Raw genomic sequence first — 71,029 nt, forward strand, 5'->3', positions numbered from 1 at the left:
ATGAGGAGGAGAAGGAGAGGGCTTAGAATCAACAGGAAGACAGTGAGACATGAGGAGGAGAGGGGGAGGGCTTAGAATCAGCAGGAAGATGGTGAGACATGAAGAGGAGAGGTTAGAATCACCAGGAAGGCCCCGAGACACGAGGACCAGATGGAGAGGGCTTAGAATCACCAGGAAGGCCCCAAGACACGAGGAGGAGAGGGAGAGGGCTTAGAATCACCTGGAAGGCCCCGAGACATGAGGAGGAGAGCGAGAGGGTTTAGAATCACCAGGAAGGCCCTGAGACATGAGGAGGAGAGGGAGAGGGCTTAGAATCACCAGGAAGGCCCTGAGACATGACGAGGAGACGGAGAGGGCCTAGAATCAGCAGGAAGACAGTGAGACATGAGGAGGAGAGGGTGAGGGGTTAGAATCACCAGTAAGGCAAGAGACACGAGGAGGAGAGGGGGAGGGGTTAGAATCACCAGTAAGGCACCGCAACAGGAGGAGGAGAGGAAGAGGGTTTAGAATCACAAGGAAGGCCCCGAGACATTAGGAGGTGAGGGAGAGTGCTTAGAATCACCAGTAAGGCCCTGAGACATGAGGAGAGGGAGAGGGGTTAGAATCACCAGCAAGGCCCTGAGACATGAGGAGGAGAGGGGGAGGGGTTAGAATCACCAGGAATACAGTGAGACATGAGGAGGAGAGTGAGTGTGGTTAAAATCACCAGGAAGACAGCGAGACAAGAGGAGGAGAGGGAGAGTGCTGGGAATCACCAGGAAGGCCCTGAGACATGAGGAGTAGAGAGGGAGGGGAAGGTCCTGAGACATGAGGAGGAGAGGGAGAGGGCTTAGAATCACGAGCAAGGCACCGAGACACGAGGAGGAGAGGGAGAGGGCTTAGAATCAGCTGGAAGAGAGTGAGACATGAGGAGGAGAGGGAGAGGGGTAAGAATCACCAGGAAGGCAACAAGACATGAGAAGGAGAGGGGGAGGGCTTAGGATCACCAGGAAGGCCCTGAGACATGAGAAGGAGAGGGGGAGGGGTTAGAATCACCAGCAAGGCCCAGAGACATGAGGAGGAGAGGGAGAGGGGTTAGAATCACCAGGATTACAGTGAGACATGAGGAGGAGAGGGAAAGGGCTTAGAATAAGCAGGAAGACAGTGAGGGAGGAGAGGGAGTGGGGTTAAAATCACCAGGAAGACAGCGAGACATGAGGAGGAGATGGAGAGGGATTAGAATCAACAGGAAGGCACCGAGACATGAGGAGGAGAGGGAGAGGGGTTCGAATCACCAGGAAGACAGTGAGAAATGAGGAGGAGAGGGAGAGGGTTTAGAATCACCAGGAAGACAGTGAGACATGAGAAGGAGAGGGGGAGGGGTTAGAATCACCAGGAAGACAGCGAGACATGAGGAGGAGAGGAAGAGGGCTGGGAATCACCAGGAAGGCCCTGAGACATGAGGAGGAGAGGGGGAGGGGAAGGTCCTGAGACATGAGGAGGAGAGGGAGAGGGCTTAGAATCACCAGCAAGGCACCGAGACACGAGGAGAAGAGGGAGAGGGCTTAGAATCACCGGGAACACAGTGAGACATGAGCAGGAGAGGGAGAGGGCTTAGAATCACCAGCAAGGCACCGCGACACGAGGAGGAGAGGGAAAGGGGTTAGAATCACCAGGAAGGCCCTGAGACATGAGCAGGAGAGGGAGAGGGCTTAGAATCAGCAGGAAGACAGTGAGACATGAGGAGGAGAAGGAGAGGGCTTAGAATCAGCAGGAAGACAGTGAGACATGAGGAGGAGAGGGAGAGGGCTTAGAGTCAGCAGGAAGAAAGTGAGACATGAGGAGGAGAAGGAGAGGGGTTCGAATCACCAGGAAGACAGTGAGAAATGAGGAGGAGAGGGAGAGGGTTTAGAATCACCAGGAAGACAGTGAGACATGAGAAGGAGAGGGGGAGGGGTTAGAATCACCAGGAAGACAGCGAGACATGAGGAGGAGAGGAAGAGGGCTGGGAATCACCAGGAAGGCCCTGAGACATGAGGAGGAGAGGGGGAGGGGAAGGTCCTGAGACATGAGGAGGAGAGGGAGAGGGCTTAGAATCACCAGCAAGGCACCGAGACACGAGGAGAAGAGGGAGAGGGCTTAGAATCACCGGGAACACAGTGAGACATGAGCAGGAGAGGGAGAGGGCTTAGAATCACCAGCAAGGCACCGCGACACGAGGAGGAGAGGGAAAGGGGTTAGAATCACCAGGAAGGCCCTGAGACATGAGCAGGAGAGGGAGAGGGCTTAGAATCAGCAGGAAGACAGTGAGACATGAGGAGGAGAAGGAGAGGGCTTAGAATCAGCAGGAAGACAGTGAGACATGAGGAGGAGAGGGAGAGGGCTTAGAGTCAGCAGGAAGAAAGTGAGACATGAGGAGGAGAAGGAGAGGGCTTAGAATCAGCAGGAAGACAGTGAGACATGAGGAGGAGAGGGGGAGGGCTTAGAATCAGCAGGAAGATGGTGACACATGAAGAGGAGAGGTTAGAATCACCAGGAAGGACCCGAGACACGAGGAGGAGATGGAGAGGGCTTAGAATCACCAGGAAGGCCCCAAGACCCGAGGAGGAGAGGGAGAGGGCTTAGAATCACCAGGAAGGCCCCGAGACACGAGGAGGAGAGGGACAGGGCTTAGAATCACCAGGAAGGCCTCAAGACATGAGGAGCAGAGGGAGAGGGCTTAGAATCACCAGGAAGGCCGTGATACATGAGGAGGAGAGGGAGAGGGCTTAGAATCAGCTGGAAGACAGTGACACATGAGGAGGAGAGGTGGAGGGGTTGGAATCACCAGGAAGGCACGAGACACGAGGAGGAGAGGTAGAGGGGTTAGAATCACCAGGAAGACAGTGAGACATGAGAAGGAGAGGGGGAGGGGTTAGAATCACCAGCAAGGCCCAGAGACATGAGGAGGAGAGGGGGAGGGGTTAGAATCACCAGGAATACAGTGAGACATGAGGAGGAGAGGGAAAGGGCTTAGAATAAGCAGGAAGACAGTGAGGGAGGAGAGGGAGTGGGGTTAAAATCACCAGGAAGACAGCGAGACATGAGGAGGAGATGGAGAGGGATTAGAATCACCAGGAAGGCACCAAGACATGAGGAGGAGCGGGAGAGGGGTTCGAATCACCAGGAAGACAGTGAGAAATGAGGAGGAGAGGGAGAGGGTTTAGAATCACCAGGAAGACAGTGAGACATGAGAAGGAGAGGGGGAGGGGTTAGAATCACCAGGAAGACAGCGAGACATGAGGAGGAGAGGGAGAGGGCTGGGAATCACCAGGAAGGCCCTGAGACATGAGGAGGAGAGGGGGAGGGGAAGGTCCCGAGACATGAGGAGGAGATGGAGAGGGCTTAGAATCACCAGCAAGGCACCGCGACATGAGGAGGAGAGGGAGAGGGCTTAGAATCAGCTGGAAGACAGTGACACATGAGGAGGAGAGGTGGAGGGGTTGGAATCACCAGGAAGGCACGAGACACGAGGAGGAGAGGTAGAGGGGTTAGAATCACCAGGAAGACAGTGAGACATGAGAAGGAGAGGGGGAGGGGTTAGAATCACCAGCAAGGCCCAGAGACATGAGGAGGAGAGGGGGAGGGGTTAGAATCACCAGGAATACAGTGAGACATAAGGAGGAGAGGGAAAGGGCTTAGAATAAGCAGGAAGACAGTGAGGGAGGAGAGGGAGTGGGGTTAAAATCACCAGGAAGACAGCGAGACATGAGGAGGAGATGGAGAGGGATTAGAATCAACAGGAAGGCACCAAGACATGAGGAGGAGAGGGAGAGGGGTTCGAATCACCAGGAAGACAGTGAGAAATGAGGAGGAGAGGGAGAGGGTTTAGAATCACCAGGAAGACAGTGAGACATGAGAAGGAGAGGGGGAGGGGTTAGAATCACCAGGAAGACAGCGAGACATGAGGAGGAGAGGGAGAGGGCTGGGAATCACCAGGAAGGCCCTGAGACATGAGGAGGAGAGGGGGAGGGGAAGGTCCTGAGACATGAGGAGGAGAGGGAGAGGGCTTAGAATCACCAGCAAGGCACCGAGACACGAGGAGGAGAGGGAGAGGGCTTAGAATCACCAGGAAGACAGTGAGACATGAGGAGGAGAGGGAGAGGGCTTAGAATCACCAGCAAGGCACCGCGACACGAGGAGGAGAGGGAGAGGGGTTAGAATCACCAGGAAGGCCCTGAGACATGAGCAGGAGAGGGAGAGGGCTTAGAATCAGCAGGAAGACAGTGAGACATGAGGAGGAGAAGGAGAGGGCTTAGAATCAGCAGGAAGAAAGTGAGACATGAGGAGGAGAGGGAGAGGGCTTAGAGTCAGCAGGAAGAAAGTGAGACATGAGGAGGAGAAGGAGAGGGCTTAGAATCAACAGGAAGACAGTGAGACATGAGGAGGAGAGGGGGAGGGCTTAGAATCAGCAGGAAGATGGTGAGACATGAAGAGGAGAGGTTAGAATCACCAGGAAGGCCCCGAGACACGAGGAGGAGATGGAGAGGGCTTAGAATCACCAGGAAGGCCCCAAGACACGAGGAGGAGAGGGAGAGGGCTTAGAATCACCTGGAAGGCCCCGAGACATGAGGAGGAGAGGGAGAGGGTTTAGAATCACCAGGAAGGCCCTGAGACATGAGGAGGAGAGGGAGAGGGCTTAGAATCACCAGGAAGGCCCTGAGACATGACGAGGAGACGGAGAGGGCCTAGAATCAGCGGGAAGACAGTGAGACATTAGGAGGAGAGGTCGAGGGGTTAGAATCACCAGTAAGGCAAGAGACACGAGGAGCAGAGGGGGAGGGGTTAGAATCACCAGTAAGGCACCGCAACAGGAGGAGGAGAGGGAGAGGGTTTAGAATCACAAGGAAGGCCCCGAGACATTAGGAGGTGAGGGAGAGTGCTTAGAATCACCAGTAAGGCCCTGAGACATGAGGAGAGTGAGAGGAGTTAGAATCACCAGGAAGGCCCTGATACATGAGGAGGAGAGGGAGAGGGCTTAGAATCAGCTGGAAGACAGTGACACATGAGGAGGAGAGGTGGAGGGGTTGGAATCACCAGGGAGGCACGAGACACGAGGAGGAGAGGGAGAGGGCTTAGAATCACCAGGAAGACAGTGAGACATGAGAAGGAGAGGGGGAGGGGTTAGAATCACCAGCAAGGCCCAGAGACATGAGGAGGAGAGGGAGAGGGGTTAGAATCACCAGGATTACAGTGAGACATGAGGAGGAGAGGGAAAGGGCTTAGAATCACCAGGAAGGCCCCGAGACACGAGGAGGAGAGGGACAGGGCTTAGAATCACCAGGAAGGCCTCAAGACATGAGGAGCAGAGGGAGAGGGCTTAGAATCACCAGGAAGGCCGTGATACATGAGGAGGAGAGGGAGAGGGCTTAGAATCAGCTGGAAGACAGTGACACATGAGGAGGAGAGGTGGAGGGGTTGGAATCACCAGGAAGGCACGAGACACGAGGAGGAGAGGTAGAGGGGTTAGAATCACCAGGAAGACAGTGAGACATGAGAAGGAGAGGGGGAGGGGTTAGAATCACCAGCAAGGCCCAGAGACATGAGGAGGAGAGGGGGAGGGGTTAGAATCACCAGGAATACAGTGAGACATGAGGAGGAGAGGGAAAGGGCTTAGAATAAGCAGGAAGACAGTGAGGGAGGAGAGGGAGTGGGGTTAAAATCACCAGGAAGACAGCGAGACATGAGGAGGAGATGGAGAGGGATTAGAATCAACAGGAAGGCACCAAGACATGAGGAGGAGAGGGAGAGGGGTTCGAATCACCAGGAAGACAGTGAGAAATGAGGAGGAGAGGGAGAGGGTTTAGAATCACCAGGAAGACAGTGAGACATGAGAAGGAGAGGGGGAGGGGTTAGAATCACCAGGAAGACAGCGAGACATGAGGAGGAGAGGGAGAGGGCTGGGAATCACCAGGAAGGCCCTGAGACATGAGGAGGAGAGGGGGAGGGGAAGGTCCCGAGACATGAGGAGGAGAGGGAGAGGGCTTAGAATCACCAGCAAGGCACCGAGACACGAGGAGGAGAGGGAGAGGGCTTAGAATCACCAGGAAGACAGTGAGACATGAGGAGGAGAGGGAGAGGGCTTAGAATCACCAGCAAGGCACCGCGACATGAGGAGGAGAGGGAGAGGGCTTAGAATCAGCTGGAAGACAGTGACACATGAGGAGGAGAGGTGGAGGGGTTGGAATCACCAGGAAGGCACGAGACACGAGGAGGAGAGGTAGAGGGGTTAGAATCACCAGGAAGACAGTGAGACATGAGAAGGAGAGGGGGAGGGGTTAGAATCACCAGCAAGGCCCAGAGACATGAGGAGGAGAGGGGGAGGGGTTAGAATCACCAGGAATACAGTGAGACATAAGGAGGAGAGGGAAAGGGCTTAGAATAAGCAGGAAGACAGTGAGGGAGGAGAGGGAGTGGGGTTAAAATCACCAGGAAGACAGCGAGACATGAGGAGGAGATGGAGAGGGATTAGAATCAACAGGAAGGCACCAAGACATGAGGAGGAGAGGGAGAGGGGTTCGAATCACCAGGAAGACAGTGAAAAATGAGGAGGAGAGGGAGAGGGTTTAGAATCACCAGGAAGACAGTGACACATGAGAAGGAGAGGGGGAGGGGTTAGAATCACCAGGAAGACAGCGAGACATGAGGAGGAGAGGGAGAGGGCTGGGAATCACCAGGAAGGCCCTGAGACATGAGGAGGAGAGGGGGAGGGGAAGGTCCTGAGACATGAGGAGGAGAGGGAGAGGGCTTAGAATCACCAGCAAGGCACCGAGACACGAGGAGGAGAGGGAGAGGGCTTAGAATCACCAGGAAGACAGTGAGACATGAGGAGGAGAGGGAGAGGGCTTAGAATCACCAGCAAGGCACTGCGACACGAGGAGGAGAGGGAGAGGGTTTAGAATCACCAGGAAGGCCCTGAGACATGAGCAGGAGAGGGAGAGGGCTTAGAATCAGCAGGAAGACAGTGAGACATGAGGAGGAGAAGGAGAGGGCTTAGAATCAGCAGGAAGAAAGTGAGACATGAGGAGGAGAGGGAGAGGGCTTAGAGTCAGCAGGAAGAAAGTGAGACATGAGGAGGAGAAGGAGAGGGCTTAGAATCAACAGGAAGACAGTGAGACATGAGGAGGAGAGGGGGAGGGCTTAGAATCAGCAGGAAGATGGTGAGACATGAAGAGGAGAGGTTAGAATCACCAGGAAGGCCCCGAGACACGAGGAGGAGATGGAGAGGGCTTAGAATCACCAGGAAGGCCCCAAGACACGAGGAGGAGAGGGAGAGGGCTTAGAATCACCTGGAAGGCCCCGAGACATGAGGAGGAGAGGGAGAGGGTTTAGAATCACCAGGAAGGCCCTGAGACATGAGGAGGAGAGGGAGAGGGCTTAGAATCACCAGGAAGGCCCTGAGACATGACGAGGAGACGGAGAGGGCCTAGAATCAGCGGGAAGACAGTGAGACATTAGGAGGAGAGGGCGAGGGGTTAGAATCACCAGTAAGGCAAGAGACACGAGGAGGAGAGGGGGAGGGGTTAGAATCACCAGTAAGGCACCGCAACAGGAGGAGGAGAGGGAGAGGGTTTAGAATAACAAGGAAGGCCCCGAGACATTAGGAGGTGAGGGAGAGTGCTTAGAATCACCAGTAAGGCCCTGAGACATGAGGAGAGTGAGAGGGGTTAGAATCACCAGGAAGGCCCTGATACATGAGGAGGAGAGGGAGAGGGCTTAGAATCAGCTGGAAGACAGTGACACATGAGGAGGAGAGGTGGAGGGGTTGGAATCACCAGGAAGGCACGAGACACGAGGAGGAGAGGTAGAGGGGTTAGAATCACCAGGAAGACAGTGAGACATGAGAAGGAGAGGGGGAGGGGTTAGAATCACCAGCAAGGCCCAGAGACATGAGGAGGAGAGGGAGAGGGGTTAGAATCACCAGGATTACAGTGAGACATGAGGAGGAGAGGGAAAGGGCTTAGAATAAGCAGGAAGACAGTGAGGGAGGAGAGGGAGTGGGGTTAAAATCACCAGGAAGACAGCGAGACATGAGGAGGAGATGGAGAGGGATTAGAATCAACAGGAAGGCACCGAGACATGAGGAGGAGAGGGAGAGGGGTTCGAATCACCAGGAAGACAGTGAGAAATGAGGAGGAGAGGGAGAGGGTTTAGAATCACCAGGAAGACAGTGAGACATGAGAAGGAGAGGGGGAGGGGTTAGAATCACCAGGAAGACAGCGAGACATGAGGAGGACAGGGAGAGGGCTGGGAATCACCAGGAAGGCCCTGAGACATGAGGAGGAGAGGGGGAGGGGAAGGTCCTGAGACATGAGGAGGAGAGGGAGAGGGCTTAGAATCACCAGCAAGGCACCGAGACACGAGGAGGAGAGGGAGAGGGCTTAGAATCACCAGGAACACAGTGAGACATGAGCAGGAGAGGGAGAGGGCTTAGAATCACCAGCAAGGCACCGCGACACAAGGAGGAGAGGGAGAGGGGTTAGAATCACCAGGAAGGCCCTGAGACATGAGCAGGAGAGGGAGAGGGCTTAGAATCAGCAGGAAGACAGTGAGACATGAGGAGGAGAAGGAGAGGGCTTAGAATCAGCAGGAAGACAGTGAGACATGAGGAGGAGAGGGAGAGGGCTTAGAGTCAGCAGGAAGAAAGTGAGACATGAGGAGGAGAAGGAGAGGGCTTAGAATCAGCAGGAAGGCCCCAAGACACGAGGAGGAGAGGGAGAGGGCTTAGAATCACCTGGAAGGCCCCGAGACATGAGGAGGAGAGCGAGAGGGTTTAGAATCACCAGGAAGGCCCTGAGACATGAGGAGGAGAGGGAGAGGGCTTAGAATCACCAGGAAGGCCCTGAGACATGACGAGGAGACGGAGAAGGCCTAGAATCAGCAGGAAGACAGTGAGACATGAGGAGGAGAGGGTGAGGGGTTAGAATCACCAGTAAGGCAAGAGACACGAGGAGGAGAGGGGGAGGGGTTAGAATCACCAGTAAGGCACCGCAACAGGAGGAGGAGAGGGAGAGGGTTTAGAATCACAAGGAAGGCCCCGAGACATTAGGAGGTGAGGGAGAGTGCTTAGAATCACCAGTAAGGCCCTGAGACATGAGGAGAGGGAGAGGGGTTAGAATCACCAGCAAGGCCCTGAGACATGAGGAGGAGAGGGGGAGGGGTTAGAATCACCAGGAATACAGTGAGACATGAGGAGGAGAGTGAGTGTGGTTAAAATCACCAGGAAGACAGCGAGACAAGAGGAGGAGAGGGAGAGTGCTGGGAATCACCAGGAAGGCCCTGAGACATGAGGAGTAGAGAGGGAGGGGAAGGTCCTGAGACATGAGGAGGAGAGGGAGAGGGCTTAGAATCACGAGCAAGGCACCGAGACACGAGGAGGAGAGGGAGAGGGCTTAGAATCAGCTGGAAGAGAGTGAGACATGAGGAGGAGAGGGAGAGGGGTAAGAATCACCAGGAAGGCAACAAGACATGAGAAGGAGAGGGGGAGGGCTTAGGATCACCAGGAAGGCCCTGAGACATGAGAAGGAGAGGGGGAGGGGTTAGAATCACCAGCAAGGCCCAGAGACATGAGGAGGAGAGGGAGAGGGGTTAGAATCACCAGGATTACAGTGAGACATGAGGAGGAGAGGGAAAGGGCTTAGAATAAGCAGGAAGACAGTGAGGGAGGAGAGGGAGTGGGGTTAAAATCACCAGGAAGACAGCGAGACATGAGGAGGAGATGGAGAGGGATTAGAATCAACAGGAAGGCACCGAGACATGAGGAGGAGAGGGAGAGGGGTTCGAATCACCAGGAAGACAGTGAGAAATGAGGAGGAGAGGGAGAGGGTTTAGAATCACCAGGAAGACAGTGAGACATGAGAAGGAGAGGGGGAGGGGTTAGAATCACCAGGAAGACAGCGAGACATGAGGAGGAGAGGAAGAGGGCTGGGAATCACCAGGAAGGCCCTGAGACATGAGGAGGAGAGGGGGAGGGGAAGGTCCTGAGACATGAGGAGGAGAGGGAGAGGGCTTAGAATCACCAGCAAGGCACCGAGACACGAGGAGGAGATGGAGAGGGCTTAGAATCACCAGGAACACAGTGAGACATGAGCAGGAGAGGGAGAGGGCTTAGAATCACCAGCAAGGCACCGCGACACGAGGAGGAGAGGGAGAGGGGTTAGAATCACCAGGAAGGCCCTGAGACATGAGCAGGAGAGGGAGAGGGCTTAGAATCAGCAGGAAGACAGTGAGACATGAGGAGGAGAAGGAGAGGGCTTAGAATCAGCAGGAAGACAGTGAGACATGAGGAGGAGAGGGTGAGGGCTTAGAGTCAGCAGGAAGAAAGTGAGACATGAGGAGGAGAAGGAGAGGGCTTAGAATCAGCAGGAAGACAGTGAGACATGAGGAGGAGAGGGGGAGGGCTTAGAATCAGCAGGAAGATGGTGACACATGAAGAGGAGAGGTTAGAATCACCAGGAAGGACCCGAGACACGAGGAGGAGATGGAGAGGGCTTAGAATCACCAGGAAGGCCCCAAGACACGAGGAGGAGAGGGAGAGGGCTTAGAATCACCAGGAAGGCCCCGAGACACGAGGAGGAGAGGGACAGGGCTTAGAATCACCAGGAAGGCCTCAAGACATGAGGAGCAGAGGGAGAGGGCTTAGAATCACCAGGAAGGCCGTGATACATGAGGAGGAGAGGGAGAGGGCTTAGAATCAGCTGGAAGACAGTGACACATGAGGAGGAGAGGTGGAGGGGTTGGAATCACCAGGAAGGCAAGAGACACGAGGAGGAGAGGGGGAGGGGTTAGAATCACCAGTAAGGCACCGCAACAGGAGGAGGAGAGGGAGAGGGTTTAGAATCACAAGGAAGGCCCCGAGACATTAGGAGGTGAGGGAGAGTGCTTAGAATCACCAGTAAGGCCCTGAGACATGAGGAGAGGGAGAGGGGTTAGAATCACCAGGAAGGCCCTGATACATGAGGAGGAGAGGGAGAGGGCTTAGAATCAGCTGGAAGACAGTGACACATGAGGAGGAGAGGTGGAGGGGTTGGAATCACCAGGAAGGCACGAGACACGAGGAGGAGAGGTAGAGGGGTTAGAATTACCAGGAAGACAGTGAGACATGAGAAGGAGAGGGGGAGGGGTTAGAATCACCAGCAAGGCCCAGAGACATGAGGAGGAGAGGGAGAGGGGTTAGAATCACCAGGATTACAGTGAGACATGAGGAGGAGAGGGAAAGGGCTTAGAATAAGCAGGAAGACAGTGAGGGAGGAGAGGGAGTGGGGTTAAAATCACCAGGAAGACAGCGAGACATGAGGAGGAGATGGAGAGGGATTAGAATCAACAGGAAGGCACCAAGACATGAGGAGGAGAGGGAGAGGGGTTCGAATCACCAGGAAGACAGTGAGACATGAGAAGGAGAGGGAAAGGGCTTAGAATAAGCAGGAAGACAGTGAGGGAGGAGAGGGAGTGGGGTTAAAATCACCAGGAAGACAGCGAGACATGAGGAGGAGAGGGAGAGGGCTGGGAATCACCAGGAAGGCCCTGAGACATTAGGAGGTGAGGGAGAGGGCTTAGAATCACCAGTAAGGCCCTGAGACCTGAGGAAGAGAGGAAGAGGGCTTAGAATCACCAGGAAGGCCCTGATACATGAGGAGGAGAGGGAGAGGGCTTAGAATTAGCTGGAAGACAGCGAGACAGGAGGAGGAGAGGTGGAGGGGTTGGAATCACCAGGAAGGCACGAGACACGAGGAGGAGAGGTAGAGGGGTTAGAATCACCAGGAAGACAGTGAGACATGAGAAGGAGAGGGGGAGGGGTTAGAATCACCAGCAAGGCCCAGAGACATGAGGAGGAGAGGGGGAGGGGCTAGAATCACCAGCAATACAGTGAGACATGAGGAGGAGAGGGAGTGTGGTTAAAATCACTAGCAAGACAGCGAGACATGAGGAGGAGAGGGAGAGGTCTGGGAATCACCAGGAAGGCCCTCAGACATGAGGAGGAGAGGGAGAGGGCTTAGAATCACCAGAAAGGCACCGAGACACGAGGAGGAGAGGGAGAGGGCTTAGAATCAGCTGCAAGACAGCGAGACATGAGGAGGAGAGGCGGAGGGGTTGGAATCACCAGGAAGGCACGAGACACGAGGAGGAGAGGTAGAGGGGTTAGAATCACCAGGAAGACAGTGAGACATGAGAAGGAGAGGGGGAGGGGTTAGAATCACCAGCAAGGCCAAGAGACATGAGGAGGAGAGGGGGAGGGGCTAGAATCACCAGGAATACAGTGAGACATGAGGAGGAGAGGGAGTGTGGTTAAAATCACCAGGAAGACAGCGAGACATGAGGAGGAGAGGGAGAGGCCTGGGAATCACCAGGAAGGCCCTGAGACATGAGGAGTAGAGGGGGAGGGGAAGGTCCTGAGACATGAGGAGGAGAGGGAGAGGGCTTAGAATCACCAGCAAGGCACCGAGACACGAGGAGGAGAGGGAGAGGGCTTAGAATCAGCTGGAAGAGAGTGAGACATGAGGAGGAGAGGGAGAGGGGTAAGAATCACCAGGAAGGCACCAAGACATGAGAAGGAGAGGGGGAGGGCTTAGGATCACCAGGAAGGCCCTGAGACATGAGGAGGAGAGGGGGAGGGGTTAGAATCACCAGCAAGGCACCAAGACATGAGAAGGAGAGGGGGAGGGCTTAGAATCATCAGGAAGGCCCCGACACATGAAGCAGGAAGACAGTGAGGTAGGAGAGGGAGTGGGGTTAAAATCACCAGGAAGACAGCGAGACATGAGGAGGAGAGGGAGAGGGCTGGGAATCACCAGGAAGGCCCTGAGACATGAGGAGGAGAGGGGGAGGGGAAGGTCCTGAGACATGAGGAGGAGAGGGAGGGGGCTTAGAATCACAAGCAAGGCACCGACACACGAGGAGGAGAGGGAGAGGGCTTAGAATCAGCTGGAAGAGAGTGAGACATGAGGAGGAGAGGGAGAGGGGTTAGAATCACCAGGAAGGCCCTGAGACATGAGCAGGAGAGGGGGAGGGCTTAGGATCACCAGGAAGGTCCTGAGACATGAGGAGGAGAGGGGGAGGGGTTAGAATCACCAGGAAGGCACCAAGGCATGAGAAGGAGTGGGAGAGGGCTTAGAATCAGCAGGAAGACAGTGAGACATGAGGAGGAGAGGGAGAGGGCTTCGAATCACCAGGAAGACAGTGAGACATGAGGAGGAGAGGGGGTGGGGTTACAATCGCCAGGAAGACAGTGAGACATGAGCAGGAGAGGGAGAGGGCTTCGAATCACCAGGAAGACAGTGAGACATGAGCAGGAGAGGGAGAGGGCTTAGAATCAGCTGGAAGACAGTGAGACATGAGGAGGAGAGGTGGAGGGGTTGGAATCACCAGGAAGGCACGAGACACGAGGAGGGGAGGTAGAGGGGTTAGAACCACCAGGAAGACAGTGAGACGTGCGAAGGACAGGGGGAGGGGTTAGAATCACCAGCAAGGCCCAGAGACATGAGGAGGAGAGGCGGAGGGGTTAGAATCACCAGGAATACAGTGAGACATGAGGAGGACAGGGAGAAGGCTTAGAATCAGCTGGAAGACAGTGAGACATGAGGAGGAGAGGTGGAGGGGTTGGAATCACCAGGAAGGCACGAGACACAAGGAGGAGAGGTAGAGGGGTTAGAATCACCAGGAAGACAGTGAGACATGCGAAGGAGAGGGGGAGGGGTTAGAATCACCAGGAATACAGTGAGACATGAGGAGGAGAGGGAGAGGGCTTAGAATAAGCAGGAAGACAGTGAGGGAGGAGAGGGAGTGGGGTTAAAATCACCAGGAAGACAGCTAGACATGAGGAGGAGAGTGAGAGGGCTGGGAATCACCAGGAAGGCCCTGAGACATGAGGAGGAGAGGGGGAGGGGAAGGCCCTGAGACATGAGGAGGAGAGGGAGAGGGCTTAGAATCACCAGCAACGCACCGAGACATGAGGAGGAGAGGGAGAGGGCTGGGAATCACCAGGAAGGCCCTGAGACATGAGGAGGGGAGGGGGAGGGGAAGGTCCTGAGACATGAGGAGGAGAGGGAGAGGGCTTAGAATCACGAGGAAGGCACCGAGACACGAGGAGGAAAGGGAGAGGGCTTAGATTCAGCTGGAAGAGAGTGAGACATGAGGAGGAGAGGGGGGGGGCTTAGAATCAGCAGGAAGATGGTGAGACATGAAGAGGAGCGGTTAGAATCACCAGGAAGGCCCCGAGACACGAGGAGGAGAGGGAGAGGGCTTAGAATCACCAGGAAGGCCCCAAGACATGAGGAGGAGAGGGAGAGGGCTTAGAATCACCAGGAAGGCCCTGAGACATGACGAGGAGACGGAGAGGGCTTAGAATCAGCAGGAAGACAGTGAGACATGAGGAGGAGTGGGCGAGGGGTTAGAATCACCAGTAAGGCACGAGACATGAGGAGGAGAGGGGGAGGGGTTACAATCACCGGTAAGCACCGCAACAGGAGGAGGAGAGGGAGAGGACTTAGAATCACCAGGAAGGCCCCTTGACATTAGGTGGTGAAAAAGAGGGCTTAGAATCACCAGTAAGGCCCTGAGACATGAGGGAGAGGGGTTAGAATAAGCAGGAAGGCCCTGAGACATGAGGAGGAGAGGGAGAGGATTTAGAATCAGCAGGAAGGCCCCGAGTCATGAGGAGGAGAGGGAGAGGGCTTAGAATCACCAGTAAGGCCCTGAGACATGAGGAGAGAAAGAGGGGTTAGAATCACCAGTAAGGCCCTGAGACATGAGGAGAGGGAGAGGGGTTAGAATCAAAAGTAAGGCACGGGGACATGAGGATATGAGGGAGAGGGCTTAGAATCACCAGTAAGGCCCTGAGACATTAGGAGTTGAGGGAGAGGGCTTAGAATCACCAGTAAGGCCCTGAGATATGAGGAGAGGGAGTGGGGTTAGAATAAGCAGGAAGGCCCTGAGACATGACGAGGAGAGGGAGAGGGGTTAGAATCACCAGGAAGACAGCGAGACATGAGGAGGAGAGGGAGAGGGCTGGGAATCACCAGGAAGGCCCTGAGACATTAGGAGGTGAGGGAGAGGGCTTAGAATCACCAGTAAGGCCCTGAGACCTGAGGAAGAGAGGAAGAGGGCTTAGACTGATACATGAGACAGTGAGACATGAGGAGGAGAGGGGGAGGGGTTAGAATCACCAGTAAGGCACGAGACATGAGGAGGAGAAGGGGAGGGGTTAGAATCACCAGCAAGGCACCGCGACAGGAGGAGGAGAGGGAGAGGGCTTAGAATCACCAGGAAGGCCCCGAGACACGAGGAGGAGAGGGACAGGGCTTAGAATCACCAGGAAGGCCCCAAGACATGAGGAGCAGAGGGAGAGGGCTTAGAATCACCAGGAAGGCCCTGATACATGAGGAGGAGAGGGAGAGGGCTTAGAATCAGCTGGAAGACAGTGACACATGAGGAGGAGAGGTGGAGGGGTTGGAATCACCAGGAAGGCACGAGACACGAGGAGGAGAGGTAGAGGGGTTAGAATCACCAGGAAGACAGTGAGACATGAGAAGGAGAGGGGGAGGGGTTAGAATCACCAGCAAGGTCCAGAGACATGAGGAGGAGAGGGAGAGGGGTTAGAATCACCAGGAATACAGTGAGACATGAGGAGGAGAGGGAAAGGGCTTAGAATAAGCAGGAAGACAGTGAGGGAGGAGAGGGAGTGGGGATAAAATCACCAGGAAGACAGCGAGACATGAGGAGGAGATGGAGAGGGATTAGAATCAACAGGAAGGCACCGAGACATGAGGAGGAGAGGGAGAGGGGTTCGAATCACCAGGAAGACAGTGAGAAATGAGGAGGAGAGGGAGAGGGTTTAGAATCACCAGGAAGACAGCGAGACATGAGGAGGAGAGTGAGAGGGCTGGGAATCACCAGGAAGGCCCTGAGACATGAGGAGGAGAGGGGGACGGGAAGGCCCTGAGACATGAGGAGGAGAGGGAGAGGGGAAGGTCCTGAGACATGAGGAGGAGAGGGACAGGGCTTAGAATCACTAGGAAGGCACCGAGACACGAGGAGGAAAGGGAGAGGGCTTAGAATCAGCTGGAAGAGAGTGAGACATGAGGAGGAGAGGGAAAGGGGTTAGAATCACCAGGAAGGCCCTGAGACATGAGCAGGAGAGGGGGAGGGCTTAGGATCACCAGGAAGGCCCTGAGACATGAGGAGGAGAGGGGGAGGGGTTAGAATCACCAGCAAGGCCCCGAGACATGAGGAGGAGTGGGAGAGGGCTTAGAATCACCAGGAAGACAGCGAGACATGAGGAGGAGAGGGGGTGGGGTTACAATCACCAGGAAGACAGTGAGACATGAGCAGGAGAGGGAGAGGGCTTCGAATCGCCAGGAAGACAGTGAGACATGAGCAGGAGAGGGAGAGGGCTTCGAATCACCAGGAAGACAGTGAGACATGAGGAGGGGAGGGGGGGGCTTAGAATCAGCAGGAAGATGGTGAGACATGAAGAGGAGCGGTTAGAATCACCAGGAAGGCCCCGAGACACGAGGAGGAGAGGGAGAGGGCTTAGAATCACCAGGAAGGCCCCAAGACATGAGGAGGAGAGGGAGAGGGCTTAGAATCACCAGGAAGGCCCTGAGACATGACGAGGAGACGGAGAGGGCTTAGAATCAGCAGGAAGACAGTGAGACATGAGGAGGAGTGGGCGAGGGGTTAGAATCACCAGTAAGGCACGAGACATGAGGAGGAGAGGGGGAGGGGTTACAATCACCGGTAAGCACCGCAACACGAGGAGGAGAGGGAGAGGACTTAGAATCACCAGGAAGGCCCCGAGACATTAGGTGGTGAGGGAGAGGGCTTAGAATCACCAGTAAGGCCCTGAGACATGAGGGAGAGGGGTTAGAATAAGCAGGAAGGCCCTGAGACATGAGGAGGAGAGGGAGAGGGTTTAGAATCAGCAGGAAGGCCCTGAGACATGAGGAGAGGGAGAGGGGTTAGAATCACCAGTAAGGCCCTGAGACATGAGGATGTGAGGGAGAAGGCTTAGAATCACCAGTAAGGCCCTGAGACATGAGGAGTTGAGGGAGAGGGCTTAGAATCACCAGTAAGGCCCTGGGATATGAGGAGAGGGAGTGGGGTTAGAATAAGCAGGAAGGCCCTGAGACATGAGGAGGAGAGGGAGAGGGCTTACAATCACCAATAAGGCACCGAGACATGACGAGGAGAGGGAGAGGTGTTAGAATAAGCAGGAAGGCCCTGAGACATGACGAGGAGAGGGAGAGGGGTTAGAATCACCAGGAAGACAGTGAGACATGAGAAGGAGAGGGAAAGGGCTTAGAATAAGCAGGAAGACAGTGAGGGAGGAGAGGGAGTGGGGTTAAAATCACCAGGAAGACAGCGAGACATGAGGAGGAGAGGGAGAGGGCTGGGAATCACCAGGAAGGCCCTGAGACATTAGGAGGTGAGGGAGAGGGCTTAGAATCACCAGTAAGGCCCTGAGACCTGAGGAAGAGAGGAAGAGGGCTTAGACTGATACATGAGACAGTGAGACATGAGGAGGAGGGGGGGAGGGGTTAGAATCACCAGTAAGGCACGAGACATGAGGAGGAGAAGGGGAGGGGTTAGAATCACCAGCAAGGCACCGCGACAGGAGGAGGAGAGGGAGAGGGCTTAGAATCACCAGGAAGGCCCCGAGACACGAGGAGGAGAGGGACAGGGCTTAGAATCACCAGGAAGGCCCCAAGACATGAGGAGCAGAGGGAGAGGGCTTAGAATCACCAGGAAGGCCCTGATACATGAGGAGGAGAGGGAGAGGGCTTAGAATCAGCTGGAAGACAGTGACACATGAGGAGGAGAGGTGGAGGGGTTGGAATCACCAGGAAGGCACGAGACACGAGGAGGAGAGGTAGAGGGGTTAGAATCACCAGGAAGACAGTGAGACATGAGAAGGAGAGGGGGAGGGGTTAGAATCACCAGCAAGGACCAGAGACATGAGGAGGAGAGGGAGAGGGGTTAGAATCACCAGGATTACAGTGAGACATGAGGAGGAGAGGGAAAGGGCTTCGAATAAGCAGGAAGACAGTGAGGGAGGAGAGGGAGTGGGGTTAAAATCACCAGGAAGACAGCGAGACATGAGGAGGAGAGGGAGAGGGATTAGAATCAACAGGAAGGCACCGAGACATGAGGAGGAGAGGGAGAGGGGTTCGAATCACCAGGAAGACAGTGAGAAATGAGGAGGAGAGGGAGAGGGTTTAGAATCACCAGGAAGACAGTGAGACATGAGAATGAGAGGGGGAGGGGTTAGAATCACCAGGAAGACAGCGAGACATGAGGAGGAGAGGGAGAGGTCTGGGAATCACCAGGAAGGCCCTGAGACATGAGGAGGAGAGGGGGAGGGGAAGGTCCTGAGACATGAGGAGGAGAGGGAGAGGGCTTAGAATCACCAGCAAGGCACCGAGACACGAGGAGGAGAGGGAGAGGGCTTAGAATCACCAGGAACACAGTGAGACATGAGCAGGAGAGGGAGAGGGCTTAGAATCACCAGCAAGGCACCGCGACACGAGGAGGAGAGGGAGAGGGGTTGGAATCACCAGGAAGGCCCTGAGACATGAGCAGGAGAGGGAGAGGGCTTAGAATCAGCAGGAAGACAGTGAGACATGAGGAGGAGAAGGAGAGGGCTTAGAATCAGCAGGAAGACAGTGAGACATGAGGAGGAGAGGGAGAGGGCTTAGAGTCAGCAGGAAGAAATTGAGACATGAGGAGGAGAAGGAGAGGGCTTAGAATCAGCAGGAAGACAGTGAGACATGAGGAGGAGAGGGGGAGGGCTTAGAATCAGCAGGAAGATGGTGAGACATGAAGAGGAGAGGTTAGAATCACCAGGAAGGACCCGAGACACGAGGAGGAGATGGAGAGGGCTTAGAATCACCAGGAAGGCCCCAAGACACGAGGAGGAGAGGGAGAGGGCTTAGAATCACCAGGAAGGCCCCGAGACACGAGGAGGAGAGAGACAGGGCTTAGAATCACCAGGAAGGCCTCAAGACATGAGGAGCAGAGGGAGAGGGCTTAGAATCACCAGGAAGGCCGTGATACATGAGGAGGAGAGGGAGAGGGCTTAGAATCAGCTGGAAGACAGTGACACATGAGGAGGAGAGGTGGAGGGGTTGGAATCACCAGGAAGGCACGAGACACAAGGAGGAGAGGTAGAGGGGTTAGAATCACCAGGAAGACAGTGAGACATGAGAAGGAGAGGGGGAGGGGTTAGAATCACCAGCAAGGCCCAGAGACATGAGGAGGAGAGGGGGAGGGGTTAGAATCACCAGGAAGACAGTGAGAAATGAGGAGGAGAGGGAGAGGGTTTAGAATCACCAGGAAGACAGCGAGACATTAGGAGGAGAGGGAGAGGGCTGGGAATCACCAGGAAGGCCCTGAGACATGAGGAGGAGAGGGGGAGGGGAAGGTCCTGAGACATGAGGAGGAGAGGGAGAGGGCTTAGAATCACCAGCAAGGCACCGAGACACGAGGAGGAGAGGGAGAGGGCTTAGAATCACCAGGAAGACAGTGAGACATGAGGAGGAGAGGGAAAGGGCTTAGAATAAGCAGGAAGACAGTGAGGGAGGAGAGGGAGAGGGGTTAGAATCACCAGCAAGGCCCTGAGACATGAGGAGGAGAGGGTGAGGGGTTAGAATCACCAGGAATACAGTGAGACATGAGGAGGAGAGTGAGTGTGGTTAAAATCACCAGGAAGACAGCGAGACAAGAGGAGGAGAGGGAGAGTGCTGGGAATCACCAGGAAGGCCCTGAGACATGAGGAGTAGAGAGGGAGGGGAAGGTCCTGAGACATGAGGAGGAGAGGGAGAGGGCTTAGAATCACGAGCAAGGCACCGAGACACGAGGAGGAGAGGGAGAGGGCTTAGAATCAGCTGGAAGAGAGTGAGACATGAGGAGGAGAGGGAGAGGGGTAAGAATCACCAGGAAGGCAACAAGACATGAGAAGGAGAGGGGGAGGGCTTAGGATCACCAGGAAGGCCCTGAGACATGAGAAGGAGAGGGGGAGGGGTTAGAATCACCAGCAAGGCCCAGAGACATGAGGAGGAGAAGGAGAGGGGTTAGAATCACCAGGATTACAGTGAGACATGAGGAGGAGAGGGAAAGGGCTTAGAATAAGCAGGAAGACAGTGAGGGAGGAGAGGGAGTGGGGTTAAAATCACCAGGAAGACAGCGAGACATGAGGAGGAGATGGAGAGGGATTAGAATCAACAGGAAGGCACCGAGACATGAGGAGGAGAGGGAGAGGGGTTCGAATCACCAGGAAGACAGTGAGAAATGAGGAGGAGAGGGAGAGGGTTTAGAATCACCAGGAAGACAGTGAGACATGAGAAGGAGAGGGGGAGGGGTTAGAATCACCAGGAAGACAGCGAGACATGAGGAGGAGAGGAAGAGGGCTGGGAATCACCAGGAAGGCCCTGAGACATGAGGAGGAGAGGGGGAGGGGAAGGTCCTGAGACATGAGGAGGAGAGGGAGAGGGCTTAGAATCACCAGCAAGGCACCGAGACACGAGGAGGAGAGGGAGAGGGCTTAGAATCACCAGGAACACAGTGAGACATGAGCAGGAGAGGGAGAGGGCTTAGAATCACCAGCAAGGCACCGCGACACGAGGAGGAGAGGGAGAGGGGTTAGAATCACCAGGAAGGCCCTGAGACATGAGCAGGAGAGGGAGAGGGCTTAGAATCAGCAGGAAGACAGTGAGACATGAGGAGGAGAAGGAGAGGGCTTAGAATCAGCAGGAAGACAGTGAGACATGAGGAGGAGAGGGAGAGGGCTTAGAGTCAGCAGGAAGAAAGTGAGACATGAGGAGGAGAAGAAGAGGGCTTAGAATCAGCAGGAAGACAGTGAGACATGAGGAGGAGAGGGGGAGGGCTTAGAATCAGCAGGAAGATGGTGACACATGAAGAGGAGAGGTTAGAATCACCAGGAAGGACCCGAGACACGAGGAGGAGATGGAGAGGGCTTAGAATCACCAGGAAGGCCCCAAGACACGAGGAGGAGAGGGAGAGGGCTTAGAATCACCAGGAAGGCCCCGAGACACGAGGAGGAGAGGGACAGGGCTTAGAATCACCAGGAAGGCCTCAAGACATGAGGAGCAGAGGGAGAGGGCTTAGAATCACCAGGAAGGCCGTGATACATGAGGAGGAGAGGGAGAGGGCTTAGAATCAGCTGGAAGACAGTGACACATGAGGAGGAGAGGTGGAGGGGTTGGAATCACCAGGAAGGCAAGAGACACGAGGAGGAGAGGGGGAGGGGTTAGAATCACCAGTAAGGCACCGCAACAGGAGGAGGAGAGGGAGAGGGCTTCGAATCACCAGGAAGACAGTGAGACATGAGGAGGGGAGGGGGGGGCTTAGAATCAGCAGGAAGATGGTGAGACATGAAGAGGAGCGGTTAGAATCACCAGGAAGGCCCCGAGACACGAGGAGGAGAGGGAGAGGGCTTAGAATCACCAGGAAGGCCCCAAGACATGAGGAGGAGAGGGAGAGGGCTTAGAATCACCAGGAAGGCCCTGAGACATGACGAGGAGACGGAGAGGGCTTAGAATCAGCAGGAAGACAGTGAGACATGAGGAGGAGTGGGCGAGGGGTTAGAATCACCAGTAAGGCACGAGACATGAGGAGGAGAGGGGGAGGGGTTACAATCACCGGTAAGCACCGCAACAGGAGGAGGAGAGGGAGAGGACTTAGAATCACCAGGAAGGCCCCGAGACATTAGGTGGTGAGGGAGAGGGCTTAGAATCACCAGTAAGGCCCTGAGACATGAGGGAGAGGGGTTAGAATAAGCAGGAAGGCCCTGAGACATGAGGAGGAGAGGGAGAGGGTTTAGAATCAGCAGGAAGGCCCTGAGACATGAGGAGAGGGAGAGGGGTTAGAATCACCAGTAAGGCCCTGAGACATGAGGATGTGAGGGAGAAGGCTTAGAATCACCAGTAAGGCCCTGAGACATGAGGAGTTGAGGGAGAGGGCTTACAATCACCAATAAGGCACCGAGACATGACGAGGAGAGGGAGAGGTGTTAGAATAAGCAGGAAGGCCCTGAGACATGACGAGGAGAGGGAGAGGGGTTAGAATCACCAGGAAGACAGTGAGACATGAGAAGGAGAGGGAAAGGGCTTAGAATAAGCAGGAAGACAGTGAGGGAGGAGAGGGAGTGGGGTTAAAATCACCAGGAAGACAGCGAGACATGAGGAGGAGAGGGAGAGGGCTGGGAATCACCAGGAAGGCCCTGAGACATTAGGAGGTGAGGGAGAGGGCTTAGAATCACCAGTAAGGCCCTGAGACCTGAGGAAGAGAGGAAGAGGGCTTAGACTGATACATGAGACAGTGAGACATGAGGAGGAGGGGGGGAGGGGTTAGAATCACCAGTAAGGCACGAGACATGAGGAGGAGAAGGGGAGGGGTTAGAATCACCAGCAAGGCACCGCGACAGGAGGAGGAGAGGGAGAGGGCTTAGAATCACCAGGAAGGCCCCGAGACACGAGGAGGAGAGGGACAGGGCTTAGAATCACCAGGAAGGCCCCAAGACATGAGGAGCAGAGGGAGAGGGCTTAGAATCACCAGGAAGGCCCTGATACATGAGGAGGAGAGGGAGAGGGCTTAGAATCAGCTGGAAGACAGTGACACATGAGGAGGAGAGGTGGAGGGGTTGGAATCACCAGGAAGGCACGAGACACGAGGAGGAGAGGTAGAGGGGTTAGAATCACCAGGAAGACAGTGAGACATGAGAAGGAGAGGGGGAGGGGTTAGAATCACCAGCAAGGCCCAGAGACATGAGGAGGAGAGGGAGAGGGGTTAGAATCACCAGGATTACAGTGAGACATGAGGAGGAGAGGGAAAGGGCTTCGAATAAGCAGGAAGACAGTGAGGGAGGAGAGGGAGTGGGGTTAAAATCACCAGGAAGACAGCGAGACATGAGGAGGAGAGGGAGAGGGATTAGAATCAACAGGAAGGCACCGAGACATGAGGAGGAGAGGGAGAGGGGTTCGAATCACCAGGAAGACAGTGAGAAATGAGGAGGAGAGGGAGAGGGTTTAGAATCACCAGGAAGACAGTGAGACATGAGAATGAGAGGGGGAGGGGTTAGAATCACCAGGAAGACAGCGAGACATGAGGAGGAGAGGGAGAGGTCTGGGAATCACCAGGAAGGCCCTGAGACATGAGGAGGAGAGGGGGAGGGGAAGGTCCTGAGACATGAGGAGGAGAGGGAGAGGGCTTAGAATCACCAGCAAGGCACCGAGACACGAGGAGGAGAGGGAGAGGGCTTAGAATCACCAGGAACACAGTGAGACATGAGCAGGAGAGGGAGAGGGCTTAGAATCACCAGCAAGGCACCGCGACACGAGGAGGAGAGGGAGAGGGGTTGGAATCACCAGGAAGGCCCTGAGACATGAGCAGGAGAGGGAGAGGGCTTAGAATCAGCAGGAAGACAGTGAGACATGAGGAGGAGAAGGAGAGGGCTTAGAATCAGCAGGAAGACAGTGAGACATGAGGAGGAGAGGGAGAGGGCTTAGAGTCAGCAGGAAGAAATTGAGACATGAGGAGGAGAAGGAGAGGGCTTAGAATCAGCAGGAAGACAGTGAGACATGAGGAGGAGAGGGGGAGGGCTTAGAATCAGCAGGAAGATGGTGAGACATGAAGAGGAGAGGTTAGAATCACCAGGAAGGACCCGAGACACGAGGAGGAGATGGAGAGGGCTTAGAATCACCAGGAAGGCCCCAAGACACGAGGAGGAGAGGGAGAGGGCTTAGAATCACCAGGAAGGCCCCGAGACACGAGGAGGAGAGGGACAGGGCTTAGAATCACCAGGAAGGCCTCAAGACATGAGGAGCAGAGGGAGAGGGCTTAGAATCACCAGGAAGGCCGTGATACATGAGGAGGAGAGGGAGAGGGCTTAGAATCAGCTGGAAGACAGTGACACATGAGGAGGAGAGGTGGAGGGGTTGGAATCACCAGGAAGGCACGAGACACAAGGAGGAGAGGTAGAGGGGTTAGAATCACCAGGAAGACAGTGAGACATGAGAAGGAGAGGGGGAGGGGTTAGAATCACCAGCAAGGCCCAGAGACATGAGGAGGAGAGGGGGAGGGGTTAGAATCACCAGGAAGACAGTGAGAAATGAGGAGGAGAGGGAGAGGGTTTAGAATCACCAGGAAGACAGCGAGACATTAGGAGGAGAGGGAGAGGGCTGGGAATCACCAGGAAGGCCCTGAGACATGAGGAGGAGAGGGGGAGGGGAAGGTCCTGAGACATGAGGAGGAGAGGGAGAGGGCTTAGAATCACCAGCAAGGCACCGAGACACGAGGAGGAGAGGGAGAGGGCTTAGAATCACCAGGAAGACAGTGAGACATGAGGAGGAGAGGGAAAGGGCTTAGAATAAGCAGGAAGACAGTGAGGGAGGAGAGGGAGAGGGGTTAGAATCACCAGCAAGGCCCTGAGACATGAGGAGGAGAGGGTGAGGGGTTAGAATCACCAGGAATACAGTGAGACATGAGGAGGAGAGTGAGTGTGGTTAAAATCACCAGGAAGACAGCGAGACAAGAGGAGGAGAGGGAGAGTGCTGGGAATCACCAGGAAGGCCCTGAGACATGAGGAGTAGAGAGGGAGGGGAAGGTCCTGAGACATGAGGAGGAGAGGGAGAGGGCTTAGAATCACGAGCAAGGCACCGAGACACGAGGAGGAGAGGGAGAGGGCTTAGAATCAGCTGGAAGAGAGTGAGACATGAGGAGGAGAGGGAGAGGGGTAAGAATCACCAGGAAGGCAACAAGACATGAGAAGGAGAGGGGGAGGGCTTAGGATCACCAGGAAGGCCCTGAGACATGAGAAGGAGAGGGGGAGGGGTTAGAATCACCAGCAAGGCCCAGAGACATGAGGAGGAGAGGGAGAGGGGTTAGAATCACCAGGATTACAGTGAGACATGAGGAGGAGAGGGAAAGGGCTTAGAATAAGCAGGAAGACAGTGAGGGAGGAGAGGGAGTGGGGTTAAAATCACCAGGAAGACAGCGAGACATGAGGAGGAGATGGAGAGGGATCAGAATCAACAGGAAGGCACCGAGACATGAGGAGGAGAGGGAGAGGGGTTCGAATCACCAGGAAGACAGTGAGAAATGAGGAGGAGAGGGAGAGGGTTTAGAATCACCAGGAAGACAGTGAGACATGAGAAGGAGAGGGGGAGGGGTTAGAATCACCAGGAAGACAGCGAGACATGAGGAGGAGAGGAAGAGGGCTGGGAATCACCAGGAAGGCCCTGAGACATGAGGAGGAGAGGGGGAGGGGAAGGTCCTGAGACATGAGGAGGAGAGGGAGAGGGCTTAGAATCACCAGCAAGGCACCGAGACACGAGGAGGAGAGGGAGAGGGCTTAGAATCACCAGGAACACAGTGAGACATGAGCAGGAGAGGGAGAGGGCTTAGAATCACCAGCAAGGCACCGCGACACGAGGAGGAGAGGGAGAGGGGTTAGAATCACCAGGAAGGCCCTGAGACATGAGCAGGAGAGGGAGAGGGCTTAGAATCAGCAGGAAGACAGTGAGACATGAGGAGGAGAAGGAGAGGGCTTAGAATCAGCAGGAAGACAGTGAGACATGAGGAGGAGAGGGAGAGGGCTTAGAGTCAGCAGGAAGAAAGTGAGACATGAGGAGGAGAAGGAGAGGGCTTAGAATCAGCAGGAAGACAGTGAGACATGAGGAGGAGAGGGGGAGGGCTTAGAATCAGCAGGAATATGGTGACACATGAAGAGGAGAGGTTAGAATCACCAGGAAGGACCCGAGACACGAGGAGGAGATGGAGAGGGCTTAGAATCACCAGGAAGGCCCCAAGACACGAGGAGGAGAGGGAGAGGGCTTAGAATCACCAGGAAGGCCCCGAGACACGAGGAGGAGAGGGACAGGGCTTAGAATCACCAGGAAGGCCTCAAGACATGAGGAGCAGAGGGAGAGGGCTTAGAATCACCAGGAAGGCCGTGATACATGAGGAGGAGAGGGAGAGGGCTTAGAATCAGCTGGAAGACAGTGACACATGAGGAGGAGAGGTGGAGGGGTTGGAATCACCAGGAAGGCAAGAGACACGAGGAGGAGAGGGGGAGGGGTTAGAATCACCAGTAAGGCACCGCAACAGGAGGAGGAGAGGGAGAGGGTTTAGAATCACAAGGAAGGCCCCGAGACATTAGGAGGTGAGGGAGAGTGCTTAGAATCACCAGTAAGGCCCTGAGACATGAGGAGAGGGAGAGGGGTTAGAATCACCAGGAAGGCCCTGATACATGAGGAGGAGAGGGAGAGGGCTTAGAATCAGCTGGAAGACAGTGACACATGAGGAGGAGAGGTGGAGGGGTTGGAATCACCAGGAAGGCACGAGACACGAGGAGGAGAGGTAGAGGGGTTAGAATCACCAGGAAGACAGTGAGACATGAGAAGGAGAGGGGGAGGGGTTAGAATCACCAGCAAGGCCCAGAGACATGAGGAGGAGAGGGAGAGGGGTTAGAATCACCAGGATTACAGTGAGACATGAGGAGGAGAGGGAAAGGGCTTAGAATAAGCAGGAAGACAGTGAGGGAGGAGAGGGAGTGGGGTTAAAATCACCAGGAAGACAGCGAGACATGAGGAGGAGATGGAGAGGGATTAGAATCAACAGGAAGGCACCAAGACATGAGGAGGAGAGGGAGAGGGGTTCGAATCACCAGGAAGACAGTGAGACATGAGAAGGAGAGGGAAAGGGCTTAGAATAAGCAGGAAGACAGTGAGGGAGGAGAGGGAGTGGGGTTAAAATCACCAGGAAGACAGCGAGACATGAGGAGGAGAGGGAGAGGGCTGGGAATCACCAGGAAGGCCCTGAGACATTAGGAGGTGAGGGAGAGGGCTTAGAATCACCAGTAAGGCCCTGAGACCTGAGGAAGAGAGGAAGAGGGCTTAGAATCACCAGGAAGGCCCTGATACATGAGGAGGAGAGGGAGAGGGCTTAGAATTAGCTGGAAGACAGCGAGACAGGAGGAGGAGAGGTGGAGGGGTTGGAATCACCAGGAAGGCACGAGACACGAGGAGGAGAGGTAGAGGGGTTAGAATCACCAGGAAGACAGTGAGACATGCGAAGGAGAGGGGGAGGGGTTAGAATCACCAGGAATACAGTGAGACATGAGGAGGAGAGGGAGAGGGCTTAGAATAAGCAGGAAGACAGTGAGGGAGGAGAGGGAGTGGGGTTAAAATCACCAGGAAGACAGCTAGACATGAGGAGGAGAGTGAGAGGGCTGGGAATCACCAGGAAGGCCCTGAGACATGAGGAGGAGAGGGGGAGGGGAAGGCCCTGAGACATGAGGAGGAGAGGGAGAGGGCTTAGAATCACCAGCAACGCACCGAGACATGAGGAGGAGAGGGAGAGGGCTGGGAATCACCAGGAAGGCCCTGAGACATGAGGAGGGGAGGGGGAGGGGAAGGTCCTGAGACATGAGGAGGAGAGGGAGAGGGCTTAGAATCACGAGGAAGGCACCGAGACACGAGGAGGAAAGGGAGAGGGCTTAGATTCAGCTGGAAGAGAGTGACACATGAGGAGGAGAGGGGGGGGGCTTAGAATCAGCAGGAAGATGGTGAGACATGAAGAGGAGCGGTTAGAATCACCAGGAAGGCCCCGAGACACGAGGAGGAGAGGGAGAGGGCTTAGAATCACCAGGAAGGCCCCAAGACATGAGGAGGAGAGGGAGAGGGCTTAGAATCACCAGGAAGGCCCTGAGACATGACGAGGAGACGGAGAGGGCTTAGAATCAGCAGGAAGACAGTGAGACATGAGGAGGAGTGGGCGAGGGGTTAGAATCACCAGTAAGGCACGAGACATGAGGAGGAGAGGGGGAGGGGTTACAATCACCGGTAAGCACCGCAACAGGAGGAGGAGAGGGAGAGGACTTAGAATCACCAGGAAGGCCCCGAGACATTAGGTGGTGAAAAAGAGGGCTTAGAATCATCAGTAAGGCCCTGAGACATGAGGGAGAGGGGTTAGAATAAGCAGGAAGGCCCTGAGACATGAGGAGGAGAGGGAGAGGATTTAGAATCAGCAGGAAGGCCCCGAGTCATGAGGAGGAGAGGGAGAGGGCTTAGAATCACCAGTAAGGCCCTGAGACATGAGGAGAGAAAGAGGGGTTAGAATCACCAGTAAGGCCCTGAGACATGAGGAGAGGGAGAGGGGTTAGAATCAAAAGTAAGGCACGGGGACATGAGGATATGAGGGAGAGGGCTTAGAATCACCAGTAAGGCCCTGAGACATTAGGAGTTGAGGGAGAGGGCTTAGAATCACCAGTAAGGCCCTGAGATATGAGGAGAGGGAGTGGGGTTAGAATAAGCAGGAAGGCCCTGAGACATGACGAGGAGAGGGAGAGGGGTTAGAATCACCAGGAAGACAGTGAGACATGAGAAGGAGAGGGAAAGGGCTTAGAATAAGCAGGAAGACAGTGAGGGAGGAGAGGGAGTGGGGTTAAAATCACCAGGAAGACAGCGAGACATGAGGAGGAGAGGGAGAGGGCTGGGAATCACCAGGAAGGCCCTGAGACATTAGGAGGTGAGGGAGAGGGCTTAGAATCACCAGTAAGGCCCTGAGACCTGAGGAAGAGAGGAAGAGGGCTTAGACTGATACATGAGACAGTGAGACATGAGGAGGAGAGGGGGAGGGGTTAGAATCACCAGTAAGGCACGAGACATGAGGAGGAGAAGGGGAGGGGTTAGAATCACCAGCAAGGCACCGCGACAGGAGGAGGAGAGGGAGAGGGCTTAGAATCACCAGGAAGGCCCCGAGACACGAGGAGGAGAGGGACAGGGCTTAGAATCACCAGGAAGGCCCCAAGACATGAGGAGCAGAGGGAGAGGGCTTAGAATCACCAGGAAGGCCCTGATACATGAGGAGGAGAGGGAGAGGGCTTAGAATCAGCTGGAAGACAGTGACACATGAGGAGGAGAGGTGGAGGGGTTGGAATCACCAGGAAGGCACGAGACACGAGGAGGAGAGGTAGAGGGGTTAGAATCACCAGGAAGACAGTGAGACATGAGAAGGAGAGGGGGAGGGGTTAGAATCACCAGCAAGGCCCAGAGACATGAGGAGGAGAGGGAGAGGGGTTAGAATCACAAGGAATACAGTGAGACATGAGGAGGAGAGGGAAAGGGCTTAGAATAAGCAGGAAGACAGTGAGGGAGGAGAGGGAGTGGGGATAAAATCACCAGGAAGACAGCGAGACATGAGGAGGAGATGGAGAGGGATTAGAATCAACAGGAAGGCACCGAGACATGAGGAGGAGAGGGAGAGGGGTTCGAATCACCAGGAAGACAGTGAGAAATGAGGAGGAGAGGGAGAGGGTTTAGAATCACCAGGAAGACAGCGAGACATGAGGAGGAGAGTGAGAGGGCTGGGAATCACCAGGAAGGCCCTGAGACATGAGGAGGAGAGGGGGACGGGAAGGCCCTGAGACATGAGGAGGAGAGGGAGAGGGCTTAGAATCACCAGCAACGCACCGAGACATGAGGAGGAGAGGGAGAGGGCTGGGAATCACCAGGAAGGCCCTGAGACATGAGGAGGGGAGGGGGAGGGGAAGGTCCTGAGACATGAGGAGGAGAGGGACAGGGCTTAGAATCACTAGGAAGGCACCGAGACACGAGGAGGAAAGGGAGAGGGCTTAGAATCAGCTGGAAGAGAGTGAGACATGAGGAGGAGAGGGAAAGGGGTTAGAATCACCAGGAAGGCCCTGAGACATGAGCAGGAGAGGGGGAGGGCTTAGGATCACCAGGAAGGCCCTGAGACATGAGGAGGAGAGGGGGAGGGGTTAGAATCACCAGCAAGGCCCCGAGACATGAGGAGGAGTGGGAGAGGGCTTAGAATCACCAGGAAGACAGCGAGACATGAGGAGGAGAGGGGGTGGGGTTACAATCACCAGGAAGACAGTGAGACATGAGCAGGAGAGGGAGAGGGCTTCGAATCGCCAGGAAGACAGTGAGACATGAGCAGGAGAGGGAGAGGGCTTCGAATCACCAGGAAGACAGTGAGACATGAGGAGGGGAGGGGGGGGCTTAGAATCAGCAGGAAGATGGTGAGACATGAAGAGGAGCGGTTAGAATCACCAGGAAGGCCCCGAGACACGAGGAGGAGAGGGAGAGGGCTTAGAATCACCAGGAAGGCCCCAAGACATGAGGAGGAGAGGGAGAGGGCTTAGAATCACCAGGAAGGCCCTGAGACATGACGAGGAGACGGAGAGGGCTTAGAATCAGCAGGAAGACAGTGAGACATGAGGAGGAGTGGGCGAGGGGTTAGAATCACCAGTAAGGCACGAGACATGAGGAGGAGAGGGGGAGGGGTTACAATCACCGGTAAGCACCGCAACAGGAGGAGGAGAGGGAGAGGACTTAGAATTACCAGGAAGGCCGTGATACATGAGGAGGAGAGGGAGAGGGCTTAGAATCAGCTGGAAGACAGTGACACATGAGGAGGAGAGGTGGAGGGGTTGGAATCACCAGGAAGGCACGAGACACAAGGAGGAGAGGTAGAGGGGTTAGAATCACCAGGAAGACAGTGAGACATGAGAAGGAGAGGGGGAGGGGTTAGAATCACCAGCAAGGCCCAGAGACATGAGGAGGAGAGGGAGAGGGGTTAGAATCACCAGGATTACAGTGAGACATGAGGAGGAGAGGGAAAGGGCTTAGAATAAGCAGGAAGACAGTGAGGGAGGAGAGGGAGTGGGGTTAAAATCACCAGGAAGACAGCGAGACATGAGGAGGAGATGGAGAGGGATTAGAATCAACAGGAAGGCACCAAGACATGAGGAGGAGAGGGAGAGGGGTTCGAATCACCAGGAAGACAGTGAGACATGAGAAGGAGAGGGAAAGGGCTTAGAATAAGCAGGAAGACAGTGAGGGAGGAGAGGGAGTGGGGTTAAAATCACCAGGAAGACAGCGAGACATGAGGAGGAGAGGGAGAGGGCTGGGAATCACCAGGAAGGCCCTGAGACATTAGGAGGTGAGGGAGAGGGCTTAGAATCACCAGTAAGGCCCTGAGACCTGAGGAAGAGAGGAAGAGGGCTTAGAATCACCAGGAAGGCCCTGATACATGAGGAGGAGAGGGAGAGGGCTTAGAATTAGCTGGAAGACAGCGAGACAGGAGGAGGAGAGGTGGAGGGGTTGGAATCACCAGGAAGGCACGAGACACGAGGAGGAGAGGTAGAGGGGTTAGAATCACCAGGAATACAGTGAGACATGAGGAGGAGAGGGAGAGGGCTTAGAATAAGCAGGAAGACAGTGAGGGAGGAGAGGGAGTGGGGTTAAAATCACCAGGAAGACAGCTAGACATGAGGAGGAGAGTGAGAGGGCTGGGAATCACCAGGAAGGCCCTGAGACATGAGGAGGAGAGGGGGAGGGGAAGGCCCTGAGACATGAGGAGGAGAGGGAGAGGGCTTAGAATCACCAGCAACGCACCGAGACATGAGGAGGAGAGGGAGAGGGCTGGGAATCACCAGGAAGGCCCTGAGACATGAGGAGGGGAGGGGGAGGGGAAGGTCCTGAGACATGAGGAGGAGAGGGAGAGGGCTTAGAATCACGAGGAAGGCACCGAGACACGAGGAGGAAAGGGAGAGGGCTTAGATTCAGCTGGAAGAGAGTGACACATGAGGAGGAGAGGGGGGGGGCTTAGAATCAGCAGGAAGATGGTGAGACATGAAGAGGAGCGGTTAGAATCACCAGGAAGGCCCCGAGACACGAGGAGGAGAGGGAGAGGGCTTAGAATCACCAGGAAGGCCCCAAGACATGAGGAGGAGAGGGAGAGGGCTTAGAATCACCAGGAAGGCCCTGAGACATGACGAGGAGACGGAGAGGGCTTAGAATCAGCAGGAAGACAGTGAGACATGAGGAGGAGTGGGCGAGGGGTTAGAATCACCAGTAAGGCACGAGACATGAGGAGGAGAGAGGGAGGGGTTACAATCACCGGTAAGCACCGCAACAGGAGGAGGAGAGGGAGAGGACTTAGAATCACCAGGAAGGCCCCGAGACATTAGGTGGTGAAAAAGAGGGCTTAGAATCACCAGTAAGGCCCTGAGACATGAGGGAGAGGGGTTAGAATAAGCAGGAAGGCCCTGAGACATGAGGAGGAGAGGGAGAGGATTTAGAATCAGCAGGAAGGCCCCGAGTCATGAGGAGGAGAGGGAGAGGGCTTAGAATCACCAGTAAGGCCCTGAGACATGAGGAGAGAAAGAGGGGTTAGAATCACCAGTAAGGCCCTGAGACATGAGGAGAGGGAGAGGGGTTAGAATCAAAAGTAAGGCACGGGGACATGAGGATATGAGGGAGAGGGCTTAGAATCACCAGTAAGGCCCTGAGACATTAGGAGTTGAGGGAGAGGGCTTAGAATCACCAGTAAGGCCCTGAGATATGAGGAGAGGGAGTGGGGTTAGAATAAGCAGGAAGGCCCTGAGACATGACGAGGAGAGGGAGAGGGGTTAGAATCACCAGGAAGACAGTGAGACATGAGAAGGAGAGGGAAAGGGCTTAGAATAAGCAGGAAGACAGTGAGGGAGGAGAGGGAGTGGGGTTAAAATCACCAGGAAGACAGCGAGACATGAGGAGGAGAGGGAGAGGGCTGGGAATCACCAGGAAGGCCCTGAGACATTAGGAGGTGAGGGAGAGGGCTTAGAATCACCAGTAAGGCCCTGAGACCTGAGGAAGAGAGGAAGAGGGCTTAGACTGATACATGAGACAGTGAGACATGAGGAGGAGAGGGGGAGGGGTTAGAATCACCAGTAAGGCACGAGACATGAGGAGGAGAAGGGGAGGGGTTAGAATCACCAGCAAGGCACCGCGACAGGAGGAGGAGAGGGAGAGGGCTTAGAATCACCAGGAAGGCCCCGAGACACGAGGAGGAGAGGGACAGGGCTTAGAATCACCAGGAAGGCCCCAAGACATGAGGAGCAGAGGGAGAGGGCTTAGAATCACCAGGAAGGCCCTGATACATGAGGAGGAGAGGGAGAGGGCTTAGAATCAGCTGGAAGACAGTGACACATGAGGAGGAGAGGTGGAGGGGTTGGAATCACCAGGAAGGCACGAGACACGAGGAGGAGAGGTAGAGGGGTTAGAATCACCAGGAAGACAGTGAGACATGAGAAGGAGAGGGGGAGGGGTTAGAATCACCAGCAAGGCCCAGAGACATGAGGAGGAGAGGGAGAGGGGTTAGAATCACCAGGAATACAGTGAGACATGAGGAGGAGAGGGAAAGGGCTTAGAATAAGCAGGAAGACAGTGAGGGAGGAGAGGGAGTGGGGATAAAATCACCAGGAAGACAGCGAGACATGAGGAGGAGATGGAGAGGGATTAGAATCAACAGGAAGGCACCGAGACATGAGGAGGAGAGGGAGAGGGGTTCGAATCACCAGGAAGACAGTGAGAAATGAGGAGGAGAGGGAGAGGGTTTAGAATCACCAGGAAGACAGCGAGACATGAGGAGGAGAGTGAGAGGGCTGGGAATCACCAGGAAGGCCCTGAGACATGAGGAGGAGAGGGGGACGGGAAGGCCCTGAGACATGAGGAGGAGAGGGAGAGGGCTTAGAATCACCAGCAACGCACCGAGACATGAGGAGGAGAGGGAGAGGGCTGGGAATCACCAGGAAGGCCCTGAGACATGAGGAGGGGAGGGGGAGGGGAAGGTCCTGAGACATGAGGAGGAGAGGGACAGGGCTTAGAATCACTAGGAAGGCACCGAGACACGAGGAGGAAAGGGAGAGGGCTTAGAATCAGCTGGAAGAGAGTGAGACATGAGGAGGAGAGGGAAAGGGGTTAGAATCACCAGGAAGGCCCTGAGACATGAGCAGGAGAGGGGGAGGGCTTAGGATCACCAGGAAGGCCCTGAGACATGAGGAGGAGAGGGGGAGGGGTTAGAATCACCAGCAAGGCCCCGAGACATGAGGAGGAGTGGGAGAGGGCTTAGAATCACCAGGAAGACAGCGAGACATGAGGAGGAGAGGGGGTGGGGTTACAATCACCAGGAAGACAGTGAGACATGAGCAGGAGAGGGAGAGGGCTTCGAATCGCCAGGAAGACAGTGAGACATGAGCAGGAGAGGGAGAGGGCTTCGAATCACCAGGAAGACAGTGAGACATGAGGAGGGGAGGGGGGGGCTTAGAATCAGCAGGAAGATGGTGAGACATGAAGAGGAGCGGTTAGAATCACCAGGAAGGCCCCGAGACACGAGGAGGAGAGGGAGAGGGCTTAGAATCACCAGGAAGGCCCCAAGACATGAGGAGGAGAGGGAGAGGGCTTAGAATCACCAGGAAGGCCCTGAGACATGACGAGGAGACGGAGAGGGCTTAGAATCAGCAGGAAGACAGTGAGACATGAGGAGGAGTGGGCGAGGGGTTAGAATCACCAGTAAGGCACGAGACATGAGGAGGAGAGGGGGAGGGGTTACAATCACCGGTAAGCACCGCAACAGGAGGAGGAGAGGGAGAGGACTTAGAATCACCAGGAAGGCCCCGAGACATTAGGTGGTGAGGGAGAGGGCTTAGAATCACCAGTAAGGCCCTGAGACATGAGGGAGAGGGGTTAGAATAAGCAGGAAGGCCCTGAGACATGAGGAGGAGAGGGAGAGGGTTTAGAATCAGCAGGAAGGCCCTGAGACATGAGGAGAGGGAGAGGGGTTAGAATCACCAGTAAGGCCCTGAGACATGAGGATGTGAGGGAGAGGGCTTAGAATCACCAGTAAGGCCCTGAGACATGAGGAGTTGAGGGAGAGGGCTTAGAATCACCAGTAAGGCCCTGGGATATGAGGAGAGGGAGTGGGGTTAGAATAAGCAGGAAGGCCCTGAGACATGAGGAGGAGAGGGAGAGGGCTTACAATCACCAATAAGGCACCGAGACATGACGAGGAGAGGGAGAGGTGTTAGAATAAGCAGGAAGGCCCTGAGACATGACGAGGAGAGGGAGAGGGGTTAGAATCACCAGGAAGACAGTGAGACATGAGAAGGAGAGGGAAAGGGCTTAGAATAAGCAGGAAGACAGTGAGGGAGGAGAGGGAGTGGGGTTAAAATCACCAGGAAGACAGCGAGACATGAGGAGGAGAGGGAGAGGGCTGGGAATCACCAGGAAGGCCCTGAGACATTAGGAGGTGAGGGAGAGGGCTTAGAATCACCAGTAAGGCCCTGAGACCTGAGGAAGAGAGGAAGAGGGCTTAGACTGATACATGAGACAGTGAGACATGAGGAGGAGGGGGGGAGGGGTTAGAATCACCAGTAAGGCACGAGACATGAGGAGGAGAAGGGGAGGGGTTAGAATCACCAGCAAGGCACCGCGACAGGAGGAGGAGAGGGAGAGGGCTTAGAATCACCAGGAAGGCCCCGAGACACGAGGAGGAGAGGGACAGGGCTTAGAATCACCAGGAAGGCCCCAAGACATGAGGAGCAGAGGGAGAGGGCTTAGAATCACCAGGAAGGCCCTGATACATGAGGAGGAGAGGGAGAGGGCTTAGAATCAGCTGGAAGACAGTGACACATGAGGAGGAGAGGTGGAGGGGTTGGAATCACCAGGAAGGCACGAGACACGAGGAGGAGAGGTAGAGGGGTTAGAATCACCAGGAAGACAGTGAGACATGAGAAGGAGAGGGGGAGGGGTTAGAATCACCAGCAAGGCCCAGAGACATGAGGAGGAGAGGGAGAGGGGTTAGAATCACCAGGATTACAGTGAGACATGAGGAGGAGAGGGAAAGGGCTTCGAATAAGCAGGAAGACAGTGAGGGAGGAGAGGGAGTGGGGTTAAAATCACCAGGAAGACAGCGAGACATGAGGAGGAGAGGGAGAGGGATTAGAATCAACAGGAAGGCACCGAGACATGAGGAGGAGAGGGAGAGGGGTTCGAATCACCAGGAAGACAGTGAGAAATGAGGAGGAGAGGGAGAGGGTTTAGAATCACCAGGAAGACAGTGAGACATGAGAATGAGAGGGGGAGGGGTTAGAATCACCAGGAAGACAGCGAGACATGAGGAGGAGAGGGAGAGGTCTGGGAATCACCAGGAAGGCCCTGAGACATGAGGAGGAGAGGGGGAGGGGAAGGTCCTGAGACATGAGGAGGAGAGGGAGAGGGCTTAGAATCACCAGCAAGGCACCGAGACACGAGGAGGAGAGGGAGAGGGCTTAGAATCACCAGGAACACAGTGAGACATGAGCAGGAGAGGGAGAGGGCTTAGAATCACCAGCAAGGCACCGCGACACGAGGAGGAGAGGGAGAGGGGTTGGAATCACCAGGAAGGCCCTGAGACATGAGCAGGAGAGGGAGAGGGCTTAGAATCAGCAGGAAGACAGTGAGACATGAGGAGGAGAAGGAGAGGGCTTAGAATCAGCAGGAAGACAGTGAGACATGAGGAGGAGAGGGAGAGGGCTTAGAGTCAGCAGGAAGAAATTGAGACATGAGGAGGAGAAGGAGAGGGCTTAGAATCAGCAGGAAGACAGTGAGACATGAGGAGGAGAGGGGGAGGGCTTAGAATCAGCAGGAAGATGGTGAGACATGAAGAGGAGAGGTTAGAATCACCAGGAAGGACCCGAGACACGAGGAGGAGATGGAGAGGGCTTAGAATCACCAGGAAGGCCCCAAGACACGAGGAGGAGATGGAGAGGGCTTAGAATCACCAGGAAGGCCCCGAGACACGAGGAGGAGAGGGACAGGGCTTAGAATCACCAGGAAGGCCTCAAGACATGAGGAGCAGAGGGAGAGGGCTTAGAATCACCAGGAAGGCCGTGATACATGAGGAGGAGAGGGAGAGGGCTTAGAATCAGCTGGAAGACAGTGACACATGAGGAGGAGAGGTGGAGGGGTTGGAATCACCAGGAAGGCACGAGACACAAGGAGGAGAGGTAGAGGGGTTAGAATCACCAGGAAGACAGTGAGACATGAGAAGGAGAGGGGGAGGGGTTAGAATCACCAGCAAGGCCCAGAGACATGAGGAGGAGAGGGGGAGGGGTTAGAATCACCAGGAAGACAGTGAGAAATGAGGAGGAGAGGGAGAGGGTTTAGAATCACCAGGAAGACAGCGAGACATTAGGAGGAGAGGGAGAGGGCTGGGAATCACCAGGAAGGCCCTGAGACATGAGGAGGAGAGGGGGAGGGGAAGGTCCTGAGACATGAGGAGGAGAGGGAGAGGGCTTAGAATCACCAGCAAGGCACCGAGACACGAGGAGGAGAGGGAGAGGGCTTAGAATCACCAGGAAGACAGTGAGACATGAGGAGGAGAGGGAAAGGGCTTAGAATAAGCAGGAAGACAGTGAGGGAGGAGAGGGAGAGGGGTTAGAATCACCAGCAAGGCCCTGAGACATGAGGAGGAGAGGGTGAGGGGTTAGAATCACCAGGAATACAGTGAGACATGAGGAGGAGAGTGAGTGTGGTTAAAATCACCAGGAAGACAGCGAGACAAGAGGAGGAGAGGGAGAGTGCTGGGAATCACCAGGAAGGCCCTGAGACATGAGGAGTAGAGAGGGAGGGGAAGGTCCTGAGACATGAGGAGGAGAGGGAGAGGGCTTAGAATCACGAGCAAGGCACCGAGACACGAGGAGGAGAGGGAGAGGGCTTAGAATCAGCTGGAAGAGAGTGAGACATGAGGAGGAGAGGGAGAGGGGTAAGAATCACCAGGAAGGCAACAAGACATGAGAAGGAGAGGGGGAGGGCTTAGGATCACCAGGAAGGCCCTGAGACATGAGAAGGAGAGGGGGAGGGGTTAGAATCACCAGCAAGGCCCAGAGACATGAGGAGGAGAGGGAGAGGGGTTAGAATCACCAGGATTACAGTGAGACATGAGGAGGAGAGGGAAAGGGCTTAGAATAAGCAGGAAGACAGTGAGGGAGGAGAGGGAGTGGGGTTAAAATCACCAGGAAGACAGCGAGACATGAGGAGGAGATGGAGAGGGATTAGAATCAACAGGAAGGCACCGAGACATGAGGAGGAGAGGGAGAGGGGTTCGAATCACCAGGAAGACAGTGAGAAATGAGGAGGAGAGGGAGAGGGTTTAGAATCACCAGGAAGACAGTGAGACATGAGAAGGAGAGGGGGAGGGGTTAGAATCACCAGGAAGACAGCGAGACATGAGGAGGAGAGGAAGAGGGCTGGGAATCACCAGGAAGGCCCTGAGACATGAGGAGGAGAGGGGGAGGGGAAGGTCCTGAGACATGAGGAGGAGAGGGAGAGGGCTTAGAATCACCAGCAAGGCACCGAGACACGAGGAGGAGAGGGAGAGGGCTTAGAATCACCAGGAACACAGTGAGACATGAGCAGGAGAGGGAGAGGGCTTAGAATCACCAGCAAGGCACCGCGACACGAGGAGGAGAGGGAGAGGGGTTAGAATCACCAGGAAGGCCCTGAGACATGAGCAGGAGAGGGAGAGGGCTTAGAATCAGCAGGAAGACAGTGAGACATGAGGAGGAGAAGGAGAGGGCTTAGAATCAGCAGGAAGACAGTGAGACATGAGGAGGAGAGGGAGAGGGCTTAGAGTCAGCAGGAAGAAAGTGAGACATGAGGAGGAGAAGGAGAGGGCTTAGAATCAGCAGGAAGACAGTGAGACATGAGGAGGAGAGGGGGAGGGCTTAGAATCAGCAGGAAGATGGTGACACATGAAGAGGAGAGGTTAGAATCACCAGGAAGGACCCGAGACACGAGGAGGAGATGGAGAGGGCTTAGAATCACCAGGAAGGCCCCAAGACACGAGGAGGAGAGGGAGAGGGCTTAGAATCACCAGGAAGGCCCCGAGACACGAGGAGGAGAGGGACAGGGCTTAGAATCACCAGGAAGGCCTCAAGACATGAGGAGCAGAGGGAGAGGGCTTAGAATCACCAGGAAGGCCGTGATACATGAGGAGGAGAGGGAGAGGGCTTAGAATCAGCTGGAAGACAGTGACACATGAGGAGGAGAGGTGGAGGGGTTGGAATCACCAGGAAGGCAAGAGACACGAGGAGGAGAGGGGGAGGGGTTAGAATCACCAGTAAGGCACCGCAACAGGAGGAGGAGAGGGAGAGGGTTTAGAATCACAAGGAAGGCCCCGAGACATTAGGAGGTGAGGGAGAGTGCTTAGAATCACCAGTAAGGCCCTGAGACATGAGGAGAGGGAGAGGGGTTAGAATCACCAGGAAGGCCCTGATACATGAGGAGGAGAGGGAGAGGGCTTAGAATCAGCTGGAAGACAGTGACACATGAGGAGGAGAGGTGGAGGGGTTGGAATCACCAGGAAGGCACGAGACACGAGGAGGAGAGGTAGAGGGGTTAGAATCACCAGGAAGACAGTGAGACATGAGAAGGAGAGGGGGAGGGGTTAGAATCACCAGCAAGGCCCAGAGACATGAGGAGGAGAGGGAGAGGGGTTAGAATCACCAGGATTACAGTGAGACATGAGGAGGAGAGGGAAAGGGCTTAGAATAAGCAGGAAGACAGTGAGGGAGGAGAGGGAGTGGGGTTAAAATCACCAGGAAGACAGCGAGACATGAGGAGGAGATGGAGAGGGATTAGAATCAACAGGAAGGCACCAAGACATGAGGAGGAGAGGGAGAGGGGTTCGAATCACCAGGAAGACAGTGAGACATGAGAAGGAGAGGGAAAGGGCTTAGAATAAGCAGGAAGACAGTGAGGGAGGAGAGGGAGTGGGGTTAAAATCACCAGGAAGACAGCGAGACATGAGGAGGAGAGGGAGAGGGCTGGGAATCACCAGGAAGGCCCTGAGACATTAGGAGGTGAGGGAGAGGGCTTAGAATCACCAGTAAGGCCCTGAGACCTGAGGAAGAGAGGAAGAGGGCTTAGAATCACCAGGAAGGCCCTGATACATGAGGAGGAGAGGGAGAGGGCTTAGAATTAGCTGGAAGACAGCGAGACAGGAGGAGGAGAGGTGGAGGGGTTGGAATCACCAGGAAGGCACGAGACACGAGGAGGAGAGGTAGAGGGGTTAGAATCACCAGGAAGACAGTGAGACATGAGAAGGAGAGGGGGAGGGGTTAGAATCACCAGCAAGGCCCAGAGACATGAGGAGGAGAGGGGGAGGGGCTAGAATCACCAGCAATACAGTGAGACATGAGGAGGAGAGGGAGTGTGGTTAAAATCACTAGCAAGACAGCGAGACATGAGGAGGAGAGGGAGAGGTCTGGGAATCACCAGGAAGGCCCTCAGACATGAGGAGGAGAGGGAGAGGGCTTAGAATCACCAGAAAGGCACCGAGACACGAGGAGGAGAGGGAGAGGGCTTAGAATCAGCTGCAAGACAGCGAGACATGAGGAGGAGAGGCGGAGGGGTTGGAATCACCAGGAAGGCACGAGACACGAGGAGGAGAGGTAGAGGGGTTAGAATCACCAGGAAGACAGTGAGACATGAGAAGGAGAGGGGGAGGGGTTAGAATCACCAGCAAGGCCAAGAGACATGAGGAGGAGAGGGGGAGGGGCTAGAATCACCAGGAATACAGTGAGACATGAGGAGGAGAGGGAGTGTGGTTAAAATCACCAGGAAGACAGCGAGACATGAGGAGGAGAGGGAGAGGCCTGGGAATCACCAGGAAGGCCCTGAGACATGAGGAGTAGAGGGGGAGGGGAAGGTCCTGAGACATGAGGAGGAGAGGGAGAGGGCTTAGAATCACCAGCAAGGCACCAAGACATGAGAAGGAGAGGGGGAGGGCTTAGGATCACCAGGAAGGCCCTGAGACATGAGGAGGAGAGGGGGAGGGGTTAGAATCACCAGCAAGGCACCAAGACATGAGAAGGAGAGGGGGAGGGCTTAGAATCATCAGGAAGGCCCCGACACATGAAGCAGGAAGACAGTGAGGTAGGAGAGGGAGTGGGGTTAAAATCACCAGGAAGACAGCGAGACATGAGGAGGAGAGGGAGAGGGCTGGGAATCACCAGGAAGGCCCTGAGACATGAGGAGGAGAGGGGGAGGGGAAGGTCCTGAGACATGAGGAGGAGAGGGAGGGGGCTTAGAATCACAAGCAAGGCACCGACACACGAGGAGGAGAGGGAGAGGGCTTAGAATCAGCTGGAAGAGAGTGAGACATGAGGAGGAGAGGGAGAGGGGTTAGAATCACCAGGAAGGCCCTGAGACATGAGCAGGAGAGGGGGAGGGCTTAGGATCACCAGGAAGGCCCTGAGACATGAGGAGGAGAGGGGGAGGGGTTAGAATCACCAGGAAGGCACCAAGGCATGAGAAGGAGTGGGAGAGGGCTTAGAATCAGCAGGAAGACAGTGAGACATGAGGAGGAGAGGGAGAGGGCTTCGAATCACCAGGAAGACAGTGAGACATGAGGAGGAGAGGGGGTGGGGTTACAATCGCCAGGAAGACAGTGAGACATGAGCAGGAGAGGGAGAGGGCTTCGAATCACCAGGAAGACAGTGAGACATGAGCAGGAGAGGGAGAGGGCTTAGAATCAGCTGGAAGACAGTGAGACATGAGGAGGAGAGGTGGAGGGGTTGGAATCACCAGGAAGGCACGAGACACGAGGAGGGGAGGTAGAGGGGTTAGAACCACCAGGAAGACAGTGAGACGTGCGAAGGACAGGGGGAGGGGTTAGAATCACCAGCAAGGCCCAGAGACATGAGGAGGAGAGGCGGAGGGGTTAGAATCACCAGGAATACAGTGAGACATGAGGAGGACAGGGAGAAGGCTTAGAATCAGCTGGAAGACAGTGAGACATGAGGAGGAGAGGTGGAGGGGTTGGAATCACCAGGAAGGCACGAGACACAAGGAGGAGAGGTAGAGGGGTTAGAATCACCAGGAAGACAGTGAGACATGCGAAGGAGAGGGGGAGGGGTTAGAATCACCAGGAATACAGTGAGACATGAGGAGGAGAGGGAGAGGGCTTAGAATAAGCAGGAAGACAGTGAGGGAGGAGAGGGAGTGGGGTTAAAATCACCAGGAAGACAGCTAGACATGAGGAGGACAGTGAGAGGGCTGGGAATCACCAGGAAGGCCCTGAGACATGAGGAGGAGAGGGGGAGGGGAAGGCCCTGAGACATGAGGAGGAGAGGGAGAGGGCTTAGAATCACCAGCAACGCACCGAGACATGAGGAGGAGAGGGAGAGGGCTGGGAATCACCAGGAAGGCCCTGAGACATGAGGAGGGGAGGGGGAGGGGAAGGTCCTGAGACATGAGGAGGAGAGGGAGAGGGCTTAGAATCACGAGGAAGGCACCGAGACACGAGGAGGAAAGGGAGAGGGCTTAGATTCAGCTGGAAGAGAGTGAGACATGAGGAGGAGAGGGAAAGGGGTTAGAATCACCAGGAAGGCCCTGAGACATGAGCAGGAGAGGGGGAGGGCTTAGGATCACCAGGAAGGCCCTGAGACATGAGGAGGAGAGGGGGAGGGGTTAGAATCACCAGCAAGGCCCCGAGACATGAGGAGGAGTGGGAGAGGGCTTAGAATCACCAGGAAGACAGCGAGACATGAGGAGGAGAGGGGGTGGGGTTACAATCACCAGGAAGACAGTGAGACATGAGCAGGAGAGGGAGAGGGCTTCGAATCGCCAGGAAGACAGTGAGACATGAGCAGGAGAGGGAGAGGGCTTCGAATCACCAGGAAGACAGTGAGACATGAGGAGGGGAGGGGGGGGGGCTTAGAATCAGCAGGAAGATGGTGAGACATGAAGAGGAGCGGTTAGAATCACCAGGAAGGCCCCGAGACACGAGGAGGAGAGGGAGAGGGCTTAGAATCACCAGGAAGGCCCCAAGACATGAGGAGGAGAGGGAGAGGGCTTAGAATCACCAGGAAGGCCCTGAGACATGACGAGGAGACGGAGAGGGCTTAGAATCAGCAGGAAGACAGTGAGACATGAGGAGGAGTGGGCAAGGGGTTAGAATCACCAGTAAGGCACGAGACATGAGGAGGAGAGGGGGAGGGGTTACAATCACCGGTAAGCACCGCAACAGGAGGAGGAGAGGGAGAGGACTTAGAATCACCAGGAAGGCCCCGAGACATTAGGTGGTGAAAAAGAGGGCTTAGAATCACCAGTAAGGCCCTGAGACATGAGGGAGAGGGGTTAGAATAAGCAGGAAGGCCCTGAGACATGAGGAGGAGAGGGAGAGGATTTAGAATCAGCAGGAAGGCCCCGAGTCATGAGGAGGAGAGGGAGAGGGCTTAGAATCACCAGTAAGGCCCTGAGACATGAGGAGAGGGAGAGGGGTTAGAATCACCAGTAAGGCCCTGAGACATGAGGAGAGGGAGAGGGGTTAGAATCAAAAGTAAGGCACGGGGACATGAGGATATGAGGGAGAGGGCTTAGAATCACCAGTAAGGCCCTGAGACATTAGGAGTTGAGGGAGAGGGCTTAGAATCACCAGTAAGGCCCTGAGATATGAGGAGAGGGAGTGGGGTTAGAATAAGCAGGAAGGCCCTGAGACATGACGAGGAGAGGGAGAGGGGTTAGAATCACCAGGAAGACAGTGAGACATGAGAAGGAGAGGGAAAGGGCTTAGAATAAGCAGGAAGACAGTGAGGGAGGAGAGGGAGTGGGGTTAAAATCACCAGGAAGACAGCGAGACATGAGGAGGAGAGGGAGAGGGCTGGGAATCACCAGGAAGGCCCTGAGACATTAGGAGGTGAGGGAGAGGGCTTAGAATCACCAGTAAGGCCCTGAGACCTGAGGAAGAGAGGAAGAGGGCTTAGACTGATACATGAGACAGTGAGACATGAGGAGGAGAGGGGGAGGGGTTAGAATCACCAGTAAGGCACGAGACATGAGGAGGAGAAGGGGAGGGGTTAGAATCACCAGCAAGGCACCGCGACAGGAGGAGGAGAAGGAGAGGGCTTAGAATCACAAGGAAGGCCCCGAGACATTAGGAGGTGAGGGAGAGTGCTTAGAATCACCAGTAAGGCCCTGAGACATGAGGAGAGGGAGAGGGGTTAGAATCACCAGGAAGGCCCTGATACATGAGGAGGAGAGGGAGAGGGCTTAGAATCAGCTGGAAGACAGTGACACATGAGGAGGAGAGGTGGAGGGGTTGGAATCACCAGGAAGGCACGAGACACGAGGAGGAGAGGTAGAGGGGTTAGAATCACCAGGAAGACAGTGAGACATGAGAAGGAGAGGGGGAGGGGTTAGAATCACCAGCAAGGCCCAGAGACATGAGGAGGAGAGGGAGAGGGGTTAGAATCACCAGGATTACAGTGAGACATGAGGAGGAGAGGGAAAGGGCTTAGAATAAGCAGGAAGACAGTGAGGGAGGAGAGGGAGTGGGGTTAAAATCACCAGGAAGACAGCGAGACATGAGGAGGAGATGGAGAGGGATTAGAATCAACAGGAAGGCACCAAGACATGAAGAGGAGAGGGAGAGGGGTTCGAATCACCAGGAAGACAGTGAGACATGAGAAGGAGAGGGAAAGGGCTTAGAATAAGCAGGAAGACAGTGAGGGAGGAGAGGGAGTGGGGTTAAAATCACCAGGAAGACAGCGAGACATGAGGAGGAGAGGGAGAGGGCTGGGAATCACCAGGAAGGCCCTGAGACATTAGGAGGTGAGGGAGAGGGCTTAGAATCACCAGTAAGGCCCTGAGACCTGAGGAAGAGAGGAAGAGGGCTTAGAATCACCAGGAAGGCCCTGATACATGAGGAGGAGAGGGAGAGGGCTTAGAATTAGCTGGAAGACAGCGAGACAGGAGGAGGAGAGGTGGAGGGGTTGGAATCACCAGGAAGGCACGAGACACGAGGAGGAGAGGTAGAGGGGTTAGAATCACCAGGAAGACAGTGAGACATGAGAAGGAGAGGGGGAGGGGTTAGAATCACCAGCAAGGCCCAGAGACATGAGGAGGAGAGGGGGAGGGGCTAGAATCACCAGCAATACAGTGAGACATGAGGAGGAGAGGGAGTGTGGTTAAAATCACTAGCAAGACAGCGAGACATGAGGAGGAGAGGGAGAGGTCTGGGAATCACCAGGAAGGCCCTCAGACATGAGGAGGAGAGGGAGAGGGCTTAGAATCACCAGAAAGGCACCGAGACACGAGGAGGAGAGGGAGAGGGCTTAGAATCAGCTGCAAGACAGCGAGACATGAGGAGGAGAGGCGGAGGGGTTGGAATCACCAGGAAGGCACGAGACACGAGGAGGAGAGGTAGAGGGGTTAGAATCACCAGGAAGACAGTGAGACATGAGAAGGAGAGGGGGAGGGGTTAGAATCACCAGCAAGGCCAAGAGACATGAGGAGGAGAGGGGGAGGGGCTAGAATCACCAGGAATACAGTGAGACATGAGGAGGAGAGGGAGTGTGGTTAAAATCACCAGGAAGACAGCGAGACATGAGGAGGAGAGGGAGAGGCCTGGGAATCACCAGGAAGGCCCTGAGACATGAGGAGTAGAGGGGGAGGGGAAGGTCCTGAGACATGAGGAGGAGAGGGAGAGGGCTTAGAATCACCAGCAAGGCACCGAGACACGAGGAGGAGAGGGAGAGGGCTTAGAATCAGCTGGAAGAGAGTGAGACATGAGGAGGAGAGGGAGAGGGGTAAGAATCACCAGGAAGGCACCAAGACATGAGAAGGAGAGGGGGAGGGCTTAGGATCACCAGGAAGGCCCTGAGACATGAGGAGGAGAGGGGGAGGGGTTAGAATCACCAGCAAGGCACCAAGACATGAGAAGGAGAGGGGGAGGGCTTAGAATCATCAGGAAGGCCCCGACACATGAAGCAGGAAGACAGTGAGGTAGGAGAGGGAGTGGGGTTAAAATCACCAGGAAGACAGCGAGACATGAGGAGGAGAGGGAGAGGGCTGGGAATCACCAGGAAGGCCCTGAGACATGAGGAGGAGAGGGGGAGGGGAAGGTCCTGAGACATGAGGAGGAGAGGGAGGGGGCTTAGAATCACAAGCAAGGCACCGACACACGAGGAGGAGAGGGAGAGGGCTTAGAATCAGCTGGAAGAGAGTGAGACATGAGGAGGAGAGGGAGAGGGGTTAGAATCACCAGGAAGGCCCTGAGACATGAGCAGGAGAGGGGGAGGGCTTAGGATCACCAGGAAGGCCCTGAGACATGAGGAGGAGAGGGGGAGGGGTTAGAATCACCAGGAAGGCACCAAGGCATGAGAAGGAGTGGGAGAGGGCTTAGAATCAGCAGGAAGACAGTGAGACATGAGGAGGAGAGGGAGAGGGCTTCGAATCACCAGGAAGACAGTGAGACATGAGGAGGAGAGGGGGTGGGGTTACAATCGCCAGGAAGACAGTGAGACATGAGCAGGAGAGGGAGAGGGCTTCGAATCACCAGGAAGACAGTGAGACATGAGCAGGAGAGGGAGAGGGCTTAGAATCAGCTGGAAGACAGTGAGACATGAGGAGGAGAGGTGGAGGGGTTGGAATCACCAGGAAGGCACGAGACACGAGGAGGGGAGGTAGAGGGGTTAGAACCACCAGGAAGACAGTGAGACGTGCGAAGGACAGGGGGAGGGGTTAGAATCACCAGCAAGGCCCAGAGACATGAGGAGGAGAGGCGGAGGGGTTAGAATCACCAGGAATACAGTGAGACATGAGGAGGACAGGGAGAAGGCTTAGAATCAGCTGGAAGACAGTGAGACATGAGGAGGAGAGGTGGAGGGGTTGGAATCACCAGGAAGGCACGAGACACAAGGAGGAGAGGTAGAGGGGTTAGAATCACCAGGAAGACAGTGAGACATGCGAAGGAGAGGGGGAGGGGTTAGAATCACCAGGAATACAGTGAGACATGAGGAGGAGAGGGAGAGGGGTAAGAATCACCAGGAAGGCACCAAGACATGAGAAGGAGAGGGGGAGGGCTTAGGATCACCAGGAAGGCCCTGAGACATGAGGAGGAGAGGGGGAGGGGTTAGAATCACCAGCAAGGCACCAAGACATGAGAAGGAGAGGGGGAGGGCTTAGAATCATCAGGAAGGCCCCGACACATGAAGCAGGAAGACAGTGAGGTAGGAGAGGGAGTGGGGTTAAAATCACCAGGAAGACAGCGAGACATGAGGAGGAGAGGGAGAGGGCTGGGAATCACCAGGAAGGCCCTGAGACATGAGGAGGAGAGGGGGAGGGGAAGGTCCTGAGACATGAGGAGGAGAGGGAGGGGGCTTAGAATCACAAGCAAGGCACCGACACACGAGGAGGAGAGGGAGAGGGCTTAGAATCAGCTGGAAGAGAGTGAGACATGAGGAGGAGAGGGAGAGGGGTTAGAATCACCAGGAAGGCCCTGAGACATGAGCAGGAGAGGGGGAGGGCTTAGGATCACCAGGAAGGCCCTGAGACATGAGGAGGAGAGGGGGAGGGGTTAGAATCACCAGGAAGGCACCAAGGCATGAGAAGGAGTGGGAGAGGGCTTAGAATCAGCAGGAAGACAGTGAGACATGAGGAGGAGAGGGAGAGGGCTTCGAATCACCAGGAAGACAGTGAGACATGAGGAGGAGAGGGGGTGGGGTTACAATCGCCAGGAAGACAGTGAGACATGAGCAGGAGAGGGAGAGGGCTTCGAATCACCAGGAAGACAGTGAGACATGAGCAGGAGAGGGAGAGGGCTTAGAATCAGCTGGAAGACAGTGAGACATGAGGAGGAGAGGTGGAGGGGTTGGAATCACCAGGAAGGCACGAGACACGAGGAGGGGAGGTAGAGGGGTTAGAACCACCAGGAAGACAGTGAGACGTGCGAAGGACAGGGGGAGGGGTTAGAATCACCAGCAAGGCCCAGAGACATGAGGAGGAGAGGCGGAGGGGTTAGAATCACCAGGAATACAGTGAGACATGAGGAGGACAGGGAGAAGGCTTAGAATCAGCTGGAAGACAGTGAGACATGAGGAGGAGAGGTGGAGGGGTTGGAATCACCAGGAAGGCACGAGACACAAGGAGGAGAGGTAGAGGGGTTAGAATCACCAGGAAGACAGTGAGACATGCGAAGGAGAGGGGGAGGGGTTAGAATCACCAGGAATACAGTGAGACATGAGGAGGAGAGGGAGAGGGCTTAGAATAAGCAGGAAGACAGTGAGGGAGGAGAGGGAGTGGGGTTAAAATCACCAGGAAGACAGCTAGACATGAGGAGGAGAGTGAGAGGGCTGGGAATCACCAGGAAGGCCCTGAGACATGAGGAGGAGAGGGGGAGGGGAAGGCCCTGAGACATGAGGAGGAGAGGGAGAGGGCTTAGAATCACCAGCAACGCACCGAGACATGAGGAGGAGAGGGAGAGGGCTGGGAATCACCAGGAAGGCCCTGAGACATGAGGAGGGGAGGGGGAGGGGAAGGTCCTGAGACATGAGGAGGAGAGGGAGAGGGCTTAGAATCACGAGGAAGGCACCGAGACACGAGGAGGAAAGGGAGAGGGCTTAGATTCAGCTGGAAGAGAGTGAGACATGAGGAGGAGAGGGAAAGGGGTTAGAATCACCAGGAAGGCCCTGAGACATGAGCAGGAGAGGGGGAGGGCTTAGGATCACCAGGAAGGCCCTGAGACATGAGGAGGAGAGGGGGAGGGGTTAGAATCACCAGCAAGGCCCCGAGACATGAGGAGGAGTGGGAGAGGGCTTAGAATCACCAGGAAGACAGCGAGACATGAGGAGGAGAGGGGGTGGGGTTACAATCACCAGGAAGACAGTGAGACATGAGCAGGAGAGGGAGAGGGCTTCGAATCGCCAGGAAGACAGTGAGACATGAGCAGGAGAGGGAGAGGGCTTCGAATCACCAGGAAGACAGTGAGACATGAGGAGGGGAGGGGGGGGGGCTTAGAATCAGCAGGAAGATGGTGAGACATGAAGAGGAGCGGTTAGAATCACCAGGAAGGCCCCGAGACACGAGGAGGAGAGGGAGAGGGCTTAGAATCACCAGGAAGGCCCCAAGACATGAGGAGGAGAGGGAGAGGGCTTAGAATCACCAGGAAGGCCCTGAGACATGACGAGGAGACGGAGAGGGCTTAGAATCAGCAGGAAGACAGTGAGACATGAGGAGGAGTGGGCAAGGGGTTAGAATCACCAGTAAGGCACGAGACATGAGGAGGAGAGGGGGAGGGGTTACAATCACCGGTAAGCACCGCAACAGGAGGAGGAGAGGGAGAGGACTTAGAATCACCAGGAAGGCCCCGAGACATTAGGTGGTGAAAAAGAGGGCTTAGAATCACCAGTAAGGCCCTGAGACATGAGGGAGAGGGGTTAGAATAAGCAGGAAGGCCCTGAGACATGAGGAGGAGAGGGAGAGGATTTAGAATCAGCAGGAAGGCCCCGAGTCATGAGGAGGAGAGGGAGAGGGCTTAGAATCACCAGTAAGGCCCTGAGACATGAGGAGAGGGAGAGGGGTTAGAATCACCAGTAAGGCCCTGAGACATGAGGAGAGGGAGAGGGGTTAGAATCAAAAGTAAGGCACGGGGACATGAGGATATGAGGGAGAGGGCTTAGAATCACCAGTAAGGCCCTGAGACATTAGGAGTTGAGGGAGAGGGCTTAGAATCACCAGTAAGGCCCTGAGATATGAGGAGAGGGAGTGGGGTTAGAATAAGCAGGAAGGCCCTGAGACATGACGAGGAGAGGGAGAGGGGTTAGAATCACCAGGAAGACAGTGAGACATGAGAAGGAGAGGGAAAGGGCTTAGAATAAGCAAGAAGACAGTGAGGGAGGAGAGGGAGTGGGGTTAAAATCACCAGGAAGACAGCGAGACATGAGGAGGAGAGGGAGAGGGCTGGGAATCACCAGGAAGGCCCTGAGACATTAGGAGGTGAGGGAGAGGGCTTAGAATCACCAGTAAGGCCCTGAGACCTGAGGAAGAGAGGAAGAGGGCTTAGACTGATACATGAGACAGTGAGACATGAGGAGGAGAGGGGGAGGGGTTAGAATCACCAGTAAGATACGAGACATGAGGAGGAGAAGGGGAGGGGTTAGAATCACCAGCAAGGCACCGCGACAGGAGGAGGAGAGGGAGAGGGCTTAGAATCACCAGGAAGGCCCCGAGACACGAGGAGGAGAGGGACAGGGCTTAGAATCACCAGGAAGGCCCCAAGACATGAGGAGCAGAGGGAGAGGGCTTAGAATCACCAGGAAGGCCCTGATACATGAGGAGGAGAGGGAGAGGGCTTAGAATCAGCTGGAAGACAGTGACACATGAGGAGGAGAGGTGGAGGGGTTGGAATCACCAGGAAGGCACGAGACACGAGGAGGAGAGGTAGAGGGGTTAGAATCACCAGGAAGACAGTGAGACATGAGAAGGAGAGGGGGAGGGGTTAGAATCACCAGCAAGGCCCAGAGACATGAGGAGGAGAGGGAGAGGGGTTAGAATCACCAGGAATACAGTGAGACATGAGGAGGAGAGGGAAAGGGCTTAGAATAAGCAGGAAGACAGTGAGGGAGGAGAGGGAGTGGGGATAAAATCACCAGGAAGACAGCGAGACATGAGGAGGAGATGGAGAGGGATTAGAATCAACAGGAAGGCACCGAGACATGAGGAGGAGAGGGAGAGGGGTTCGAATCACCAGGAAGACACTGAGAAATGAGGAGGAGAGGGAGAGGGTTTAGAATCACCAGGAAGACAGCGAGACATGAGGAGGAGAGTGAGAGGGCTGGGAATCACCAGGAAGGCCCTGAGACATGAGGAGGAGAGGGGGACGGGAAGGCCCTGAGACATGAGGAGGAGAGGGAGAGGGCTTAGAATCACCAGCAACGCACCGAGACATGAGGAGGAGAGGGAGAGGGCTGGGAATCACCAGGAAGGCCCTGAGACATGAGGAGGGGAGGGGGAGGGGAAGGTCCTGAGACATGAGGAGGAGAGGGACAGGGCTTAGAATCACTAGGAAGGCACCGAGACACGAGGAGGAAAGGGAGAGGGCTTAGAATCAGCTGGAAGAGAGTGAGACATGAGGAGGAGAGGGAAAGGGGTTAGAATCACCAGGAAGGCCCTGAGACATGAGCAGGAGAGGGGGAGGGCTTAGGATCACCAGGAAGGCCCTGAGACATGAGGAGGAGAGGGGGAGGGGTTAGAATCACCAGCAAGGCCCCGAGACATGAGGAGGAGTGGGAGAGGGCTTAGAATCACCAGGAAGACAGCGAGACATGAGGAGGAGAGGGGGTGGGGTTACAATCACCAGGAAGACAGTGAGACATGAGCAGGAGAGGGAGAGGGCTTCGAATCGCCAGGAAGACAGTGAGACATGAGCAGGAGAGGGAGAGGGCTTCGAATCACCAGGAAGACAGTGAGACATGAGGAGGGGAGGGGGGGGCTTAGAATCAGCAGGAAGATGGTGAGACATGAAGAGGAGCGGTTAGAATCACCAGGAAGGCCCCGAGACACGAGGAGGAGAGGGAGAGGGCTTAGAATCACCAGGAAGGCCCCAAGACATGAGGAGGAGAGGGAGAGGGCTTAGAATCACCAGGAAGGCCCTGAGACATGACGAGGAGACGGAGAGGGCTTAGAATCAGCAGGAAGACAGTGAGACATGAGGAGGAGTGGGCGAGGGGTTAGAATCACCAGTAAGGCACGAGACATGAGGAGGAGAGGGGGAGGGGTTACAATCACCGGTAAGCACCGCAACAGGAGGAGGAGAGGGAGAGGACTTAGAATCACCAGGAAGGCCCCGAGACATTAGGTGGTGAGGGAGAGGGCTTAGAATCACCAGTAAGGCCCTGAGACATGAGGGAGAGGGGTTAGAATAAGCAGGAAGGCCCTGAGACATGAGGAGGAGAGGGAGAGGGTTTAGAATCAGCAGGAAGGCCCTGAGACATGAGGAGAGGGAGAGGGGTTAGAATCACCAGTAAGGCCCTGAGACATGAGGATGTGGGGGAGAGGGCTTAGAATCACCAGTAAGGCCCTGAGACATGAGGAGTTGAGGGAGAGGGCTTAGAATCACCAGTAAGGCCCTGGGATATGAGGAGAGGGAGTGGGGTTAGAATAAGCAGGAAGGCCCTGAGACATGAGGAGGAGAGGGAGAGGGTTTACAATCACCAATAAGGCACCGAGACATGACGAGGAGAGGGAGAGGTGTTAGAATAAGCAGGAAGGCCCTGAGACATGACGAGGAGAGGGAGAGGGGTTAGAATCACCAGGAAGACAGTGAGACATGACGAGGAGAGGGAGAGGGGTTAGAATCACCAGGAAGACAGCGAGACATGAGGAGGAGAGGGAGAGGGCTGGGAATCACCAGGAAGGCCCTGAGACATTAGGAGGTGAGGGAGAGGGCTTAGAATCACCAGTAAGGCCCTGAGACCTGAGGAAGAGAGGAAGAGGGCTTAGACTGATACATGAGACAGTGAGACATGAGGAGGAGGGGGGGAGGGGTTAGAATCACCAGTAAGGCACGAGACATGAGGAGGAGAAGGGGAGGGGTTAGAATCACCAGCAAGGCACCGCGACAGGAGGAGGAGAGGGAGAGGGCTTAGAATCACCAGGAAGGCCCCGAGACACGAGGAGGAGAGGGACAGGGCTTAGAATCACCAGGAAGGCCCCAAGACATGAGGAGCAGAGGGAGAGGGCTTAGAATCACCAGGAAGGCCCTGATACATGAGGAGGAGAGGGAGAGGGCTTAGAATCAGCTGGAAGACAGTGACACATGAGGAGGAGAGGTGGAGGGGTTGGAATCACCAGGAAGGCACGAGACACGAGGAGGAGAGGTAGAGGGGTTAGAATCACCAGGAAGACAGTGAGACATGAGAAGGAGAGGGGGAGGGGTTAGAATCACCAGCAAGGCCCAGAGACATGAGGAGGAGAGGGAGAGGGGTTAGAATCACCAGGATTACAGTGAGACATGAGGAGGAGAGGGAAAGGGCTTCGAATAAGCAGGAAGACAGTGAGGGAGGAGAGGGAGTGGGGTTAAAATCACCAGGAAGACAGCGAGACATGAGGAGGAGAGGGAGAGGGATTAGAATCAACAGGAAGGCACCGAGACATGAGGAGGAGAGGGAGAGGGGTTCGAATCACCAGGAAGACAGTGAGAAATGAGGAGGAGAGGGAGAGGGTTTAGAATCACCAGGAAGACAGTGAGACATGAGAATGAGAGGGGGAGGGGTTAGAATCACCAGGAAGACAGCGAGACACGAGGAGGAGAGGGAGAGGGCTTAGAATCACCAGGAACACAGTGAGACATGAGCAGGAGAGGGAGAGGGCTTAGAATCACCAGCAAGGCACCGCGACACGAGGAGGAGAGGGAGAGGGGTTAGAATCACCAGGAAGGCCCTGAGACATGAGCAGGAGAGGGAGAGGGCTTAGAATCAGCAGGAAGACAGTGAGACATGAGGAGGAGAAGGAGAGGGCTTAGAATCAGCAGGAAGACAGTGAGACATGAGGAGGAGAGGGAGAGGGCTTAGAGTCAGCAGGAAGAAATTGAGACATGAGGAGGAGAAGGAGAGGGCTTAGAATCAGCAGGAAGACAGTGAGACATGAGGAGGAGAGGGGGAGGGCTTAGAATCAGCAGGAAGATGGTGAGACATGAAGAGGAGAGGTTAGAATCACCAGGAAGGACCCGAGACACGAGGAGGAGATGGAGAGGGCTTAGAATCACCAGGAAGGCCCCAAGACACGAGGAGGAGAGGGAGAGGGCTTAGAATCACCAGGAAGGCCCCGAGACACGAGGAGGAGAGGGACAGGGCTTAGAATCACCAGGAAGGCCTCAAGACATGAGGAGCAGAGGGAGAGGGCTTAGAATCACCAAAAAGGCCGTGATACATGAGGAAGAGAGATAGGGCTTAGAATCAGCTGGAAGACAGTGACACATGAGGAGGAGAGGTGGAGGGGTTGGAATCACCAGGAAGGCACGAGACAAAAGGAGGAGAGGTAGAGGGGTTAGAATCACCAGGAAGACAGTGAGACATGAGAAGGAGAGGGGGAGGGGTTAGAATCACCAGCAAGGCCCAGAGACATGAGGAGGAGAGGGGGAGGGGTTAGAATCACCAGGAAGACAGTGAGAAATGAGGAGGAGAGGGAGAGGGTTTAGAATCACCAGGAAGACAGCGAGACATTAGGAGGAGAGGGAGAGGGCTGGGAATCACCAGGAAGGCCCTGAGACATGAGGAGGAGAGGGGGAGGGGAAGGTCCTGAGACATGAGGAGGAGAGGGAGAGGGCTTAGAATCAGCAGCAAGGCACCGAGACACGAGGAGGAGAGGGAGAGGGCTTAGAATCACCAGGAAGACAGTGAGACATGAGGAGGAGAGGGAGAGGGCTTAGAATCACCAGCAAGGCACCGCGACACGAGGAGGAGAGGGAGAGGGGTTAGAATCACCAGGAAGGCCCTGAGACATGAGCAGGAGAGGGAGAGGGCTTAGAATCAGCAGGAAGACAGTGAGACATGAGGAGGAGAAGGAGAGGGCTTAGAATCAGCAGGAAGAAAGTGAGACATGAGGAGGAGAGGGAGAGGGCTTAGAGTCAGCAGGAAGAAAGTGAGACATGAGGAGGAGAAGGAGAGGGCTTAGAATCAACAGGAAGACAGTGAGACATGAGGAGGAGAGGGGGAGGGCTTAGAATCAGCAGGAAGATGGTGAGACATGAAGAGGAGAGGTTAGAATCACCAGGAAGGCCCCGAGACACGAGGACCAGATGGAGAGGGCTTAGAATCACCAGGAAGGCCCCAAGACACGAGGAGGAGAGGGAGAGGGCTTAGAATCACCTGGAAGGCCCCGAGACATGAGGAGGAGAGCGAGAGGGTTTAGAATCACCAGGAAGGCCCTGAGACATGAGGAGGAGAGGGAGAGGGCTTAGAATCACCAGGAAGGCCCTGAGACATGACGAGGAGACGGAGAGGGCCTAGAATCAGCAGGAAGACAGTGAGACATGAGGAGGAGAGGGCGAGGGGTTAGAATTACCAGTAAGGCAACAGACACGAGGAGGAGAGGGGGAGGGGTTAGAATCACCAGTAAGGCACCGCAACAGGAGGAGGAGAGGGAGAGGGTTTAGAATCACAAGGAAGGCCCCGAGACATTAGGAGGTGAGGGAGAGTGCTAAGAATCACCAGTAAGGCCCTGAGACATGAGGAGAGGGAGAGGGGTTAGAATCACCAGCAAGGCCCTGAGATATGAGGAGGAGAGGGGGAGGGGTTAGAATCACCAGGAATACAGTGAGACATGAGGAGGAGAGGGAGTGTGGTTAAAATCACCAGGAAGACAGCGAGACAAGAGGAGGAGAGGGAGAGGGCTGGGAATCACCAGGAAGGCCCTGAGACATGAGGAGTAGAGAGGGAGGGGAAGGTCCTGAGACATGAGGAGGAGAGGGAGAGGGCTTAGAATCACCAGCAAGGCACCGAGACACGAGGAGGAGAGGGAGAGGGCTTAGAATCAGCTGGAAGAGAGTGAGACATGAGGAGGAGAGGGAGAGGGGTAAGAATCACCAGGAAGGCAACAAGACATGAGAAGGAGAGGGGGAGGGCTTAGGATCACCAGGAAGGCCCTGAGACATGAGAAGGAGAGGGGGAGGGGTTAGAATCACCAGCAAGGCCCAGAGACATGAGGAGGAGAGGGAGAGGGGTTAGAATCACCAGGATTACAGTGAGACATGAGGAGGAGAGGGAAAGGGCTTAGAATAAGCAGGAAGACAGTGAGGGAGGAGAGGGAGTGGGGTTAAAATCACCAGGAAGACAGCGAGACATGAGGAGGAGATGGAGAGGGATTAGAATCAACAGGAAGGCACCGAGACATGAGGAGGAGAGAGAGAGGGGTTCGAATCACCAGGAAGACAGTGAGAAATGAGGAGGAGAGGGAGAGGGTTTAGAATCACCAGGAAGACAGTGAGACATGAGAAGAAGAGGGGGAGGGGTTAGAATCACCAGGAAGACAGCGAGACATGAGGAGGAGAGGGAGAGGGCTGGGAATCACCAGGAAGGCCCTGAGACATGAGGAGGAGAGGGGGAGGGGAAGGTCCTGAGACATGAGGAGGAGAGGGAGAGGGCTTAGAATCACCAGCAAGGCACCGAGACACGAGGAGGAGAGGGAGAGGGCTTAGAATCACCAGGAACACAGTGAGACATGAGCAGGAGAGGGAGAGGGCTTAGAATCACCAGCAAGGCACCGCGACACGAGGAGGAGAGTGAGAGGGGTTAGAATCACCAGGAAGGCCCTGAGACATGAGCAGGAGAGGGAGAGGGCTTAGAATCAGCAGGAAGACAGTGAGACATGAGGAGGAGAAGGAGAGGGCTTAGAATCAGCAGGAACTCAGTGAGACATGAGGAGGAGAGGGAGAGGGCTTAGAGTCAGCAGGAAGAAAGTGAGACATGAGGAGGAGAAGGAGAGGGCTTAGAATCAGCAGGAAGACAGTGAGACATGAGGAGGAGAGGGGGAGGGCTTAGAATCAGCAGGAAGATGGTGACACATGAAGAGGAGAGGTTAGAATCACCAGGAAGGACCCGAGACACGAGGAGGAGATGGAGAGGGCTTAGAATCACCAGGAAGGCCCCAAGACACGAGGAGGAGAGGGAGAGGGCGTAGAATCACCAGGAAGGCCCCGAGACACGAGGAGGAGAGGGACAGGGCTTAGAATCACCAGGAAGGCCTCAAGACATGAGGAGCAGAGGGAGAGGGCTTAGAATCACCAGGAAGGCCGTGATACATGAGGAGGAGAGGGAGAGGGCTTAGAATCAGCTGGAAGACAGTGACACATGAGGAGGAGAGGTGGAGGGGTTGGAATCACCAGGAAGGCACGAGACACGAGGAGGAGAGGTAGAGGGGTTAGAATCACCAGGAAAACAGTGAGACATGAGAAGGAGAGGGGGAGGGGTTAGAATCACCAGCAAGGCCCAGAGACATGAGGAGGAGAGGGGGAGGGGTTAGAATCACCAGCAAGGCACCGAGACACGAGGAGGAGAGGGAGAGGGCTTAGAATCACCAAGAAGACAGTGAGACATGAGGAGGAGAGGGAGAGTGCTTAGAATCACCAGCAAGGCACCGCGACACGAGGAGGAGAGGGAGAGGGGTTAGAATCACCAGGAAGGCCCTGAGACATGAGCAGGAGAGGGAGAGGGCTTAGAATCAGCAGGAAGACAGTGAGACATGAGGAGGAGAAGGAGAGGGCTTAGAATCAGCAGGAAGAAAGTGAGACATGAGGAGGAGAGGGAGAGGGCTTAGAGTCAGCAGGAAGAAAGTGAGACATGAGGAGGAGAAGGAGAGGGCTTAGAATCAACAGGAAGACAGTGAGACATGAGGAGGAGAGGGGGAGGGCTTAGAATCAGCAGGAAGATGGTGAGACATGAAGAGGAGAGGTTAGAATCACCAGGAAGGCCCCGAGACACGAGGAGGAGATGGAGAGGGCTTAGAATCATCAGGAAGGCCCCAAGACACGAGGAGGAGAGGGAGAGGGCTTAGAATCACCTGGAAGGCCCCGAGACATGAGGAGGAGAGGGAGAGGTTTTAGAATCACCAGGAAGGCCCTGAGACATGAGGAGGAGAGGGAGAGGGCTTAGAATCACCAGGAAGGCCCTGAGACATGACGAGGAGACGGATAGGGCCTAGAATCAGCGGGAAGACAGTGAGACATGAGGAGGAGAGGGCGAGGGGTTAGAATCACCAGTAAGGCAAGAGACACGAGGAGGAGAGGGGGAGGGGTTAGAATCACCAGTAAGGCACCGTAACAGGAGGAGGAGAGGGAGAGGGTTTAGAATCACAAGGAAGGCCCCGAGACATTAGGAGGTGAGGGAGAGTGCTTAGAATCACCAGTAAGGCCCTGAGACATGAGGAGAGGGAGAGGGGTTAGAATCACCAGGAAGGCCCTGATACATGAGGAGGAGAGGGAGAGGGCTTAGAATCAGCTGGAAGACAGTGACACATGAGGAGGAGAGGTGGAGGGGTTGGAATCACCAGGAAGGCACGAGACACGAGGAGGAGAGGTAGAGGGGTTAGAATCACCAGGAAGACAGTGAGACATGAGAAGGAGAGGGGGAGGGGTTAGAATCACCAGCAAGGCCCAGAGACATGAGGAGGAGAGGGAGAGGGGTTAGAATCACCAGGATTACAGTGAGACATGAGGAGGAGAGGGAAAGGGCTTAGAATAAGCAGGAAGACAGTGAGGGAGGAGAGGGAGTGGGGTTAAAATCACCAGGAAGACAGCGAGACATGAGGAGGAGATGGAGAGGGATTAGAATCAACAGGAAGGCACCGAGACATGAGGAGGAGAGGGAGAGGGGTTCGAATCACCAGGAAGACAGTGAGAAATGAGGAGGAGGGGGAGAGGGTTTAGAATCACCAGGAAGACAGTGAGACATGAGAAGGAGAAGGGGAGGGGTTAGAATCACCAGGAAGACAGCGAGACATGAGGAGGAGAGGGAGAGGGCTGGGAATCACCAGGAAGGCCCTGAGACATGAGGAGGAGAGGGGGAGGGGAAGGTCCTGAGACATGAGGAGGAGAGGGAGAGGGCTTAGAATCACCAGCAAGGCACCGAGACACGAGGAGGAGAGGGAGAGGGCTTAGAATCACCAGGAACACAGTGAGACATGAGCAGGAGAGGGAGAGGGCTTAGAATCACCAGCAAGGCACCGCGACACGAGGAGGAGAGGGAGAGGGGTTAGAATCACCAGGAAGGCCCTGAGACATGAGCAGGAGAGGGAGAGGGCTTAGAATCAGCAGGAAGACAGTGAGACATGAGGAGGAGAAGGAGAGGGCTTAGAATCAGCAGGAAGACAGTGAGACATGAGGAGGAGAGGGAGAGGGCTTAGAGTCAGCAGGAAGAAAGTGAGACATGAGGAGGAGAAGGAGAGGGCTTAGAATCAGCAGGAAGACAGTGAGACATGAGGAGGAGAGGGGGAGGGCTTAGAATCAGCAGGAAGATGGTGAGACATGAAGAGGAGAGGTTAGAATCACCAGGAAGGACCCGAGACACGAGGAGGAGATGGAGAGGGCTTAGAATCACCAGGAAGGCCCCAAGACACGAGGAGGAGAGGGAGAGGGCTTAGAATCACCAGGAAGGCCCCGAGACACGAGGAGGAGAGGGACAGGGCTTAGAATCACCAGGAAGGCCTCAAGACATGAGGAGCAGAGGGAGAGGGCTTAGAATTACCAGGAAGGCCGTGATACATGAGGAGGAGAGGGAGAGGGCTTAGAATCAGCTGGAAGACAGTGAGACATGAGGAGGAGAGGTGGAGGGGTTGGAATCACCAGGAAGGCACGAGACACAAGGAGGAGAGGTAGAGGGGTTAGAATCACCAGGAAGACAGTGAGACATGAGAAGGAGAGGGGGAGGGGTTAGAATCACCAGCAAGGCCCAGAGACATGAGGAGGTGAGGGGGAGGGGTTAGAATCACCAGGAATACAGTGAGACATGAGGAGGAGAGGGAAAGGGCTTAGAATAAGCAGGAAGACAGTGAGGGAGGAGAGGGAGTGGGGTTAAAATCACCAGGAAGACAGCGAGACATGAGGAGGAGATGGAGAGGGATTAGAATCAACAGGAAGGCACCAAGACATGAGGAGGAGAGGGAGAGGGGTTCGAATCACCAGGAAGACAGTGAGAAATGAGGAGGAAAGGGAGAGGGTTTAGAATCACCAGGAAGACAGCGAGACATTAGGAGGAGAGGGAGAGGGCTGGGAATCACCAGGAAGGCCCTGAGACATGAGGAGGAGAGGGGGAGGGGAAGGTCCTGAGACATGAGGAGGAGAGGGAGAGGGCTTAGAATCACCAGCAAGGCACCGAGACACGAGGAGGAGAGGGAGAGGGCTTAGACTCAGCAGGAAGACAGTGAGACATGAGGAGGAGAGGGAGAGGGCTTAGAATCACCAGCAAGGCACCGCGACACGAGGAGGAGAGGGAGAGGGGTTAGAATCACCAGGAAGGCCCTGAGACATGAGCAGGAGAGGGAGAGGGCTTAGAATCAGCAGGAAGACAGTGAGACATGAGGAGGAGAAGGAGAGGGCTTAGAATCAGCAGGAAGAAAGTGAGACATGAGGAGGAGAGGGAGAGGGCTTAGAGTCAGCAGGAAGAAAGTGAGACATGAGGAGGAGAAGGAGAGGGCTTAGAATCAACAGGAAGACAGTGAGACATGAGGAGGAGAGGTGGAGGGCTTAGAATCAGCAGGAAGATGGTGAGACATGAAGAGGAGAGGTTAGAATCACCAGGAAGGCCCCGAGACACGAGGACCAGATGGAGAGGGCTTAGAATCACCAGGAAGGCCCCAAGACACGAGGAGGAGAGGGAGAGGGCTTAGAATCACCTGGAAGGCCCCGAGACATGAGGAGGAGAGCGAGAGGGTTTAGAATCACCAGGAAGGCCCTGAGACATGAGGAGGAGAGGGAGAGGGCTTAGAATCACCAGGAAGGCCCTGAGACATGACGAGGAGACGGAGAGGGCCTAGAATCAGCAGGAAGACAGTGAGACATGAGGAGGAGAGGGTGAGGGGTTAGAATCACCAGTAAGGCAAGAGACACGAGGAGGAGAGGGGGAGGGGTTAGAATCACCAGTAAGGCACCGCAACAGGAGGAGGAGAGGGAGAGGGTTTAGAATCACAAGGAAGGCCCCGAGACATTAGGAGGTGAAGGAGAGTGCTTAGAATCACCAGTAAGGCCCTGAGACATGAGGAGAGGGAGAGGGGTTAGAATCACCAGCAAGGCCCTGAGACATGAGGAGGAGAGGGGGAGGGGTTAGAATCACCAGGAATACAGTGAGACATGAGGAGGAGAGTGAGTGTGGTTAAAATCACCAGGAAGACAGCGAGACAAGAGGAGGAGAGGGAGAGTGCTGGGAATCACCAGGAAGGCCCTGAGACATGAGGAGTAGAGAGGGAGGGGAAGGTCCTGAGACATGAGGAGGAGAGGGAGAGGGCTTAGAATCACGAGCAAGGCACCGAGACACGAGGAGGAGAGGGAGAGGGCTTAGAATCACCAGGAAGACAGTGAGAAATGAGGAGGAGAGGGAGAGGGCTTAGAATCACCAGCAAGGCACCGCGACACGAGGAGGAGAAGGAGAGGGGTTAGAATCAGCAGGAAGAAAGTGAGACATGAGGAGGAGAGGGAGAGGGCTTAGAGTCAGCAGGAAGAAAGTGAGACATGAGGAGGAGAAGGAGAGGGCTTAGAATCAACAGGAAGACAGTGAGACATGAGGAGGAGAGGGGGAGGGCTTAGAATCAGCAGGAAGATGGTGAGACATGAAGAGGAGAGGTTAGAATCACCAGGAAGGCCCCGAGACACGAGGAGGAGATGGAGAGGGCTTAGAATCATCAGGAAGGCCCCAAGACACGAGGAGGAGAGGGAGAGGGCTTAGAATCACCTGGAAGGCCCCGAGACATGAGGAGGAGAGGGAGAGGTTTTAGAATCACCAGGAAGGCCCTGAGACATGAGGAGGAGAGGGAGAGGGCTTAGAATCACCAGGAAGGCCCTGAGACATGACGAGGAGACGGATAGGGCCTAGAATCAGCGGGAAGACAGTGAGACATGAGGAGGAGAGGGCGAGGGGTTAGAATCACCAGTAAGGCAAGAGACACGAGGAGGAGAGGGGGAGGGGTTAGAATCACCAGTAAGGCACCGTAACAGGAGGAGGAGAGGGAGAGGGTTTAGAATCACAAGGAAGGCCCCGAGACATTAGGAGGTGAGGGAGAGTGCTTAGAATCACCAGTAAGGCCCTGAGACATGAGGAGAGGGAGAGGGGTTAGAATCACCAGGAAGGCCCTGATACATGAGGAGGAGAGGGAGAGGGCTTAGAATCAGCTGGAAGACAGTGACACATGAGGAGGAGAGGTGGAGGGGTTGGAATCACCAGGAAGGCACGAGACACGAGGAGGAGAGGTAGAGGGGTTAGAATCACCAGGAAGACAGTGAGACATGAGAAGGAGAGGGGGAGGGGTTAGAATCACCAGCAAGGCCCAGAGACATGAGGAGGAGAGGGAGAGGGGTTAGAATCACCAGGATTACAGTGAGACATGAGGAGGAGAGGGAAAGGGCTTAGAATAAGCAGGAAGACAGTGAGGGAGGAGAGGGAGTGGGGTTAAAATCACCAGGAAGACAGCGAGACATGAGGAGGAGATGGAGAGGGATTAGAATCAACAGGAAGGCACCGAGACATGAGGAGGAGAGGGAGAGGGGTTCGAATCACCAGGAAGACAGTGAGAAATGAGGAGGAGGGGGAGAGGGTTTAGAATCACCAGGAAGACAGTGAGACATGAGAAGGAGAGGGGGAGGGCTTAGAATCAGCAGGAAGATGGTGAGACATGAAGAGGAGAGGTTAGAATCACCAGGAAGGCCCCGAGACACGAGGAGGAGATGGAGAGGGCTTAGAATCATCAGGAAGGCCCCAAGACACGAGGAGGAGAGGGAGAGGGCTTAGAATCACCTGGAAGGCCCCGAGACATGAGGAGGAGAGGGAGAGGTTTTAGAATCACCAGGAAGGCCCTGAGACATGAGGAGGAGAGGGAGAGGGCTTAGAATCACCAGGAAGGCCCTGAGACATGACGAGGAGACGGATAGGGCCTAGAATCAGCGGGAAGACAGTGAGACATGAGGAGGAGAGGGCGAGGGGTTAGAATCACCAGTAAGGCAAGAGACACGAGGAGGAGAGGGGGAGGGGTTAGAATCACCAGTAAGGCACCGTAACAGGAGGAGGAGAGGGAGAGGGTTTAGAATCACAAGGAAGGCCCCGAGACATTAGGAGGTGAGGGAGAGTGCTTAGAATCACCAGTAAGGCCCTGAGACATGAGGAGAGGGAGAGGGGTTAGAATCACCAGGAAGGCCCTGATACATGAGGAGGAGAGGGAGAGGGCTTAGAATCAGCTGGAAGACAGTGACACATGAGGAGGAGAGGTGGAGGGGTTGGAATCACCAGGAAGGCACGAGACACGAGGAGGAGAGGTAGAGGGGTTAGAATCACCAGGAAGACAGTGAGACATGAGAAGGAGAGGGGGAGGGGTTAGAATCACCAGCAAGGCCCAGAGACATGAGGAGGAGAGGGAGAGGGGTTAGAATCACCAGGATTACAGTGAGACATGAGGAGGAGAGGGAAAGGGCTTAGAATAAGCAGGAAGACAGTGAGGGAGGAGAGGGAGTGGGGTTAAAATCACCAGGAAGACAGCGAGACATGAGGAGGAGATGGAGAGGGATTAGAATCAACAGGAAGGCACCGAGACATGAGGAGGAGAGGGAGAGGGGTTCGAATCACCAGGAAGACAGTGAGAAATGAGGAGGAGGGGGAGAGGGTTTAGAATCACCAGGAAGACAGTGAGACATGAGAAGGAGAAGGGGAGGGGTTAGAATCACCAGGAAGACAGCGAGACATGAGGAGGAGAGGGAGAGGGCTGGGAATCACCAGGAAGGCCCTGAGACATGAGGAGGAGAGGGGGAGGGGAAGGTCCTGAGACATGAGGAGGAGAGGGAGAGGGCTTAGAATCACCAGCAAGGCACCGAGACACGAGGAGGAGAGGGAGAGGGCTTAGAATCACCAGGAACACAGTGAGACATGAGCAGGAGAGGGAGAGGGCTTAGAATCACCAGCAAGGCACCGCGACACGAGGAGGAGAGGGAGAGGGGTTAGAATCACCAGGAAGGCCCTGAGACATGAGCAGGAGAGGGAGAGGGCTTAGAATCAGCAGGAAGACAGTGAGACATGAGGAGGAGAAGGAGAGGGCTTAGAATCAGCAGGAAGACAGTGAGACATGAGGAGGAGAGGGAGAGGGCTTAGAGTCAGCAGGAAGAAAGTGAGACATGAGGAGGAGAAGGAGAGGGCTTAGAATCAGCAGGAAGACAGTGAGACATGAGGAGGAGAGGGGGAGGGCTTAGAATCAGCAGGAAGATGGTGAGACATGAAGAGGAGAGGTTAGAATCACCAGGAAGGACCCGAGACACGAGGAGGAGATGGAGAGGGCTTAGAATCACCAGGAAGGCCCCAAGACACGAGGAGGAGAGGGAGAGGGCTTAGAATCACCAGGAAGGCCCCGAGACACGAGGAGGAGAGGGACAGGGCTTAGAATCACCAGGAAGGCCTCAAGACATGAGGAGCAGAGGGAGAGGGCTTAGAATTACCAGGAAGGCCGTGATACATGAGGAGGAGAGGGAGAGGGCTTAGAATCAGCTGGAAGACAGTGAGACATGAGGAGGAGAGGTGGAGGGGTTGGAATCACCAGGAAGGCACGAGACACAAGGAGGAGAGGTAGAGGGGTTAGAATCACCAGGAAGACAGTGAGACATGAGAAGGAGAGGGGGAGGGGTTAGAATCACCAGCAAGGCCCAGAGACATGAGGAGGTGAGGGGGAGGGGTTAGAATCACCAGGAATACAGTGAGACATGAGGAGGAGAGGGAAAGGGCTTAGAATAAGCAGGAAGACAGTGAGGGAGGAGAGGGAGTGGGGTTAAAATCACCAGGAAGACAGCGAGACATGAGGAGGAGATGGAGAGGGATTAGAATCAACAGGAAGGCACCAAGACATGAGGAGGAGAGGGAGAGGGGTTCGAATCACCAGGAAGACAGTGAGAAATGAGGAGGAAAGGGAGAGGGTTTAGAATCACCAGGAAGACAGCGAGACATTAGGAGGAGAGGGAGAGGGCTGGGAATCACCAGGAAGGCCCTGAGACATGAGGAGGAGAGGGGGAGGGGAAGGTCCTGAGACATGAGGAGGAGAGGGAGAGGGCTTAGAATCACCAGCAAGGCACCGAGACACGAGGAGGAGAGGGAGAGGGCTTAGACTCAGCAGGAAGACAGTGAGACATGAGGAGGAGAGGGAGAGGGCTTAGAATCACCAGCAAGGCACCGCGACACGAGGAGGAGAGGGAGAGGGGTTAGAATCACCAGGAAGGCCCTGAGACATGAGCAGGAGAGGGAGAGGGCTTAGAATCAGCAGGAAGACAGTGAGACATGAGGAGGAGAAGGAGAGGGCTTAGAATCAGCAGGAAGAAAGTGAGACATGAGGAGGAGAGGGAGAGGGCTTAGAGTCAGCAGGAAGAAAGTGAGACATGAGGAGGAGAAGGAGAGGGCTTAGAATCAACAGGAAGACAGTGAGACATGAGGAGGAGAGGTGGAGGGCTTAGAATCAGCAGGAAGATGGTGAGACATGAAGAGGAGAGGTTAGAATCACCAGGAAGGCCCCGAGACACGAGGACCAGATGGAGAGGGCTTAGAATCACCAGGAAGGCCCCAAGACACGAGGAGGAGAGGGAGAGGGCTTAGAATCACCTGGAAGGCCCCGAGACATGAGGAGGAGAGCGAGAGGGTTTAGAATCACCAGGAAGGCCCTGAGACATGAGGAGGAGAGGGAGAGGGCTTAGAATCACCAGGAAGGCCCTGAGACATGACGAGGAGACGGAGAGGGCCTAGAATCAGCAGGAAGACAGTGAGACATGAGGAGGAGAGGGTGAGGGGTTAGAATCACCAGTAAGGCAAGAGACACGAGGAGGAGAGGGGGAGGGGTTAGAATCACCAGTAAGGCACCGCAACAGGAGGAGGAGAGGGAGAGGGTTTAGAATCACAAGGAAGGCCCCGAGACATTAGGAGGTGAAGGAGAGTGCTTAGAATCACCAGTAAGGCCCTGAGACATGAGGAGAGGGAGAGGGGTTAGAATCACCAGCAAGGCCCTGAGACATGAGGAGGAGAGGGGGAGGGGTTAGAATCACCAGGAATACAGTGAGACATGAGGAGGAGAGTGAGTGTGGTTAAAATCACCAGGAAGACAGCGAGACAAGAGGAGGAGAGGGAGAGTGCTGGGAATCACCAGGAAGGCCCTGAGACATGAGGAGTAGAGAGGGAGGGGAAGGTCCTGAGACATGAGGAGGAGAGGGAGAGGGCTTAGAATCACGAGCAAGGCACCGAGACACGAGGAGGAGAGGGAGAGGGCTTAGAATCAGCTGGAAGAGAGTGAGACATGAGGAGGAGAGGGAGAGGGGTAAGAATCACCAGGAAGGCAACAAGACATGAGAAGGAGAGGGGGAGGGCTTAGGATCACCAGGAAGGCCCTGAGACATGAGAAGGAGAGGGGGAGGGGTTAGAATCACCAGCAAGGCCCAGAGACATGAGGAGGAGAGGGAGAGGGGGTAGAATCACCAGGATTACAGTGAGACATGAGGAGGAGAGGGAAAGGGCTTAGAATAAGCAGGAAGACAGTGAGGGAGGAGAGGGAGTGGGGTTAAAATCACCAGGAAGACAGCGAGACATGAGGAGGAGATGGAGAGGGATTAGAATCAACAGGAAGGCACCGAGACATGAGGAGGAGAGGGAGAGGGGTTCGAATCACCAGGAAGACAGTGAGAAATGAGGAGGAGAGGGAGAGGGTTTAGAATCACCAGGAAGACAGTGAGACATGAGAAGGAGAGGGGGAGGGGTTAGAATCACCAGGAAGACAGCGAGACATGAGGAGGAGAGGAAGAGGGCTGGGAATCACCAGGAAGGCCCTGAGACATGAGGAGGAGAGGGGGAGGGGAAGGTCCTGAGACATGAGGAGGAGAGGGAGAGGGCTTAGAATCACCAGCAAGGCACCGAGACACGAGGAGGAGAGGGAGAGGGCTTAGAATCACCAGGAACACAGTGAGACATGAGCAGGAGAGGGAGAGGGAGAGGGCTTAGAATCACCAGCAAGGCACCGCGACACGAGGAGGAGAGGGAGAGGGGTTAGAATCACCAGGAAGGCCCTGAGACATGAGCAGGAGAGGGAGAGGGCTTAGAATCAGCAGGAAGACAGTGAGACATGAGGAGGAGAAGGAGAGGGCTTAGAATCAGCAGGAAGACAGTGAGACATGAGGAGGAGAGGGAGAGGGCTTAGAGTCAGCAGGAAGAAAGTGAGACATGAGGAGGAGAAGGAGAGGGCTTAGAATCAGCAGGAAGACAGTGAGACATGAGGAGGAGAGGGGGAGGGCTTAGAATCAGCAGGAAGATGGTGACACATGAAGAGGAGAGGTTAGAATCACCAGGAAGGACCCGAGACACGAGGAGGAGATGGAGAGGGCTTAGAATCACCAGGAAGGCCCCAAGACACGAGGAGGAGAGGGAGAGGGCTTAGAATCACCAGGAAGGCCCCGAGACACGAGGAGGAGAGGGACAGGGCTTAGAATCACCAGGAAGGCCTCAAGACATGAGGAGCAGAGGGAGAGGGCTTAGAATCACCAGGAAGGCCGTGATACATGAGGAGGAGAGGGAGAGGGCTTAGAATCAGCTGGAAGACAGTGACACATGAGGAGGAGAGGTGGAGGGGTTGGAATCACCAGGAAGGCAAGAGACACGAGGAGGAGAGGGGGAGGGGTTAGAATCACCAGTAAGGCACCGCAACAGGAGGAGGAGAGGGAGAGGGTTTAGAATCACAAGGAAGGCCCCGAGACATTAGGAGGTGAGGGAGAGTGCTTAGAATCACCAGTAAGGCCCTGAGACATGAGGAGAGGGAGAGGGGTTAGAATCACCAGGAAGGCCCTGATACATGAGGAGGAGAGGGAGAGGGCTTAGAATCAGCTGGAAGACAGTGACACATGAGGAGGAGAGGTGGAGGGGTTGGAATCACCAGGAAGGCACGAGACACGAGGAGGAGAGGTAGAGGGGTTAGAATCACCAGGAAGACAGTGAGACATGAGAAGGAGAGGGGGAGGGGTTAGAATCACCAGCAAGGCCCAGAGACATGAGGAGGAGAGGGAGAGGGGTTAGAATCACCAGGATTACAGTGAGACATGAGGAGGAGAGGGAAAGGGCTTAGAATAAGCAGGAAGACAGTGAGGGAGGAGAGGGAGTGGGGTTAAAATCACCAGGAAGACAGCGAGACATGAGGAGGAGATGGAGAGGGATTAGAATCAACAGGAAGGCACCGAGACATGAGGAGGAGAGGGAGAGGGGTTCGAATCACCAGGAAGACAGTGAGAAATGAGGAGGAGGGGGAGAGGGTTTAGAATCACCAGGAAGACAGTGAGACATGAGAAGGAGAAGGGGAGGGGTTAGAATCACCAGGAAGACAGCGAGACATGAGGAGGAGAGGGAGAGGGCTGGGAATCACCAGGAAGGCCCTGAGACATGAGGAGGAGAGGGGGAGGGGAAGGTCCTGAGACATGAGGAGGAGAGGGAGAGGGCTTAGAATCACCAGCAAGGCACCGAGACACGAGGAGGAGAGGGAGAGGGCTTAGAATCACCAGGAACACAGTGAGACATGAGCAGGAGAGGCAGAGGGCTTAGAATCACCAGCAAGGCACCGCGACACGAGGAGGAGAGGGAGAGGGGTTAGAATCACCAGGAAGGCCCTGAGACATGAGCAGGAGAGGGAGAGGGCTTAGAATCAGCAGGAAGACAGTGAGACATGAGGAGGAGAAGGAGAGGGCTTAGAATCAGCAGGAAGACAGTGAGACATGAGGAGGAGAGGGAGAGGGCTTAGAGTCAGCAGGAAGAAAGTGAGACATGAGGAGGAGAAGGAGAGGGCTTAGAATCAGCAGGAAGACAGTGAGACATGAGGAGGAGAGGGGGAGGGCTTAGAATCACCAGGAAGGCCCCAAGACACGAGGAGGAGAGGGAGAGGGCTTAGAATCACCAGGAAGGCCCCGAGACACGAGGAGGAGAGGGACAGGGCTTAGAATCACCAGGAAGGCCTCAAGACATGAGGAGCAGAGGGAGAGGGCTTAGAATTACCAGGAAGGCCGTGATACATGAGGAGGAGAGGGAGAGGGCTTAGAATCAGCTGGAAGACAGTGAGACATGAGGAGGAGAGGTGGAGGGGTTGGAATCACCAGGAAGGCACGAGACACAAGGAGGAGAGGTAGAGGGGTTAGAATCACCAGGAAGACAGTGAGACATGAGAAGGAGAGGGGGAGGGGTTAGAATCACCAGCAAGGCCCAGAGACATGAGGAGGTGAGGGGGAGGGGTTAGAATCACCAGGAATACAGTGAGACATGAGGAGGAGAGGGAAAGGGCTTAGAATAAGCAGGAAGACAGTGAGGGAGGAGAGGGAGTGGGGTTAAAATCACCAGGAAGACAGCGAGACATGAGGAGGAGATGGAGAGGGATTAGAATCAACAGGAAGGCACCAAGACATGAGGAGGAGAGGGAGAGGGGTTCGAATCACCAGGAAGACAGTGAGAAATGAGGAGGAAAGGGAGAGGGTTTAGAATCACCAGGAAGACAGCGAGACATTAGGAGGAGAGGGAGAGGGCTGGGAATCACCAGGAAGGCCCTGAGACATGAGGAGGAGAGGGGGAGGGGAAGGTCCTGAGACATGAGGAGGAGAGGGAGAGGGCTTAGAATCACCAGCAAGGCACCGAGACACGAGGAGGAGAGGGAGAAGGCTTAGAATCACCAGGAAGACAGTGAGACATGAGGAGGAGAGGGAGAGGGCTTAGAATCACCAGCAAGGCACCGCGACACGAGGAGGAGAGGGAGAGGGGTTAGAATCACCAGGAAGGCCCTGAGACATGAGCAGGAGAGGGAGAGGGCTTAGAATCAGCAGGAAGACAGTGAGACATGAGGAGGAGAAGGAGAGGGCTTAGAATCAGCAGGAAGAAAGTGAGACATGAGGAGGAGAGGGAGAGGGGTTAGAATCACCAGGAATACAGTGATACATGAGGAGGAGAGGGAGAGGGCTTAGAATCAGCTGGAAGACAGTGAGACATGAGGAGGAGAGGTGGAGGGGTTGGAATCACCAGGAAGGCACGAGACACAAGGAGGAGAGGTAGAGGGGTTAGAATCACCAGGAAGACAGTGAGACATGAGAAGGAGAGGGGGAGGGGTTAGAATCACCAGCAAGGCCCAGAGACATGAGGAGGTGAGGGGGAGGGGTTAGAATCACCAGGAATACAGTGAGACATGAGGAGGAGAGGGAAAGGGCTTAGAATAAGCAGGAAGACAGTGAGGGAGGAGAGGGAGTGGGGTTAAAATCACCAGGAAGACAGCGAGACATGAGGAGGAGATGGAGAGGGATTAGAATCAACAGGAAGGCACCGAGACATGAGGAGGAGAGGGAGAGGGGTTCGAATCACCAGGAAGACAGTGAGAAATGAGGAGGAGGGGGAGAGGGTTTAGAATCACCAGGAAGACAGTGAGACATGAGAAGGAGAAGGGGAGGGGTTAGAATCACCAGGAAGACAGCGAGACATGAGGAGGAGAGGGAGAGGGCTGGGAATCACCAGGAAGGCCCTGAGACATGAGGAGGAGAGGGGGAGGGGAAGGTCCTGAGACATGAGGAGGAGAGGGAGAGGGCTTAGAATCACCAGCAAGGCACCGAGACACGAGGAGGAGAGGGAGAGGGGTTAGAATCACCAGGAAGGCCCTGAGACATGAGCAGGAGAGGGAGAGGGCTTAGAATCAGCAGGAAGACAGTGAGACATGAGGAGGAGAAGGAGAGGGCTTAGAATCAGCAGGAAGACAGTGAGACATGAGGAGGAGAGGGAGAGGGCTTAGAGTCAGCAGGAAGAAAGTGAGACATGAGGAGGAGAAGGAGAGGGCTTAGAATCAGCAGGAAGACAGTGAGACATGAGGAGGAGAGGGGGAGGGCTTAGAATCACCAGGAAGGCCCCAAGACACGAGGAGGAGAGGGACAGGGCTTAGAATCACCAGGAAGGCCTCAAGACATGAGGAGCAGAGGGAGAGGGCTTAGAATTACCAGGAAGGCCGTGATACATGAGGAGGAGAGGGAGAGGGCTTAGAATCACCAGGAAGGCCCCGAGACACGAGGAGGAGAGGGACAGGGCTTAGAATCACCAGGAAGGCCTCAAGACATGAGGAGCAGAGGGAGAGGGCTTAGAATTACCAGGAAGGCCGTGATACATGAGGAGGAGAGGGAGAGGGCTTAGAATCAGCTGGAAGACAGTGAGACATGAGGAGGAGAGGTGGAGGGGTTAGAATCACCAGGAAGGCCCTGAGACATGAGCAGGAGAGGGAGAGGGCTTAGAATCAGCAGGAAGACAGTGAGACATGAGGAGGAGAAGGAGAGGGCTTAGAATCAGCAGGAAGACAGTGAGACATGAGGAGGAGAGGGAGAGGGCTTAGAGTCAGCAGGAAGAAAGTGAGACATGAGGAGGAGAAGGAGAGGGCTTAGAATCAGCAGGAAGACAGTGAGACATGAGGAGGAGAGGGGGAGGGCTTAGAATCACCAGGAAGGCCCCAAGACACGAGGAGGAGAGGGAGAGGGCTTAGAATCACCAGGAAGGCCCCGAGACACGAGGAGGAGAGGGACAGGGCTTAGAATCACCAGGAAGGCCTCAAGACATGAGGAGCAGAGGGAGAGGGCTTAGAATTACCAGGAAGGCCGTGATACATGAGGAGGAGAGGGAGAGGGCTTAGAATCA

The sequence above is a fragment of the Lampris incognitus genome, chromosome 1 (genome assembly GCF_029633865.1).
Source record: "Lampris incognitus isolate fLamInc1 chromosome 1, fLamInc1.hap2, whole genome shotgun sequence".
Taxonomy (NCBI): Eukaryota; Metazoa; Chordata; class Actinopteri; order Lampriformes; family Lampridae; genus Lampris; species Lampris incognitus.